The 72,089-nt window shown below is 41.8% G+C and overlaps 1 long non-coding RNA gene across 2 annotated transcripts; it reads right to left on the reverse strand.

Moving 5' to 3' along the window:
* Nucleotides 1–1,009: 1,009 nt before the first annotated feature.
* On the reverse strand, nt 1,010–29,129 carry LOC131894651 (uncharacterized). Of its 2 annotated transcripts, none has more exons than XR_009374979.1 (3): nt 28,971–29,129; nt 26,091–26,204; nt 1,010–1,149 (listed from the first exon to the last, which is right to left on the reverse strand). It is a non-coding gene; the product is annotated as an uncharacterized LOC131894651 (long non-coding RNA). The 2 variants fall into 2 exon arrangements; XR_009374978.1 differs by lacking the exon at nt 1,010–1,149 and adding an exon at nt 25,877–26,004.
* Between the last annotated feature and the right edge of the window lie 42,960 nt (nt 29,130–72,089).

The raw sequence follows: 72,089 nt of genomic DNA on the forward strand, positions 1-72,089 counted from the left end.
CCCAAAATTTTGGGGGGGGGTTATATAAGTTTTTTTTCTTTATTAAGAAATTTTATACTCCTTCTACATACCACCCACAGATCCCACCTCCTCCCTCCTCCCACTCCCCAGCTCTCCCTCCCAAGCCACCCTGCATCCCCACATCCCCCAAATCGAGGTCTCCCATGGGGAGTCTGCAGAGCCCAGCACACTGAGCCTAGCCAGGTCCAAGCCCTTTCCCACTGCACCAAGGCTGCGCAAGGTGTCACACCACAGGAACTGGATTCCCAAAAGCCTGCCCATGCACCAGGGATGGATTCCGATCCCCCTGCCTGGGTGCCCCCCAAACAGTTCGAGCCAAATAACCATCTTCCATATCCAGAGGGCCTAGTCCAGTCCCATGGGGGTTCCACAGCCATTAGTCTACAATTCATGGGCTTCCACTAGTACACACACAAAATTTTTTAAAAAGTATAGTTGAAGCTGGGCAGTGGTAGCTCACGCCTTTAATTCCAGCACTCAAGAGGCAGAGCCAGGCTGATATCTGTGAGTTTGAGGCCAGCCTGGGCTACAGAGCGAGATCCAGGACAAGCACCAAAACTACACAGAGACACCCTGTCTCAAAAAAAAAAAAAAGTATAGTTGATTATCTAGTATATATTTACTTAAGTATAAAGTATCAATTGTTAATAAAACATGAAGTTACAAAATACTCAGGACTTTAATATTACCATTTATATAAAGCTTATACATGGTTACATGGATATTTAGAATAATGAATGTCAATTATATGGTTATTTTAGGAAGGGAAATAGAATTTCTAGTAATACCTAGTTGATTTAAAAACTAATATTCTGTATTTGTTCACTGGTTACTACAAATATCTACTATTTTAAAATAAAGTTATATCTGCTTTTACTTTAAAATTAAAATTACACTTCCTTAAGAGAATGTTCCAGAATTCAGGACTTGTTTTGTATTGGGAACTGATTCTTAAGGGGAAATTTCCCCGTGTTACCTCTGTAGAGCCTGGGCTGGTCTCCTACAACAGTGGTATCTGGATGGAGGAGATGTGGGAAAGGAAGAAGAATCACTGGGTGGGGCTGGCACAGCAGCAAGTATGATGAGTGACATCTCCTTGCTAGTGAGGATCTCACTTGCTGGAATGACCTACATATGAAAAACAAAGCCAAGTCTCAAAGGAAGGCTACGGAACTCAAGTTACAAGAGAACTGTCCATCAAGATCACCAGGCTACAGGTAAAACACACAACAGTTAAGGTTGGGCTGTACCCAGGGCCTTGCTTCAGAAAGTCAAATGTAAGGAGGAGAGACCAAGAAGAGAGGATACATACACCTCCTGCTGCAACCCTTGTCTCAGCATGCAGGATGGAGAGCATCAACTGTCAAAGTAGACCACTTTTCAGCACAGGCTGTCTGCCCTCAAGTGCCCCTGGCTTACCTGGAAGAACTTTCTCAAGGGTAGGTCTGCAGGACCATCTGAACACTGTCTCACAGACCTCTGCCTTTACAGTGACATCCAAACCATTTGCTCCATAATCATATAATTTTCTATACTCTCCAACTTTTCCTTGAAAACTTTATCTTCTGTTTGATTCCCCTCTAGCCCTGCAGAAAAATCCCATATCTCTCTGTTCCTATCAAAAGTGCGCTGTTCCACTGCTCAACCCTTCCCTAGCCCCTGAATCCAGCTGTAGGCTGCCTACCTGGCCTTTCACAAGGCTACTAACACCAGCTCCACTATCCTCCACCCCATGCCAACTTTGTCTCTCACCAAACAATTCATATGCACCTTGAGTAACCTGTCACCTTAGCCCCAATGGCCTTCTTTTCAGGTAACCTCATTATGACTAATATACCAACGATAATACTTAATATTGGAGAGAAAGCTCTGTGCTTAGCATACTGTAAAGGTCTTTAAAATGCTTCTCTATGGGGTGAGGGCAAAAATATATAGGTTATAAATATGACCAAGGTTCCATATCTGCCATGTGGTAGAGCTTTCAATAACTCAACAGTATATGTAGACACAAAGGAGCTTGAAATTTGTCTCTACTCACCTTGGTTTTTTTTTTCCTTCTGTACAGCTGAACAGCTATCCTACCTCTGTTCTGCATGCTCCATGGGACATTGTTCTCTGTCAGTCCTTTCTCCTACTCCTGCCCCATGGACCATAGAAGTCCCTCGGGCTAGATCTATCTATAAAGGACATCTTTCCACTGCACTAGATATTTCTCTATCTTAACCTTTCTGTTCACATTTCATGATTTCCTATGGAGATTTTGCCCAGTCCTGTGTATTTAGATAAGAGCCAATAACAGATGAAACACTCATTAATTAGACTACACAAGTCAATTTCTTAAAATAAGAATCAGACTTAAGGCTAATGTGCCAGATATGACATCCGACACTATGCCCTAAACTTCATACCATATCAATTCTAATTTCCCACCATCTCTACATAAGTTAGGCTTAAATTTTATTTCAGCCACCTGTAACAACTCTCTCACTCCTATTTGCACAAATCAACCCCATATGCACAACTACTGCTAACCCTAAAAGGAACAAGCATCCTCTGATGTTAGTTTACACTGTCAAGCTGATACAATCTAAAAATCACTTGTGAAGAGAGCCTCAATGAGGAATTGTCAACATCAAGTTGGCCTGTGGGTATATCTGTGGGTGACTTGTCTTGGTTGCCTTAATTGGTGTGGGAAGATGCAGCCCAACGTGAGTGGCATCATTCCTGAGCAGGATTTCCTGAACTGTATAAATGTGGAGAAATAGAGTTGAGCACAAGCAAGCAATTTCTTCTCTCTCTTCTCTTGCAGGTGATATAACTAGCTGCCTTGAGGAGTTCCTGCCTTGACTTTTCCACAATAAGACCAAAACTCAGAATTGTAAGCTGACATAAACCTTTTCTCTCCTAAGTTACTTTTTGTCAGGGTATTTCATCACAGCGACAGAAATTAAACTAGAATAGGTCCCCAAAATGAAGTTCTTGAGCCTCAGTCCTGTACATGGTCAGAGATCGTGAATTTGATTGGCAGAGAGCCTTGAGCTTTATGGGCAGGAGAGGGTGGCAAGGTCACAGGCATCAGTGCCTGCTAGAGAAATAATTTTTCATCTACATTAGACTCAAAAAAGAATCACCAGCCGGGCCGTGGTGGCGCACGCCTTTAATCCCAGCACTCGGGAGGCAGAGCTAGGCGGATCTCTGTGAGTTTGAGGCCAGCCTGGGCTACCAAGTGAGATCCAGGAAAGGCGCAAAGCTACACAGAGAAACCCTGTCTCGAAAAACCAAAAAAAAAAAAAAAAAAAAAAAAAAGAAGAAGAAAAGAATCACCAAAATATGGCCAGGGATTGCTATCATGGGCACTCTAAGTAAGAGCTTTCCTAGTTCTAATGTTCTAGGTGTCAGCTTCCTAGTGCAAGCTCTCACCTTCCATCTCTACCCAGAATTCTTCCCCAGCTATTGGTTATCTCACTGAAGGTATTTACATTACCAATTAGGAATGAGCCTTCTAATCCATAGCCCCTCTGCCCCTTCTCAGTAAGTAAACTTTTTGAAATGGGATCTTGATATATAGCCCAGGCTGGTCTCTGGCTCAAAATTTCCCTGCACCTGCTTCCTAGGCATTGGGGTGATTGAATGCACCCACTAGAGTATCCATACTGAAAGTCCAAATGGTGCCTAGCTGCATTCTTTTCTTATTCAGCCCATATACTAACAATAGTGTTTGTCACTGGGGGAAACTGCATGTCAGACCTGTCCCTGTCCCTCCATCATTCATTCCATGCTTGTAAGTGTTCTTACTTCTCCACTGGAATATCTGATGCTTCTCTTGGTTGCCTCTAATCAATTCTTCTATTCTTCAGTAGTTTGGAATGGCTATATTTAGTCATTTTAAAGAGTGTATTGAATCATATCAGTCCTACCTATAGCCTCACCTTTTATAAAATAAACAAGCTGTAAGCAAGAGAGTGTACAGAGAATCAGGACTCCCAGCATGTGACTACAACCTGGCCTCATAAACTCATCAGAATGCTATCTTGTCTTCCTTGTTACTACACAGCAGCTTCAAGGCCTGTTCCCCATTAGCCAAGATTCTCAGCTGATTCTGACCCTATACAGACACTGTAGTTTCTAACTCCTTTTCTCTTGCTTCAGCTAATGGAAAATATAAGTCTCTTTGTAAACACTACTCCGAGGAAGCCTCATCTGTCCTCTGACATGTTATTTTACTTACATGCTATTTATGGTTTTTTTTGACATATTTCCCACCATTGATAACACTTTTTCTTTTAATTCCCTATGGGATTACATGTTAACATTCAGCCCTCCCCTTAGGTTTATGAAGGTTCAGGTAGCCATGTTTCCTTTTTTTACTCCATGCAAGAAACCTGGAGCCTATCATCTATCTTCAGATACCTGGCATTTGGTTGAGCACAGAAATACCCTAACAAACCAATCCAGACATGGCAGACAACACATTTAGAAGATATATACAAATGATAGAATTTCCTTTCCCTTAAAGAAAGAAGACAAGGTAAGACCTGCTTCTGGAGACAAATGTAACAGAAACTGTAAGGAGAAATCCACAGGCCAATAAATCTGGTCATTGCCTGCAACACAAAACTAGCAAATTCATAGTGGAAAGCTGATGCAAATGATAAGAGAGATGTATAGCAAGCAGTACTGGGCAGAAGGCTATGCCCCATAGCTTGAGAACAGGGCAAAGAGGAGAGAAAGCAGGAAGAGGAGCCCAAGAGTTGACACTGAGGAAGCAAAGGGCATCCTTTCTTGGAGTCTACCTCCCACTAAGGCTGGCGGCCACAAGCCTAATGCACACAGCTGGAGCTGAGTATCCACTCAGTGTCTTTTCAGAGTGTCTATTATGTTCAAGGCAAAAATGACAATTCTTGCTTCCAATAATTTAAAGTCCATTAGGAAATAACACAGAGACTTCAGTAAAATCATCAATTCATGCACCTGCTTTGGGATTTCACTTGGAGTCTACAAAGTGCTTTCACATGCAGGATCTTTCACAGAAAATGTGTTCAGGACTGGAAGAGTGATAGAATCGTAATTGTGCTCTATTACAGGAAATTGCTTATCCTTAAACATAAAAATAAACACTTGAAAAGGTAAAAGCATAAGGAGGTCCACACTCCACAAGGCACCCTAATGAGGACTCAGAAATCCATTTTCACGGAAGCCATGGAGCATTAAGCTCTCTCTCTCTCTCTCTCTCTCTCTCTCTCTCTCTCTCTCTCTCTCTCTCTCTCTCTCTCTCTCCATATGCAGATAATGATAATATTTGGTTGGAGAAAACACTTCTGCTTCAAAAAGATTAGCTCACCCCAGAAGCGCCAAGTACCATATTTTATTCTAAGACAGACTTGGAAATCATTTTTCTTCATTGGATGAACTGTGATCTCTTGTCTGCATCCTTTCTACCTCCAGTGAAGCTATTCATTTACTAGTATAATCTCCTAACAACTCACTCAACCCCAAAAATTTAGGAAAAACAAAATGGGTATGTTAACCTTCCATGTCCATGTCCTTAGAAACGTCTCATGTGCCTGGAGCTGAGACAGCCATGACCTATGTCCTTCTCCATCCTGCCTTACAGACAGACTTGGTTCTGTCAGGTCCAGATTCTATCCTCAGCAACTATGCAACAAAGGAATGATGTTGGTGAAAGAAGGCAGATAGCTCTTCTTCTCCTGAGCCACTGTACCCTGTCACAAGGTCAAATGTACCTTTTCACTTTTCAGCTGCCTATTATTTACATAAAATAGCCACAAAAGGCACTGCCATTGGTGCTTTTGTTGATTAAAAATATATATTTTCCCAACATGATTTCTCCATTTTCTTTATTTTCTAAGAATCCAGACATTTTAGGTGCAGGTATAACCTTACTGAATGAAAGTGTCATATGTCTTAAATGCATGAATACACAGTTTTAGATAAACGCTATACATTCTGTAAATGTCTGTAATCATCAAAAAAATACTAATGACACAGATACCACTGGACTCTCTCTTGAAACACTTAACTATTTAGTTCAATTTGCTTTCTGATAATCACACCAGGCAAATAGAGAAACAACACAATTGATAATAAAAGCTTAACATTGTTTAACTCCCTTTGCTTTCCAATCAAACAAGTTGGTCTGATCTTACATTTATTTAGAATAACAGAGAAAGGAATGGAGAGAGGAATATTTAGTACATGACCTCAACGCATCTTTCTCTTTGCTCAAATACCACTTATTTTCCCTCCTGATATACTGCAGTAAAGGGCAAAATGAGGACTGTTATTCACAAGGAGGTAGAACATTGATGCTCAAAGAAGGTAATCATCTAAAAAATGTCAGCACAGAAAACAGTGCACCATGACTTCTGCACACGCAGTGTCGTCCAGCCTCAACAGACAAATCTCCTTAGCTCAAACGTTTTGCTTAAATAATAAGCATGAATGCACCCGTCTGCAGACTTTGACCATTCTTGGAATACTAAAACCACAAAGTTCAGCCACATAAAACCATGCAAAACTGTAATGATAAGTCAGCAAATTAATTAAAAAGAGAGAGAGAAATTTATCCTGTAACCCATAAGTGCAAAATTCAAGGCAAAGCTGTGATCCAACAGTTTTGCTGGAGGTTTGAAGGGACAGCTGTGTTCCACGTAAATTTGCTGACCCTCCCAAACTTCCTATCAACAAGGTCTTCTCAACCTCCCATTATTGCTGTTCAACAATTAATCAGCAGCTGTTGAAACATTATAAGCATGCATGTAATTTGGGGTAAAATTAATGATTGTCTATCTATTAAAATGCTGAGGGAAGCTTTGTTGTCCAGCCCCAGTGTGAACTTGCTGATTTATTCTTCAAATCAATTACCCTCCTGAACTCCCCAGCCTCCTGACTGTTGGCTAAGAGCCGCCCACATCCCAAGCCTCCCCTAAGGGAGCCTTGACATATTTAAGACTGAGTATGTGGCCTGGCCATGTGGTTCTATAGTGCACAGAAATATATCAGCAGAGAAAAATATAAAACATACACACACAATGAAAGATTTTTATTTTTGTGTTCTACAGTTATCTGAAAGTAATTTTTATGAAAATTCTGACTTCAAAACATAGTTATAAAATTACATGAATTAATGACTCAACTATTAATGAAGATATAGCATGATTTATATAAAAATGAAAAACAAGCCAGCTAATGAAGCCATTTTAAGTGGGTTAACTGCTCTCTGGCAACTATGATTCTGTTTTAGGGCTTTATGTGAGTACTGCCAAAAGACTACTAGAAATTCAGTTTCTGGAAAATGGCCTCTTATCAGGTGTGGCGTTCTCAGCCTCACAGCAAGCCTGTGGATTATATTCTAAACTTCCAGTAGCCTTGACCCAGTCTGCCCTCATGTTATACAGTCCTGAGCTGGACACAGGAAACTACTCTGCTCTTCTGACACCATTAAGCAATGTGCTAGATTACTATACCCTGTTTTAAGGAGTTCCTTTTACTCAACTTTTCACAATTTGTAATGATGGTCCAGGAAAAATGTAATTCATGTGTGTATGTGTGTCCATTGTTTGGCATGTGTGTAACGGTACATATATATGCACTCACTTGTGAAGATGACGGCCAGAAATGTCTCATGTCTTCCTCAGTTGTTCTCCACATTATCTTTTTGAGACAATATGTCTCATTGAACCTGGAGTTCACCAATCCATCTAGACTGGCCAGGCCAGCCAAGGGATCCTCCTGCTTCTGCCTTCCTAGCCCTGAGATTTCAGGTATACACCACATTCAACTTTTTATGTATGTGGTGGGGATCCAAATTCAGGTTCTCATGCATCTGTGTCAAGTACTTTACCAAGTCAGCCATCTTCTCAGTTCAAAAAGTGGTTCTTTGAGCTCAGAGACTTAGAGACTTACACAGGTGAGACACAGAGATAAATATGAATAACTACGGTTTTCCTTATAAAACTATAGACACAGTATGGCTCTATAACTTCTTATTAACTTGGTAAAAATATGGATGTGTTTTCATATTCCCAGCTGCACAGCTCAATCCCCTAGACAATGACCATACGGTAATTCTAAGTGAAAGTATAATTTTCCCAAGAGCTTCTGGCTCTGCTACCCATTGAAATCAATAACATTGCTTTACCTGCTTGTATTGTTTCAGATTAACTATACATAAGAAAAAGTAAGAGGATGCTGAGATGGCTCAGTAGAGAAAGGTCCTTGCTACCATGCCTAGCAACTTGGGTTCTGACTCCAGAGCCGACACAGTAGAGAGGCAATTCTCCACATTGTCCTTTGACCTCCACATGCTCACAGCGGCATACACGGTATGCTCTCCACCACATACACCAAATAAACAAAGGCAAGACATATTTTTTTAAAAGAAAGTGTGGTGTACCAATACAAGCCAGCAAGAGAACACTTTGCAAACATAGTCATAGCAGAAGCAGGCTTTGCTGTGAGGGTGGGAAACACGTGATTAGGAGTAAATAGGGATTTTAATGGTATAAATATGTTACACACTTCCATTCTCTTTTTAATTAATTATTTTATGTGCATTAGTGTTTTGCCTGCATGTATGCCTGTGTGAGGGTACCAGATCTCCTGGAACTGGAGTTACAGACAATTGTTAGCTGCCATGTGGATGCTGGGGATCAAATCCAGGTCCTCTGAAAGGGCAGCCAGTGCTCTTAACCACTAATCCATCTCTCCAGGCCCTCCATTCTCTTCTACTATTATGAAATGCACAGGTTCTCCATCTAAGCAGTATTAATTTGTATTCTGTCAAATCACAATAACAATATTAAATAGTTGTGATTCAAAATATGTTTCTCTTCTGTGAAGCAATGTTTTTCTACATGCTACAATTGACATCTTAGTAAAAGTAGTAACAAACTAGAAAAGCTGTGTTCATGTTGCATCAACTGTAGGCCAAAATGCATACAAAATCTTACATTTAAAGCCAAGTTACAAATATGTCATCATAGAACCATGAGACTGTAATAGACTGCAAGCTACTTAACTCATCACAAGGACTTCTATTTATAAAAAAAAAAAAAAAAATCACACCATCAGAGTCACCACCAGAACACTTAACCTGTGTTCATTACTAAAAAACTCAAGGAGCAAGAGCCACTATTTACGTTTAAGGAGCCAGCAATGCATAGCTATTACATGATGTTGGAAATTGTCGGCAACTGCAGGTAGCTTTACACCCATGCACACCTCCAATGTGACGTGACATCCTGCACTATGAAAGGGAGCCTGGAGAGATTATTTTGCTAATCAACACATCAAGACTATAGTATGGCTATGGAAGGGCAGATTTATTAATCAAATTGGATATAGGGCTAGAAATGTATTCAGTTGGTAGAGCACTAGCCTGACATACACAAACACCTGGTTTGATCTCAGCACAACCTAAATCAGGAGTCACAGTGCAGACCTGTAATCCCTGTAATCAGAAAGTAAAGGCAGGAATAGTGAAAGTTCAAGTCTATTCTCAACTAACTGTCAAGTTTGAGGGTAACCTGTAACTACCATGATGATAATGATGATGATAATATCATCAATATCAATGAGTAATAATAATATATATGTTAGATTTCCTTCAAGGGGTTTTTTTATTTAAAAGTAGATTATAAATGATACCAACAACACATTCATACAATTTTCTTTTTAAAAAGTAAAGTCATGCCTGGAAACTGAGGCAGGGGGATAGAGGACACAGGACCTCTGGTCTGTATTAGATAGTTCCAGATCAACCTGGTTCATATAGCAAGACCTTGTCTCAAGACAAATCACAAATGTAGGAAAACAAACCCAAAATCACGTGGCACATGGTTAAGTGTACATATATTGGCAGGATTGAATTTTTAATTTTTCCTAAATTTAAACTTTTAGTTGGCTAGCATGAATTTCTATCTTGAGTGGGGAAAAATGGCTCTTACTGATAACTTACAAATTCTTCATTCCAATTAGAAAAAAATAGATTCCTCAAGTGTTCTAGTTTTTGCTTCCCATGAAAGAATGTTTCTGGGTTTTATAAATACCTACTTGTTGGCTAGAGCTGTAGTCATTCCCTTATAATTCATTTTAATTTTTCTTCATATTTTATCTACAGAAAAATAAACTGACTGAAGTCAAATGTGTTTACACTGATGGTTGGTTTACACAACAAAGTGACAGAGGAGCTTGATTTATTACGGTATTACAAACACTTGGAAAAGCCGCAGAGATGGCCACATAAAGCAATATGCATGTTCATCTCCTGTGTGTGTGCAGACATCCGTGCTCACACACATACTCGCACACATCTCTTGAATGCATCTTAAAGAAGACATCGCACGTGCAACTGAAATGCCATTTGACAATGATCTCAGTCTTTAAGCCCTCTATTAACAATCAAAGTTCCATTCTTCCCTTCCCTTTTTTCAGCTTGCCTTTTTGTGCACTAAGAATGACATAGTCCCTCAATCTTCTTCATTCTCCCCCAGCACAATCTTCCCTCCATCTGACTAATATTATTAGTCAAAAGTGCATGAGTAAGCAGTGGGGGATGGGACTCACCAGGCAATGCAAATTCTACAAATTCTCGGAGCTAAATTCTGATCTGAGACAAACAAGTAACCAAGAGTTACAGCTGCCATCACCAGAGAAAAGGAGGCAGCATGTGAGAGGAAATGCTTCCAGGTTGTATTTTTATTTTGAACATAACACTACAAAGTGATAGAAATTATAGCTTCCTGTGAAGAAGGGTTGTACTCTCTCTGCTTTCCTGCTGAGTTGGGTCATGACCTCAGAAAAGTCATTGAACTGCTTTGTGACTCAACTTCTCAGATACTAAATTGGCGGAAACCCCACCTGACATCTTCCCATCAACAGCACAATGAATATTACAGAGAAATTTTGAGGAAAGACACTCTTGATCCCAGATTCAAAGGAGTGTTGTGCTGTCCCAGTGTGATTAGCATGCTCTCAGCACTGTGCCAAGATGCTGCCAGTCTATCCATCAGGGCAGAAGAGACAGGAGCCTTTTCATTCACAGGCCAAGAGAACCATTAACATTTTTATTAATTCAAGTCAATCTTGCAGTATCTGTATTTGGTTACTAAACTCCTGCCTTTCCTTGTTCACGTATTCACCTTCACAATCTGCAACCATCCACTCACAAGGGACCAGTACACTGTCTATAAATAATACTGTATGAAATCACCATTTTGGGGCCTGAAAGATGGTTCAGCAAGTAAAGGCCTTGCCATCAAGCTTCTTCAGGCTTGAGTTCAAGTCCCCAGAACACACATGGTTGAAGCCAAGAACTGAATCCCACAAGTAGTGTTCTGTCCTCACAACTACACAATGTCATGGGCATTCACATACACAACCAAACAAAGCCAATAAATACATGGATGATTGATAGAAAGATTAGACAGACAGACAGATAGATAGATAGATAGATAGATAGATAGATAGATAGATAGATAGATAGATAGAAAACTTTAATGACCATTCTGTTAATTCCTTTAATGAATATTTCACAATTAACAAAAATTTAGTAAAATCACAGTTTTTTCCTCCCTACTTGCTGTATAGATTCACTTCCTTAGAACAGACTGAGAAAACAAATAAACTCAACCAGTGTGCACATGTTTGCTGGTCCTAGGCTGTGACAGAGTAAGCACTGTGGTCTGTATTCTTGTGTTACCCCAAATTCAACTTTTCAAATCTAGTTACCAACATGATAATATTCAGAGGTGGGGGGTCTTTTGTGGTGCTCAGAGCATAAAGACAGAGCTTTGATGTGTGGAATGCGTGCCCTAAAAGGAAGACACAGGAGCAACCTCATCCCTTCTTTTTTTCTGGTAGTTCAGTGTGAAGCTAGCCCTTATCACATATAGACCATACTGGTTTCTTGATCTTGAGTGCCTAGCCTCTGGAGTTGTACAAAATAAGTCCCTGATGATAACACCAGTAGTACAGACACTGAGATCGACAATTAATAAATGGGACCTCCTGAAACTGAAAAGCTTCTATAAGGCAAGGACACAATCAATAAGACAAAATGCCAGGCTACAGAATGGGAAAAGATCTTCACCAACCCCACATCTGACAGAGGGCTGATCTCCAAAATATATAAAGAATCCAAGAAACTAGACATCAAAATACCAAATAATCCATTTTAAAAATGGGGTGCAGATCTAAGCAGAGAATTCTCAACAGAAGAAACTCAAATGGCCAAAAGACATTTAAGGAATTGCTCAACATCCTTAGTTATCAGGGAAATGCAAATCAAAACAACTCTGAGATACCATCTCACACCTGACAGAATGGCTAAGATCAAAAACACTGATGACAGCTTATATTGGAGAGGATGTGGAGCAAAGGAAACACTCCTCCACTGCTGGTGGGAGTGCAAACTTGTACAACCACTTTGGAAATCAGTATGGTGGTTTCTCAGAAAATTGGAAATCAATCTACCTCAAAACCCAGCAATACCACTCTTGTGCATATACCCAAGGAATGCTCAATCATACCACAAGGACACTTGCTCAACTATGTTCACAGCAGCACTATTTGTAATAGCCAGAATCTGGAAACAACCTAGAAGCCCCTCAACTGAAGAAAAGACAAAGAAAATGTGGTATATTTACACAATGGAGTATTACTCAGCTGTTTAAAAAAATAACAACGTCATGAAATTTGCAGGCAAATGGATGGAACTAGAAAAAAATCATCCTGAGTGAGGTAACCCAGACCCAGAAAGATAAACATGGTATGTACTCACTCACAAGTTGATATTAGATATAATGCAAACAATAACCAGGCTACAATCCACAGCCCCAGAGAAGCTAGGTAACAAGGAGGACTCTAAGAGGGACACATAGATCATTCTGGAAAGGGGAAATAAATGAGATCTCCTGGGTAAACTGTGGGTGGGGAGGAGGAGAAAAGGGGAGGGTATGGGGATGGGAACATGAGGGATCTGGATGGGGAGTTGGGGGGTGAGATGGAGAGGGAGAGCAATGAAAGAGATATCTTGATAGATGGGGCCATTATGGGATTAGGGAGAAACCTGGTGCTAGAGAAACCTCCAAGAATCCACAAGGACGACCCCAGTTAAGACTCCTATCAATAATGGAAAAGGTGCCCGAACTGGCCTTCTCCTGTAGTCAGATTTGTGAGTACCCTAATTGTCATCATAGAATCTTTGTCCAGTAACTGATGGAAGCAGATGCAGAGATCCACAGCCAAGCACTGGGCTGAGCTCCGGGAGATAAGTTGAAGAGAGAAGAGGCATTACATGAGCAAGGTGGGTCAATATCCTGACAGAGAAACCCACAGAGACAGGTAACCTGAGCTCATGGGAGCTCAGGGACTCTGGACCCACAGTTGGGAAACCTGCATGGAACCAAACTAGGCCCTTTGCATGTGGGTGACAGTTGTGTAGCTTGGTCTGTTTGTGGGGCCCCTAGCAATGGGACCAGAATCTGTCCCTGGTGCATGAACTGGCTTTTTGGAACTTATTCCCTGTGGTTGGATGCTTTGCTCAGCCTTGATGCAGTGGGGAGGAGTTTGGTCCTACCTCAACTTGATATGCCAGACTTTGTTGACTCCCATAGGAGGCCTTACCCTTTCAGAAGATTGGATGGGGTATAGTGTAGAAAGGAGGTATGGGAAAGGAAAAGGGAAGAGAGGAGAGAGGGGAAACTGCGGTTGGTATGTAAAATAAATTTTAAAAATTAATTAAAAAGCAAATAAACAAACAAACAAAAATATATCCCTGATGATTCTGAATTGCCTGGAGGTAAACCCTAAAAAATTCCTGAGATGATTCTATCTTCATCTACACCATGATTTTCTCTGACATAACTAGAAAAGTAAAAGGACAAACAGGGAGGCTCCAGCAAACTGAACATTCTTGACTGACTTTATCACCATGAGTCATCGAAAACAGACTTGCCTTGCTATCTCCGTTGTTTAAAACTCTGAATAACACACTGCAGTATCAGCACTTAATGTATAATACATTATCTCCTCCAAGAAGAATTCACAGGCCACAAAAACCATTAAGCCAAGCTCTTCAAATCTCTGCAGTAAAATGTGGGTTAAAAGCTTTGAATCTTCATAGTCTGGTGAAGTCTGGTCACAAATGGTGACCAAGCCATTTATAAGTGATTTAATGCATACTTCTGAGAATCCAAGGTCAAGCGTATAATTCAAGCGAGGTAGCCCCCACTAGGAATGAATGAACAAACCCCTCAAACCTCAAGAAGCCCAGTTCTTGTACTTTCTTTAAATTCAAGTTTTATCAAATACATTTTATACTCCCTTCCATTAAATCAATACCCATCTGGAAGTAGTCTGCCAGTTATTAGAAGACACACTCATGTGACAAGATATGATCTCTGCTCTCAAAGTGCCATGTCATGTCTTAGTACCCAAATCAAGTATATGCAGTACAGAGTCTAGCAGGTGCTATTAAACTACTAGCAATAAATATTTATGCAACATGAAATATGGGCACTAAATATTGAAGAAAGAAAAACTGTGTTGATTAAATGCCTACGGCACAAGGAAAACATTTCTGATTTTCAACATGAGGAAAACTTGACATAGAAAAGTTTAAACTTGAGAGAATGGCAAGTGCATTCTCAGTGTATGGAACAGGGTATGCCAGAACATAGAGATAAAGTAAGAATGTAGGACCTCTGGGAGAGAAGAGGTGAGCACATGGGACTTCAGGGCCTGGCAGGATGTGGTACCCAAAGGACTTTTTCTAGATGACCACCATTCTCTGCCAAATACATCAATATTGGGGTTTCCATGGCTGCTCAACCCTGCATTGACTTTAAATTCCCCCTACAGGTGTTTGAGCTGATTTAGCAATTGTATTCTCTATTGCTTTACATTGAGTTTGAAATCACCTAAAACCCGTGCATTTCCTCTCAGCCAATGTCAAGCTTGATCACTCCTGTATTTTTGTCGACTATTTCTTAACTTAAATGCAGAACCCAATGCTGCCAATACATTTCATTTCTGTTGTTATGGTGATCTGTTATTTTAATTTGCCAAATTTTTCTTTGAACCCTGACTTTGTCATCCTCAATAATAGCTATTCCTCCATGCATTAATAATAGCAAAAATTATAATTACAGCACACAGTTTTGAGAGAATCAAAGGATTGTACCCAATGGGTTGACAGTGGAGACCTTTAGCCAAGCTGACTATGCTCCATCAATCAACACATTTTAAGTATTAACTTGATGAGCTATTCATCCACATAATTATTATACAATCTGTGTTTCTTTAACTTCTGTACAAGTTCATGAGATATTTTTGAATTTCTTGTTTGAAATTAAAACTCACTATCTCACTGCCACTCCATAAATAGCTAAGCCTACATTCTGTGGATGGAACATGTTCTCTGAATACAACAAATATATACTCAATGGTCTTACACGTTTATGTAATGGTCCTTCAATTTAACTTACTTTTATCAAATACACAAATGACTTCTTTCCTTTTGTCTAGAATTGATTTTGGAGTTACCTGCAATGTGTTATTGCCAGTTTGTGTGCACTCATCAAGAGACTCCTGGAACATCTCTTCCCAGTTCCATGGTCAATGACTCATTGACAGGTTAAATCATCCTGGTAAGAAAGTTTACTCCATGACCACCAGCAAATGGCAGAGCTTGTGGGTTGTTGGGACTATTAAAAAAAAACTTGTTGTTGAAAATTTTCATTAAAATAAGATATTCCTAAAGGTCTGCTAAGGTTCCCAGCTTTTGGCAATTCACCGCTGTCATTACATATGTGTCACATGCATCTTATATGACCTAGAGACCTCCAAGACATTCGAGTCACAAGTGGGGAAAAAGAATTGAAGCATAAGGAACACAAAAGAGCCAGAGGCTCCATCTGGGAACCAACATATCACCAATGTGGTTCCTAGATGATAATGGATACAGATAGGATAATGTGTAGGATGGGAAGAGCAAAGTCCTGAGAACCAAACCTTCTGTGGCACCTGCTTTGAAAGAGCAGGGCCTGGGAGCCTCTATAGAAAATTAAGAACTCCTTGAGCCAGGGAGAACCAGCATGAAGCCACCAGTTCCTGACCATAAGCTTAAGCAGAGCACAAGACAGCCCTGGGTGATTCAGATTACAATGATCTCCAGTGGTGTACAGGAACCATCTAATGCAGCAAGCAATTAAAGAATCAGTGTAATTCCAACCTAGAGATCATATTTGTCTGCAATATCCCAACATGAAATCGGATTTAACTATGTTTTATACATTTTGGAATCCATTTTCTTTTTTCTCTACTGTAAGGGATCTGGAAATAAATCACCTGTGTGTTCTTGCCCTTACCTTCCTTGTCATGTCCTACTTCACACAGCATCACTGTATTAGTTCCTTCCTATCGATGTAACAGACTACCCCAACACAGGGCTGCTGAAATGGTTCTGCAGTTAACAGCACCTGCCACTCTGGCAGAGGACTCACAGCAGGCAACTCACAACTGCCTATAACTCCAGCTTCATGGGATCTTCTATGAGCACCAGGCATGCCAGTGATATATGTACATACATGTAAGCAAATATAAATACACATAAAATAAAAAATAAATAAACCCTAAAAATAAAAATACCCTGATAAAAACAACTTAAAAAAATAGTTTGCTTTGGCTTACAGTCCCAAAGGGGATACAGTCAGTCATCATAGAGAATGAACGTGAGGCCAGCCTAACCATCAAGAAGGGATCACACACTTTATCCACACATGGGAAGCAGAGAGAGAGAACAACATGTAGGACCGGGCTCTAAAATCTGAATCCCAGTGACACACTGGCTCCAGGAAGGTTTCACCTCCTAAAGGTTCCATAACCTTCCCAAAGAGTACCACCAACTGGGGACTGACTACTCAAATGTGTGAGCCTGTAGGAAACATTTCACATTCAAACCAAAATAACCACTTGTGAGTATCGTGTTATCTTTCCTAAGTACAGTGACTGAAGAACATTCATAGATAATCAACACCAGTAATTCCTCTGAATTTGCTTTTCCAAACTACTGAGATCACTCCATACCACAGTACTGTGCATTTGGCTACCTCACTTTCAGAATTACAGATGCTGCACCAGTCTCCATGGAATTTATGAATATTGAGAACGATTTGACACTACCAATGAACCTCGTGGTCTGTCAAATAGTGACTTGGAAAATATAAAATATTTTTGTAACTCCAGAATTTTTTAGTTTGCTTTTCAACTAAAACTTGCTTTTCAACTAAAACTATGCATCTTAAGCTAATAAAAAATTTGTAACTACTGTACGAACTGTCATAAAACTTAATACTTTTGAATATTTTATAAACACAATGGCCTCCCAAGTAATTTCTTGTGTGTGTGTGTGTGTGTGTGTGTGTGTGTGTGTGTGTGTGTATTTTTTCAGCACAGGGTTTCTCTGTGTAACAATCCTGGCTGTCCTGGTATCTGCTTTTTAGACCAGGCTAGCCTCAGAGATCCACTGTCTCTGCCTCCTGAATGCTGGGATTAACGGCAGGCACCACCACCACTGGCCCAAGTAATTGCTTTAGTTCATATGCCTCTTGTATTTCTCACTGCTTTCTATAGCTTTGAATTCAGAGTTCTCAAGAGGTAGGTTATAGTATATTTATTTTTTCTCATTCTCTTTTTCTGTATTATCCAAGTTTTTTCACAGTTCACAAATGGAAGATGTTAATTTTTTAAAAACATCTGGTCCACAAAAATGAGAAATAGATTTTATATAAACAGGAGTTTTCATTCAGAACAACATTGTATCAATTTGCTTCATTTTGACAGCAATTCAGTTAAGAGAAAGCATGCATGATCAGGTAAATGATGGAGTTTACTGGTCAGGTCACAGTAATTAGAGATGTTACCTTTAATATTATTTAATTAGTTAAAAATTGACTAAAACTTAATTTCATTTTAAAAGTTGATAATATCAAGAGTGATGATGTGTCCCATATCACAAGCAGATACATCTTCATCACAAATAAGATAAACCCCAGGACCCTAAAGGCTTGCCAGATCATGAGGGGGTCCGCAGACCAATTTCTCAACTTCATGCCATCTCTGAACAGCTTAGGAACCACTTCAAACTGAGTCTCCCATTTGTGTGCCATGGAGGACTCCAGCCTGCAGAGCAGGCAGCGCATGGGACGTGACTGCTTTCCCTTTCATGATTGATCTCTTCTTTTCCTTGCTCGAAAATACATTAGTCATTTCTGCCAACAAAAGCATCCTTCCAGCAACAGATGTTATGGCATAAAGAGAGACTTGTACATGCTGGTATAAATAACAAAGGTGTTAGCTGGAATTAAAAGTAGACATTTCATATATATATATATATATATATATATATATATATATATATATATATGTCTTCCGTGATTATTGAGTGAGTGTAAAAATCCGCTATAAATAAATTTTACATAAACAACATGTTTAAGGAACACTGGAAAGTTTGACTAAGAAAGAAAATTTATCTTCAAATTGATGACTATTTTGTTCACCCTAAACAGAGTTTACATGACTGCTATACATAAACATACTCTAAGATACTCATTAATCACCAGCTTTGAACTAAATCCCCACTTGAAGAAAGCACATGTGCTTCTGGGTGCAATTTTTTATAAACACCAAGATGCCTTAACCCCTTCACACACTAGGGAGTCAGTGACGACTGCCTCTCAAATCACCTCCCAGATGGAGGCATCATGAGGGAGGCTGTTTGTCATCGTAGTAGCAGCAGCATCTTGGCGACTGCACAAAGTGAGTGTGTAAGCCAGCCAATGCCCGGTCACACTGCTGTGTCCTATACATCTCCCTCCACCCACTGGCTATCAGCTCTTTATTGACACTTTTGAAGGGTTCTAGGAAAGCAGCATTGCCATCTGTGACAGACCATGAATTCTAGATTAATGAGCCTCCTAGCCATCCATGACATAGTCTTAGAGGGCAGAGCCTCTAGAAACTGGATGGAGAAATGTGATTCCCTGGCATCGGAAGTCCCTTCTCTTGGGTATTTTTTGAAGCTGTTGGGAGGTATATCTGAGTCTGGTGCTAAGAACAAGCAAGCAAGCAAGCACCCACCCTGCACAGAGCACGGTTCAAAGCCTAGGACTTTCTCAGAGGTATATGGTCCTGCATCATCAACATGTGTGTCTGCACTCTGGGCTCCTCTCCTGTAAATAGGGATCTACCTACTCCGTGTGATTGTTAAGAATAGTTGTGCATTGGCCGGGCGGTGGTGGCGCACGCCTTTAATCCCAGCACTCGGGAGGCAGAGCCAGGCGGATCTCTGTGAGTTCGAGGCCAGCCTGGGCTACCAAGTGAGTTTCAGGAGAGGCGCAAAGCTACACAGAGAAACCCTGTCTCGAAAAACCAAAAAAAAAAAAAAAATAGTTGTGCATTAATATTTGTGGAAAACTTGGAAATATATCACAGGGATTTATTTGGGGAAATCTAACTAGAAAGTACCTGCATGGAATGAGGAGTACTTTCATGCATGTTCCTTAGTTTCATAGCCTGAACAAACACATGAGCATAGGATTCTTAACCCCATTTGATAGATAAGGAATCTGAGGCTTATGAGGTTAACCACCCTGCCAACCAAAAGTTCTGTAATAGGCCCACAATTGTCTGTGGCTGACGGAAAGTGTTCCAAGCCCTCGTTAAATCAAGCTTGATTAATGGTGAGAGGATCAACTGCCAAGCTACTAATTAAAATATTCACCAGGGTAATTGTACACTTGGATCCCATGTTGCTCCAAGATGTATTTGGAGAAGCTGATAGAAAAACAACAACAACAACAAACAAACAAATTTTTAAAACCTGTAAATAGATGAAGAAAAAGAAAAGATTTTCTATATTTTTAAGGTGTCACATGCTAAAACTAACCAATAGTTTTTCCTATTTGCAGACTATCACCACTTTGAGTTCTCATATTATTAAAGGTGTCCTATTAGTAGAGAAATGTATCCATCAAAAATTTTCATAAATGCCAAAAGTACCAAAGACACAATGCCCACATCAGAGTTCCTGACCACCCTTGGCTATGAACTTGCTTGGACTCTTATCTCATTATCCAGGAAGAGAAGAAAGATTTACAAAGAAATGCCTTTGGTTAAATTATTTTAATTGTGGGGATAAGACAAGTCTTCTCAAAGCCTGCTCTGCGAACATGCACACGTCCGTAGGGAAGGTGTGCCAAGAGTGAGACACCAGAAGCGTTCGTGTCTGGAGCACAGCCACTAGCTGAGCTAACAGCAAGGCAGCGTGTCCTGGAACAGCCAGTGCCTCATCAGACGATGCCACCACTGCCTCCTGACCAGGGTATTTCCGAGTCAGGTTGTGTGAACGTGAGGAAGGTAGCACTTCCTTGCTCATCTCTGGAGGCTTGGCAATCCAACGTCGCCTGCTGTCTGGAAGTAACTTAGCAAATTCTTGAATTAGTAGAATTAAATGAAGATTGGCAGGCTAGGTAGATGAATGCAAAGATGGATGGGGGCCATGCAGGTCATAGACTAGTTTAATATAAAGCACTGTTTATATTTAAAGGTCTGAATTAATGCCTTGGAATATAATGCAAAACAAAAAAATGAGCAGAAATACATTTCAGTATAGCCTATACACTAGAGGCAAGAATTAACTATAGAAATGGATTTCTCTATCTCAATGTTTTGAACACAGTGTCAAATTGAGAGGGGGGAGATAGAGAAGGAACAATAAATAGATTATACATACTTATGATTTGGATATGAAGTGTATGCCCAAAGATTCATGTATTGAAGATTTATTTCCTGATTCAGGTGGTGTACAGAGACTGTGTGTTTGGGAAGTGCTTAGAGAGAGAGGGTTTTCACTTTATGAATGGGTTGATTCACTCTTGGATACCCATTGTGGACAGACTATTGACAGGTGGCTGAACTCTAAAAGGTGGGCTCTGGTGAGTGGTAGCAGGTCACTTGGAGTGTGCCTTCAGGGGATATACCTTGCCCCCCAGCCCCTTCTCTGTCCCCTTTCTCTGTATATTGGCTATCGTGTTGAAAACCAATTCTTCTGTCCTTTCTTCTCTCTGCCATGGCGCTGAGCCTCACCAGGGGCCATCATTACAGTGCCAGCTGACCATGGCAGGAACTCAGGCTTCATCCAGCCTCAGTTCAACCCTAACTCTCCTGACCAATAAGCTTCACACTGTATTTAAGCCTGTCTTTCAAAAATATGCAAAGAATACAAATTTTAAAATCTCAAAAGTGCTCTTTGTCTTATCAACTCAGAAGAGGCCCACCAGTCTCTCTCATGCTTTGCAGTTTCCTTCCCTTTTCCAATTTCACGTCTGTACACCTTTTTGTTGGTGCTGTTTTGCTTTATTAGCTGCTTTAGGATATAATGATATCAAAACTCTTCACTTCAGGAAAAGTTGAGGACTTTGTGACCTATTCTGAAAAAGTAGAAATTATGGAAGAATGAAATCCAATTCCAGTTCACCTGGCCTACCTTCACTATTTTGGTGACACCACAGAATTCTATCCCTTTCCTGGAGGTGGCATACAGCAGACCTAGCCACAGATAACCACTGAGGGAAGTATGCTAGTTGGATTTTGTCAGTTTGATACAGATTTAGACGTATCTCCATGAGGAACCTCAATTGAGAAAATTCCTCCTTCAGATTGCCTGTAGGCTGGTGTATGGGGAGTTTTCTTGACTGATGATTCATAATTAATATGGTTGGCACCAGCCCACCATGTCACCCTGGGCAAGTGGATCTGGAGTGTACAAGAAAGAAAACTGAGCGAGCCAGAAGAAGCAAAGCAGTAGATAGCATTCTCTCATGGTCTCTGCTTAAGTTCTTGCCTCCAGGTCCTGTCTGACTTGAGTTCCTGGCCTGACTTCCCTCAGTGACGGACTGGAAGCATAAGCTGAAATAAACCCTTTCCTCCCAAGTTGTTTTGGCCATTGTCTTTATCACAGCAATAGAAATCCAATTAAGACAGGGCAGCCTCTGCCTTGGGTTGAACTTTACCTCCTGAAATTTCTCCTACTCATCAATTCTGGTAAAACTGGTCATACCTCAGTGGGGACAGCTGTGCCACAGAGTCCTTGCCACTGTCTCATTGTCCTGTTTTCCCTGCCTTTTATATCCCATGTCTCCCATACACTCATGTGACTGGACAATTGGTTCCAGCTACAGACACTGTTCTGAAAGCTATAAAACGTTTGGGAGGTGGAGCCTCACTATAGAAAGTGAGTCACTGAAGGTTGGGCTGGGACTTATATCCCCAGTGCCTGCTTGCATCCTGCAGGTGCAGACAGTACAGGTACAGTGTGTGTGTGTGTGTGTGTGTGTGTGTGTGTGTGTGTGTGTGTGTGTACACGTGCCCAGTAGCTTCATGCCCCTACTGTTGTACTTTCCCCAGCACAAATGGACTGTGTCCCTTCTTAAACTCAAAGCCAAAAGAAGCTCTCTTTTCTAAAGTTGTCAAGTGTTCTGTCACAGAAATAATAACTAATATAAATACACACACATGCACACACACACACACACACACACACACACACTAAAAGTAATAACACTTGATAATGATTATCTTTGGAGGGAAAAGTTTTGTTTTAGCTAAAGTATATTTAATAGTCATATCCTGGTATAACATTCTAAAATTTAAGAGTATTGTAGCACAGCCATGGGCTTGCCATGAAGGACTCTGCTCCCTTAACAGGAATGTGAGTGTTGATGGAGCCTGATGGACTTATCAGTGGTTCTAAACTTGGCTGCACAGTCTCATTCTTCTACAGACATGAAGGCAGGGAGGGTGGGGCCCTGTAGGCACCACAGTGAAAATAAATGTGCTATCCAATGCAAGCTTTTGACTGTGAGGAGGAGGCTACCTGGCTAAATCCTCAGCACCTTCTGCTCACTGTTGCTGTGAATGTAAACTGTCTTTAACAAGGATGATTAAAGAGAAAATGACTAGGTTGGGGAGATGGCTTTGTGAATAAGAATGCTTACACCGTAAGCATGAGGACCTGGGTTCCACATCCCAGCATCCACCTAAGATGTCTGCCTATAATCCCAACATGGCGTTGGAGGAATGGGTGGGTACCAACAGCTCCCTGGACAGTCAGCCTTGCCAAAATGGTATGCTACCAGTTCAGTAAGAGGTGATATCTCAAGAAAATAAGGAGGAGTTGAGGAAGATGGATGTAGAGGTGGTTGTCTGTGCTTTACCCTGAAGCAATGCCCCTAGGGAGGCAGAAGGTACTTAAGAGTACCTGCTGCCTCCAGACACTTGCTATCCTGCTCTGATCTCTGAATTCATATGCCCTACACACACACACACACACACACACACACACACACACACACACACACACACAGAGAGACAGAGAGAGACAGAGAGACAGAGACAGACAGAGAGAGAGAGAGAGAGAGAGAGAGAGAGAGAGAGAGAGAATAAATAAGTAATAATGACTAATATCCAACTCCCAGGCCCTTGCAATTTAATCTAATTTGTGTTACTTGTGACACAGAGGCGGGATTTTTGAGTTTATCCAAATGATTCTGTGTTGTGCTGGGTGACTCTGCTGTCAGTGGCCAGGGATAACTCTAAGCTGGTTTTTCTGTCTGAAAACAGAGGTATTCCCCTGCAGCCATTCAAGTATCTAAATCAAGAGCCAACGTCTGAGGGGCTAGGGAGAGCTCAGTCAGGAATTTGCTGCCATGAAGTCTTTGAAGACCCAAGTTCAAATTCCCAGAACTGACATAAAAGACACTCAGCAGTGCTTATCTATAACTCAGTGTTGGAAAACGGGGTGGGGAAAATGGGTCCCTAGAGCTTCTGGGCTGGCCAGCCTGACCTACTGGTGAGCTCCAGGTTCAGATGGAAGACTGCATCTCACAAGATAAGGTAGAAAACAAACAAAGAAAAGTCCAGACATGAGCCTCTAGCTTCCACATGCATGTGAGTGCACACACAAACATACACATACACAAATAATAATGATATTAAATAAATAAATAAATAAATAATGTAAGAAAAATATTAAAGAGTGTGAGGAAAAACATTTCCACTGTCTAGAAAGTTGTTCTCACCTGTGTGTACTTGTGTGTGTGTGTGTGTGTGTGTGTGTGTGTGTGTGTGTGTGTGTGGTGTGTGGTGTGTGTGTGTGTGTGTGTGTGCACGTGCGTGTATGTGGTGTGTGTGTGTGCACACGCACAGGTGTCCTCACTAGTAGGCCAGAGGTTAGCATCACATTTAGCCTCCTATGTGTAGCTCTTTGTTTTTTCAAACAGGGTCTCTCATTAGACCTGAAGCAAAAGGTTCAGCTAGGCTGGCTGGCCAGCAAACACCAGAGTCTCCCTGTTCCTGTCTCCACGGGTAGATATGGTTATGAAATAAAGTCTGGGAAAGCTTTGTGCTATTGATGCAGCACCTAATAAGAGCACCTGTCTTCTATTTTCTGGGCTCTGCTACTTGCCTGATATGGCTGACAAATTACCTTATTTGGTTTTAGTTCCATTCACATGTCTGTACTACACATTGCTCTTTGGAATATGGCAAAGAGCTGAGAATCCTTGGGAGGTGACAGTCACTAATCGGGGAATTCGATTACAAATCATTCTATGTAGTTGTTGGTTTGATGGTGATAGTTGGATGGCATTATTTCTAAATTAGAATATCAAAGGCATTAAAAATATAAGTGTATTTTAAGGTTAGGGTGATAATCATGAGAAATTAGGTATATACTTTCTGACTACATTCTTACAGGTGGCATGAAAAACGCACTTGACCTTAAGGTAAAATTTTTCCAAGGCCGCGATTGGTTAATGGATAATTAGATTGATTAAGCCTATATATATGCACAGAATGCCTCTACTAAATATTCATCCATCTAGTTTTATAAATATAACTCTAAGTGGCTTTAGATTAGTTCCTTTATCCTGTTTGACGTGGCAGATAAATCATAAAATGTTCCTGAAACCTACAGGCATTTTGTAATCACCCCCAAGCAATTCCCTGTAATGCTACTGTTATTGTGTGTCGTTGCTGAACCCAGTTCTTATTTTTGGTCTACTACCTGAAGAATTCTAATCTCTCTTGTCATAAAAAAGAAAACGTTGGGGATTTCTTAGTAATTTTCCTCAAAGATATTTCCCTAGGTTGTATCATGCAGAAAAGTAATTATGACGCATATTGTTTAATTGTAAATCCATGTTTTGTGTTGAAATTATGACTTGAAAAGGGAGTTAAAATAAAGAAAAAGTAATCTCTCTTCTAGGGGAGTAGCAAAGCTATGTTGATCTGAGATCTAAATGGTTTTTGTTTCTGACTGTTTCTGTTCCAGCTGCATAGATAAAGAATAACTATAAAACTGTCCCAAACTCTCTTGGTTCTTTTCTATTCACAATGATCCAATTTTTATGATTTCTAGGGTCAGAGGATGAAGCCTCCAATGGATGAGACACAATAAGACCTTGGCTATAATCAACAAAATATGAAGGAGAACAATAAGGGAAGAAGGGAGGGAGGGAGGGAGGGAGGGAGGGAGGGAGGGAGGGAAGGAAGGAGGAGGGAGGGAGGATAATCTCTTCATGGATGCAACTAAGAATAACCACATGATCCCAAGGGGCAGGTGTCTATCATAAACTTTCTGCCTTAACACTCAGCTGTTCTTATCTACTATGTGGCAGTTAATGCCATTAATACATTCTAAATTCACAGGGGAAAACTGTTGAAAAGATGACGATATTTCAAGTACATGAAAGAAAATGAACAAGAATGTAACTTTGGTTATATCAGCAGTATATTTGTAGAAAAAAAAAGTATTGCTTAAGCCTTGTCAACTCAGAAGTTATTTTTAAAATATGCTTCTTAATGGTCCTACAATATGGTCCCATATATATCACATTCATGCTGTAGGAGAAAATATGAGAAGATAAAGCTGTATAGCAAAAAGATGCACAATTATACAGTTGCTGACTTATGATGATCCAGCTTACATTGTTTGAGGCCTTATCGATGGTGTATAGATGATCTTAAAAGTTTTGCTCTTCTCCCAGGCTATCCATCTGCAATAAGACTCTCCCTTGCAATGCTGAGCAATGCTGAGCAACCTGTATTATAAAGACAAATAGTCCACGCTCTGTAGTATATCGTGTTGCTGAGCTGTGAGGTTCTGTAGGTTAAAAGTACCAAGTACGTTTCTAGATTACTTTATTTTCAACCTATGGAACATTTCCTGAGATAAAACAGAGCACCAAAAATATCATAATGGTTTTTACTTGGGATAGCATACCCCTAATTCCTTGGGGGCAGAATACAATGATTAAAACACTCTCTGAGATGGCATATCTTCAGAAGGGATCAAATAAACTTGACCACTAAATCCAGAAAGTAGAATTAACTCAATGAAAGAACCACATCTTTCAGATGGAAAAATATGACTGTGTCCTATCACTTCTTGAAATTTTAATATAAAAAATAGACAACTAAAGCATGCAGAAGACCTAATTCTAAATCTAGTCAGCCATCAACTCTGTAAACAGACTTAGCCTTGTGATTATTTTGTTGCTAAAACTGTCACAAAACTGTTGGGAGAGTAGATTGTGAATAAAAATTAAGTAAATTTTTCATTAAAAAACTGAAGCTTTCTCCTTTGGGGACAATTACTAAGGTCTGTTAAAAAGTGTGCCATTATAAAATATTAATAGAGGGAATACAGACTAGCACAACATTTGCCAGTAGACGGACATCTAACAGTAGCCACCAAAATCATGAATGCACCTATCTTTTGCTTCAGTTATCTCAAACCTAACATCGTACTTGTATGGAAGCAAAATCAAGACTATGCCTGGCAACCCAAGTTCAAGCCCAGAACCCACATAAAAGTGGAAGAAGAGATCAAGTTCATCAAGAACAACCGTTCACTAACTTCTGCACACACGCAGTGGCATGCATACCTACACATACACATCATGAACAGACATACAATAAAAAATTATAATAATGTCATTTAGCAACAGTCAATAGCTGTGTAAAATATAAGAAGTCCACACAAGTTAATAAAACTCAGTTGTTAGATGTTGACCTACATTTCCAGCCAAGATGATGCAAAAATGCATGTTTTTCTATTTGAATCAACAACAGTAAAAATAGATAAGGCACATATTTGGCCAAACAACAGATGCCAGGAAACACATATGTGGAGTAAAAGAGTCTAAAATTGATTAGCTTGTTGGCTTGACCAGCCCATGAATATAGGAAAATTATCCCAGGTATTTTGGACCTGGAATTTCCCCAAATGTTTTGTGTTAAAAGCTTAGTCCCCAAGCTCGTGCTAATAGGGAGGTAAGACAACCTTTAGAGGGCAAGACGTAGTGGGAAGTCTTCAGGCTGTAGAGGGATAGGGTAAGGAAGGACTATAGGACTCAAGTCTCTTCCCCTTTAAATCTCACTTCCCAGTCACAGGGCAGGCCATTTCATTCAGCCAGGACATTCTACCTCCCTGACAGATGCCCCAAAGAAATGTGTCCATCCAATAATGGGATGGACAGATCAAGGACACAATTCTGAGGCAGAGCGAAGCATTGCTTTGTATCAGTTAATTTTCTCAGTTATTTCTTTTTTGGGGGGCGGGGAGGGTTCAAGACAGGGTTTCTCTGTGCAGTTTTGGTGCCTGTCCTGGATCTCACTCTGTAGACCAGGATGGCCTCAAACTCACAGAGATCCACCTGGCTCTGCCTCCCAAGTACTGGGATTAAAGGCTTGCACCACCACTGCCCAGCCAGATATTTCTTATAGAAATTAAAAACTGACTAACATAAAACCATCTAGAATAGTTGTTAGTACCAGAGTCAAGCATGGGCACAGGGTCAAAAAAGCCTGACTGTTGCCTGTAGAATGGTAAACCTCATGATTGACAGTAGAAGACTGAAGAACGTCTCAGTAATGAAGAAACACAAGACCCCAATACAATATTGTTCTGCACCTGCCTGGTGAATCTTAAAATGATATTCACCATTGAGCAAGGTAAAGTTTATAATGTAATGTCTGATTTCTGAACAAAAGTAACAGGGGAAAAAAAGCAAAGAACTGGGAAAAAATATTACAAATAGATAAATAAAAGTTTAAGGCTCCTTAAATGACGCTGATTCTAGAACTAGCACAGGACTTTAAAGCAGATATTATAAGCAAATATTCCATATGTTCACAATATTCAAACAAAGACATGGGAAATATTTTTTAAAGATTTAAAAGCCACTCAGAAGTGAACCCTAGAGCATCAGCGAAGTACACTGGACATAACTAACCAGTGATTAAATGCTGCAAAAGAAATATTTCTGAACTTACATCTATATATGAAAACCATCCAAAATGAAATACTAAGATAAAGAGGAATCCGAAAGCACATAATTGCATCAATGAGCTATGAGATGATGTCATATGATCCAATACATGTATGAGAGAAGTTATTGAGGGAAATGGAGGATAAGAAAGGGGGGATGGAAGAAAATCTTGAAGAAATAATTACCTTTTAAAACTATAGTGAAAACTTCCAACCTACAAAACTTCCTAAATAAGGAGACATGAGAAAACCAGAAAGCAGATCGTAATCGAACTTCAGTATGTATACACACAATAACAGAGCTTAAAGTACCTAAGAATAAATATAGAACAATGAATGCATCTCTATTGAGAGATTTTAATACTAGCTCAGGAACTGGTAGGAAATTGTATCTAAATAATTAAGGTTGTATATCATTTACTATCTATTTTTAACCATTTCAAACATTTATACAACCTTCTACCCAACAAAAGAATGCACAGTCATTTTAAATGGTTGCAAAACATTTACCAAGATGAATATTCACCCTACTTACCATAAAACACCTCTCATATACTTAAAAAGATTCAAATCACACTCTTTCTCTGAACATAATGAAATTAGCTTGAAAATCAATAATAGACCAGTGTTTGGTGAATTTCTAAACATTTGGTAACCAAATCACACATCTCAAATTAACCTATTGATTTGGATCCTTGGGGGAATCTAGAACCTGGAATCTCTCTGTCCAGAATTACTCCACAGCAAAACTATAAAAACATTCTATGGAAATAAAGCTACATTCCAACATAGCTCATGAATACACATGCCAGGATTTTAAATAAGGTTTTACCAAATAAAATGCACCAAAATATTTGAAAAGGCATTACATTGTGCCAAGCAGTGTTCAAAAATGTCCTCAAAAAGTCTCGTCAGCTACTGTGCTACTTCCATATCCTAATATAATCTCTCCTGCCTGAGTATCAAGAATGCTTAAAATTAACTGACCGATCAAAGTGAGGGGAGGTAGTGGTGACCTGGAATTCTTCACACTACCACAGGAGTAGAAAATGATGCAACTGAGAAAGCAAGCTAGCAACTCCTTGTGTGAGCAAAATGTGTACCAGACATAAAACCAGGCTGTTTAACTCTTAGATGTTTGCTGGAGAAAGGGTTGAGCTTTTCCAAACAGGAGATGTACCCTAGTGTTGATACAGCTTCATTTTTAACAACCAAACACTGAACCTAATTCAAATGCTCGTCACAGGTGAGTGAATAAACAAATTAAGGCGCATCCACATAGACTATGGCACATAACAATGAAAGAACAAATGACTGATACATAGCACTACACCAAGGTTTCAAAATATTATACTTCATGAAAGAAGCCAGACAAAATTAAATACATACGTGGCATAACTCCATTTGTATGAAATTTCAGGAAACGCAAGCCAGTATTCAGTGACACAGAGCTGATGAGTGGTCCCTGAGAACAGTAATGAGAGATGAATTCAGAAAAGGGCAGGAGAAAGCTTTGGGGTGGTGGACATGCTCATATTGCCGCAGGGGTGATATTTCCATGTGTATATACATATGCATACACTTATCAAGTTGTATATTTATCAAGTCCATGAGGTCTCGACCCTACACAAAGAACTATAGGCAATTGAGGAAAGCTGGGAGCCAGAGGAATGGCCTTCCCTAGGGTTATCTAGTGCCAAACATTCAGCCATGAAAGCATACATACAAGTAAAATTTTACAGACTGAACATGTAGTGTTAGGAATATATGTTATAGACATACATTTATGCATGCAACAACAACTAGTGAAAAAAGAAGGCCAGGAATTTGAAAAAGAGTTGGGAGTGAATATAGGAGGAGTTGGAGAGAGGAAAGGGAGTGAATAAATGTCATAATTATAATCTCAAAATTAAAAACATGTACAATTTGTTGCATGTCAGTTATATCTCAGTAGGTTTTAAAAAAAAAATCAAACAATGAGGAATATTTTATGTATTGATTTGAAAGGCAAACCAAGCTTCTGAAGTAAAAAGTTTAAGCATGATAATGCAAAGATACTACATTGAGCATGAGAAAGAAAATAAATATATTGCCTCCCTGGGAGGTCCCTCAGTCTATAACTTCTTTCATCATTTTAGTATTTGACCTCTAAGTACTGTTTAAAAATATTGTAGTCAAAAGCAAGTTATAATCTCAGTGTCTATCAGCTAAAAAGTGGTGAAATGTGCTATAACCATTTATGGTCTTTTAGAAGTAAAATATGTATGATGTATTATTGCATGCTACAACAAAGATGAACTTTGAAATAAAGTGCCTCAGACCACATGGAGCCTAATTCCCTGTAAATGAATGGTCTGAGAGAGAGAAATCTACAGAGATAGAGATCAGAGGCTCCAAAGTGCTTGGGGAAGGGGATCGGAACAACGGCTAAGTATTTCAAGTTGCTTTTTAGAGTGATAAAAATGTCCTAAAATTAAGATATGGTTCTGATTATCACACACCTCTAAGTCATTGAAAATCATTGAAGTGTGTATTTTAAATGGTGAATGTGATGGTAACTTCTGTGTTCAGCAAAGCTATTAAAATATTACTTTTATGGTCATTGCACTCACTCCATTTGTATACTTCATACATGTTATTCTTTTATTTGACATTATTTAGCAGCCACACATTAAGGGCAGCCAACACTGAAGCCCCTTTTGGCCAGACACAAAGCAATAATGTATTCTTTGTCTCTGTATCCAGCAGCACGTGTGCCATGAGCAGTCCTACAGAAAGCCTCAAGTGTCAGGCGCACAAAGGGTCATAGATGCCCATCCATGTTTTCACATGTCCTTTCACAGATGTGTCTACCTCTGTGTGGAGATCCCGCTTTGTCACAGACTGGCTCTGACCAGTTGATGAACTCAGCCATCCTTCTCATAGGAGCTCCCACTGACAGGTGTAAAACAAACAAATGGCTGAATGAACTTTGGGATGTATAGAGGTCACGCTAGGGTTCATTTAAGTCTATTTGAACAGATCAATTAATGAGGCAGGCTTAATATCAGGTGACTTAACAATTAGATGTCCAATCAACTTTGGAAGACTGTGTGATGAAACAGGAGATCTGAAGCCCTCCCTCCAGATGGGTGGTCCCGGGATGAGAGCGGCTCTACAGAGAAAATGACAGGAGAAAAAAGAAAATGACTTGACGGTAGATAAACCAGTGGGGGACGGCAAAAGTTACAGAATTAGGTCAACAGGGTGTCAGTATTTCAGTGCAGAAAATGTACAAATTAGGAGCTTAGAAATAACTTAACTCGATTAAATTAAAAGTCTACAGGATAAGACCACACAGCGAGGGAAAAATAAACCCACATCTAATTATTGTTCTTTCAATTATTTAGAGGATCATTATAATTGGAAACAAAAATTCCATGGTGACAGAGGTGACAGGCATCCTCAGGAGCTGCCACCCTGATACAAAACCATGGGGTGAAACAGAGCTTCTGTTTCTCTTCACACTCAGAAACTAATCCGGAGGCCACACCCCCAGCTTTAGAGAGTTTATGAACACAGCAGGAAAGTGGGGGATGAAGCTGGTCGCTATACCTGAAGTCAATAAAGAATAAAGAAGCTGACCATGTTCCCCACAGCTACATGTCTCAGAACTCCACAAATCATATTACAACTACTTTTCTAAGTTCTTCATTTTTTAATTTAAACACCTAGTAAAAGCCATGCCATTTTTCTGTTTTAAAATGAGCAGCACAAAAAAATTTTAAAAAGCATTTTGAGTATTTTTAAAGCCTGGATTATGTCTATTTCCGATTCAACTTCCTTTGCTTTCTTTACACAAATATGAGAATTAAGAAACTTATTTACATGCAAGGATGAAGAAAGGAAACATTTAGAACTTCCTCCTAGGATATAAACAGAAAGAAAATCCTTCCCTCCCTGGCTTCCAGAGCCAAGGAGGACAATGAGCATATTGTGGGAATTAGAGGAAAGTAGCTGATGTTTCTGAAACAGAAAACTGTGCAGGAGTAGGACCCTCCTGAGTCCATTGTTACCTAGTGTGTCCTCCAGCCAAGGGCTTGTTCTAGCACTCTTGCATGAATAATCACCAGCTTTAAGAAAAATAAGTTAATAAAGTTGTACAATTTCTTGTAATGAAGGGGCCAGAAAGCCTAGAGCTCTGTGGCTGCAAGAGCTTCAGTGAAGCCTTTTTCCAGACTTTTCCCTACCCAGAGCCCCGCTGTGTCTAAACTCAGTCACTCACTGAACAGAACCTGAACAGAACCCCTGGAGGACGGCTGACAAGTTGGCTCTTGCTCCAGAAGGAGACACTGTCTCTAAGTTCAAAGACCACCACGTGCCTTTGGAAGAGTCAACACAGTTGCCAGCACTTCCCTCAAAAGGCCAGAGAAACGCAAGAGCCCCAAGGTTCAGGGCACCTGACCAGTCCTACTGGTGTCCAGAGAAATGAAGCCTATACCAAACGCTTTGCCTCTCATGGTGTTCCCGGAGTCCAGCTGAGAAGAAAAAAAGAAAATGCATCAAAATTAAAACCTCAGAAATTCTGCCATGAACAAGGCTGCCTTTGAGGGAGGAAGGAGGGAGCTGACTGACTTAAGAATTTCAACCTGGATCTGCACAAAGAAATCCCTTCAAACTCTAAGCACACACCTGTAGATATTACAAAATAAAGAGGGGAGGGAGGAAAGGGGAGGGAAGGGAGGGAAGGGGAGGGAAGGGGAGGGGAGGGGAGGGAAGGGGAGAGAAGGGAAGAGAGGGGAAGGGAAGGGAAGAAGGGAAGGGAGGGGAGGGAAGGGAAGGGAAGGGAAGGGAGGGGAAGGGAAGGGAAGGGAAGAAGGAAAGGGAGGGGAGGGAAGGGAAGGGAAGGGAGGGGAAGGGAAGGGAAGGGGAGGGAAGAGAGGAAAAGGAATGGGAGGGAAGGGAGGGAAAGGGAAGGGGAGGAGAGGGAAAAACAGAAATGTGAGCATCAAAGCACTGGCTGAGAGAGTGAGGAAAGTGGTAATATTCTTTAGAGGACTGTGGCACAGGACACAGGTCCTACCCTCTTCTTTATCCTTCTTATCCTAGCCTACTACCCCAACGCAGTCATGCAGAAGACTCTGCTTTGAAATTGGCATGAGTGATTGTTGGGACAGGGACAACTTTTCTTTGACCAGTCAGACAAACCAATAAGGAAAAAAAAAAAATCTTAGACCCATTCAGATGGGTGTACCTGCACCAGAGTTCACTTGAGAACACTGTCAAGGTTTCCTAGTGGAATAAATCATAAAGACAGCCAACAGACACGAAACTTTTAGAGAAATATACTTTCTCAACAGTCTTCCTGAAATGCTCTAGAATGTAGCCATATGTTGATTAAAGATGGTCTTTATATTTTGTTTGTTTATAGGTCTTGATTTTTGCTGTTGTTTACGGTGCTGGGAATGGAACCCAGGGTCTTGTCCAGGCTAAGGGGGCACTTTACGACTGAGTCACATCCCCAGACTATAAATTTTTGGAAGTTCTTTACAAGTTGACTAATTTGACTACTCTTCAAAAATGATTTTCACAAAGTTTTGGATAAACATATTCAATCATCTCATAAACATCTTATTCTGCAAGAAGTAGGGGAGGGGTAGATAACACTTTATAATCCAGTTACAGAGAACCAGTTACAGAGAAAAAAATGAGTGTCCTTTTTTAAAAGATTTGTGTGTGTGTGTGTGTGTGTGTGTGTGTGTGTGTGTGTGTCTGTATGTGTGCGGTTGGCTAGCTGGCTGGCTGGCTGGCTGTAAGCACACATGCGTGTGGGTGCCTGAAAACCAGAAAAGGATGTTGGAGCTGGAGATACAGGCAATTATGAACAACCCACGCTGAGAACTGGAATCTGAACCCAGGTCCTCTGCAAAAGTAGCAAATGCTCTTAACTGCTGAGCCATCTCTCCACTCACTCTGGGTGGACATTTTAGTATTTACTTTCTGATTGTGTTCCGTGGAACATGCTGTGAAGAAAGATGGAAGTTTCCTCCTCTCCCCTTCCAGGGCGGGCACCCTGGAGAAGCTCTGTAAGTGTTACGTCTGTTCTGAGCCTATCTCCAACATTATCTCAGGAAACAAGAACCATCAGACCCACCGGAGCAGGAATGCGAGCTGAATGATGGAATGTTTCAGTTCTCTTTGAAACAAGTAGCAATGAGTACGGATTGTAAATGGAAGAAACTTTACCATGGAGAATAGAGGAAGCCCTGAGTAAATATGTATGGAGCAGATGAAGTCCTGAGTGATGTGTAATATTGACAAGAACCAATGCCTCAGACCCACAGGAACTGACAAAGCCTTCCCTGGATCAGGCTCAGGGAATTAGCAAAGCCTTCTTCTGGTCCATGTGCAAATGTTGACAGAGTGTACAGAAAGTATACTGACCACAGCTTCCTCCTCCCAGATGTTTACAGACTGATACTAAACTCCTACTGAGACTAGCTAACCCCCTTGTGCTATACATAACAAATGCTCTGGGGTTCCAGCTTGTTACAGTCAGTGCCTCTCCATCAGAGCATGCCTGGTCCACACTACCCCAGCTTTTCTGTACATGTCTGTATGTCTGTCCTTTCTTCATTCCCTTGTCTCCTCAGTCAGGACCAAGCTGTGCCAGACTTGGTGCTTCACACAAAGGGTTTTAGAAACTGCACGAAAGGAAAGCCCCCCAAATGGGATCCCCAGTGACTCGGCTGAAATGGAAGAGGAGAGAGCCGGTGCTGCAGGAGAACCATCAGTCAGGTGACTCGTGAGCCCAGTTCCATCCTGCGGAGTCACAGTGGCACACAGACAATCAGGATTGACTGGCTGCATTGTTACTTGCTGGGGTTGAAGCTCCTGAGGCCTGGAGCAACATGTTGAGCTCTCAGGAGTGGACACAGATGACATACTGTAATCATCTCTCCATATCCAGATACTAAGAAGGTCACCTGGGAAGTCAGGAAGCTCCTTCCCTGTCAACAACTGGCAGGAGAGTCTGTAAGTCCCTCAGAGAACAAACAGCTCTGGCTCATAGCTGCTGCCCCCCAGAATTGTCGAAGGTGACTGTGTCCTTGTTCTTAAGGACATAGGTCATACTGCGTGCTCTGCTCTCACCCCACACGATGGGTTTGTTACCTTGTGGTGATATTTTATGTGCTGAAATGTGGTGATATTTTATTTGTATGTTAATAAATAAAGTTTGCCTGGAGATCAGAGGAAATAGCAAGCCATTTTAAGTAAACACAAAGGTCAGGCAGTGGTGGCACATGCCCTTAATCCCATCACTTGGCAGGCAGGGTCTCTGTGTGTTCAAGGACACACTAGTGAACAGAGGCAAGCCTGGTGACACGCGCCTTTAATCCCAGTACCAACCATAGAGACCTGGAGGTCTGTACAGACAGGCAAGTGACAAGGAAGAGAGGTAGCTGGGATAAGAGCCAATGAGAAGGCAGAACAGCAAGGCAATAAAGGTGCGTGTAGACAGGAAGTAGCTCGCTTTTGGAAGCTGCTGCATGGTGAGGTAAGGTTGGTGGCTATTCCTATTTCCCTGATCTCTAAGACTTTCACCCCTATATTTGGCTCTGTGTTTTTCATTTAATAAGACTGCTTAGAAATTCGTCTACATTACCTACTCACCATTTTGTTTTTCTTCCCAACATCTCAAATCACAGGAGTCACTTCTGTTCTATAAATTACTTATTTCTCCAGCTACAGAATGTGTTTATCTCACCTATTCAAGCTGAGCACAAAGAACCAGGGTATTCTCAGACAATTGAGTTAACAGCCAAGCTCTTGCCCTTCAACCCACATTACATCTGATATTTGTAGCAAGGAAGAGCATTGTAGCATGACCCTTACTGTTCCATAGAGAAACCCTGGAGGTGAGTACTTCTGTAATTACACCAGTGGATTCTGGCAGTTTTGTTTAAATAGCTACTAGGAACGCTGCATCTCACGGGAAGATACAACTCACAGAGAAGATACACGGGAATGTGTGAGTTAATACATTGTAACGATCAATAAGTTGTCTCCCAAAAAGAAAAATCCCATTTGTTTTTCTTCCCCTAAATGACAGCACCTAACTCTGAACTCCCAGCTGAGCTCACTGGCAGGAACCTTAGTCTCCGCTCTAAGTCACTCCTGGTGCCCCCCACACACTCCCCACCACCCCACCCCTATGCGAGCTGGGATTTGCTCAGATCCCAGGATTCTCTCCAGGAGCTGAGCTCTGGAAGCCACTTCTGAAGAGGGCTATCAGTCCACTACAGTTATCACTCACTCATCAGCTGCCTCACTCTGCCTGGCCCCTGGGATCTGGCAGATTTTCCCCCTCCACACAGGTCACTGGAGGGTCTGGGAGATGTAAGTCCAGCAGCAATTTTCTGAATATACCAGGTGCTCATCTCATCCCAAGTCTATGCCCACGAGTTTTGTCTAGGCAAACACTGCATTTTTATATACTTCAAGTCTCTTGGTTCTAAATGTTATTTCCTCCCATTAAGAAAATCTCCCTGTTATGCAAGATAGAAAAATAAAGGGCTCTTAAATTTAATGTCTTCATTTAAGGCATGTAAAATGGTGAGATGAGAATAAAACAGAATATTAAAAAAAAAAAACTCCTGGCCTTAAGGGCATGGAGAAAGTGTGCCACACATAGAAAACGTAAGTGAATTTATTCAGCAGCTCTCACTCTGCTCCTGGTTTGTGTTGTAGTCACAACATCTGCACTAACATTTTCCTGCTTGGCATAATTGAGAATTAAAGCTCCTGCCTTGTCAACTGAGGTATGTCTCTGTACTTTTATTTATGTACTGTGGCTGACATCTTATTTTCCTTCATTTCATGTGTATGAGTGTTCTGTCTGCATGTATCCCCGTGCACCCTGTGTGTGCTGTGCCCAAAGAAGCCAGAAGAGGGCATTAGACATCTAAAACTGGAATTGCAGATGGTTAGGAACTGCTCTGTAGGTACTGGGACTCAAACCTGGGTCCTCTGGAAGAGCAGCCTGTGCTCATAACTGCTGAGCCATCTCTCCAGCTCCATAACTGACTTTTTCATTGAAATACTTCTTATTCGAACTTATATTTTCGTGCAATTTAAGGCAAGCCTTCTTAAACAACTTTCACTCCTGACTTTTTCACTTGACAGAGTTTCATGCAACCCAAGTGGAATGGTTTGAGTAGAAATGGCTACCATAAGCTCATTCATATGTTTAAATGCTTGGTCATTAGGTAGTGGCACTACTTGACAGTAATTAAGAGGTGTGGCCTTGTTGGAGGAAGTGTGTCATTGGTGTGGGCTTTGGGGTTTCAAATGCTCAAACCAGATCCAGATCCTCTCCCTGCTGCCTGTGGATTCTGATGTAGAACACTCAGCTACCTCTCCAGAATCATGTCTGCCTATGTGCTACCATACTTCCTTTGTTGATAATGGACTAAATCTCTGAACGTAAGCAAGCACCCATTAAGTCTTTCTCTTATAAGAGTTGCCATGGTCATGCCATATCTTCACAGAAACAGAACACTGACTGAGACACCAAGTACGTGCCTAATAATAGATATACTAGTCAATCAATTCCTGAAAATTTAGCCTTAAGTTTATTTTAAAACAATTCCATAATGTACACATAATTTTCTGTTTATTAAGGATAAAAGAAAATTATCCTTTAATAAATAGATATGGTTGTTTATCTTTACATAATTAAATTTAGGCTGAATATTTGATACGACAAAATTAACAGCATCCTCACCATTTTTCATAGTTAATTGATATTTTGATTTTTATAATAGTCAATGCTGAGAAGGCTTCTTTGCATAAATATGTTGCACAAAGTTGCAGAAAGATATTTAGGGCCATTTCATAAAGTCAGAAATGCTGTTCTAATCCCAGGCAAAACTTAGTTAACGTTTTTTGTTTTGTTTTTTAATGTAACTCGAGTCAGTAACCAAAATTGCAAATTTTTAAATCAAACATTCTATATGAGATATATATATATGTGTGTGTGTGTGTGTGTCCATATATATCCATACATATATATATATATATAAAACATATATAACACAAAGATACACTGATTTGTTATTCACATGGTAACAAGTCAGCCTCAGTGTGCAAGTCTTGAATGTGCGCTGGGTGCTTGGAAAACATTGGCTCCATAAGCAATGTGGAGTGTGTATGTTGGGTGTTCAGAACAAAGGCGGCAGCGAAGTTTCACGGTGCAAAACGGGGTAAGCACCAGCAGGAACACCTCAGATTCGTTATGGGTTTGATTTTGAATGCTTTTTAAATTTTTGTTTGCTGCACATCCAGCAACCTTTCACGGCTACCAACATTTTTATACCCTTCGCTTTCAGCTGCATGATCACATATGAAGTGTGCAAATGACAACCCCCAGTGTGCAAATGGCAAGCCCCAGTGTACAAAACTGGACCTTAAAGTGGGATGGAAAGAAGGTTTTAAAAAATAAAATCAACATAAGTTAAAGAAGTACTGAGTTGAACATTGAAAATCTGTGTAAAGCCGATGGTTATGATGAAGTGTTTCCATTCTTACAACTTAATGATCTGCTCATAATTCTAGACATAAAACACAGGCTGTGGGAAGAGACTTACACACTGATTCAAAACTGGCCAGTGGCAAGAGACTTCTGCAAACAATTAAGAGAGGAAATTGGGAGATCAAAGATGAGGAGGGGAAAAGTGTGTCAACAGTGTGCTTGCGAAGGTGGTCTTCCTTGCGGGGAGGAGTGAGATGTCGTACACACAGGGTAGGAAGGAACAAAGATGAAAAGTCAGAGAAACTGCCCTGGGAGTTCCCACCCCAGCCCAGCTGCCTTCGTAAACACAAGGAACAACACAGGAAGGAACCAGCCCTCATTTTAATTCAGATACACAGAGGGGTGGAACTAAATAATCAGCATTCCTGCAGACAGACAGTACAGGAAAACTTGAAGTATGTGGGAGAATCCCAAATGGAAAAGCTAGGTGCATTATGGGAGAAGCCCAGACAGGAAAGCTAGGTGCAATTCTTATTATTCCAAATAGAACTAATCATGAGAGGATCACATTTAAAAAGACTGAACCAAGCTAAATAAAATATTTATTGTGTGTTTGTTTTGTATAGCTAGTTTTGTAACTATTACATTAAATGTATGATATTTTATTTGTGCTCTGACAAATAAAGCTTGCCTGGAGATTAGAGGGCTGAGCTCCGCTAGTTAACCATAGAGGCCAGGCAGTGGTGGCACACACCTTTGATCTCAGCACTTGGGAGGAGAAGGCAGAAAGATCAGGAGTTCCATGCAACCCTGAGCTATACGAGATTGAATCAGTCTAAAAGAGAAACAGAGCCTGGTGGTGGTGGTACTTTGCTGTAATCCCAGCACTCAGGAGGTAGAGGCAGGAATATAAGGCAGACAGAGACAGGATCTTGCCCATTCAGTCTTTGAATTAATAAAGACAGGATCTCCCAGATTCAGTCTGAGATTCCATAGAGGTAAAAAGTCTCTAGTGGCTGGCTGCTCTGTTTCTCTGATCTTTCAGCTTTCACCCTAATATCTGACTCTGGGTTTCAGTTGTTAAGACTAATTAGGGTTGCACTTCAGTTAAATGCCTCCATCACTGTTTCACAATTCTGCTTAGAAAAAAAAAAATCATAGAAAAAGTGTTGATATTTCCAAGAAAGAAAGAATACAAGCAATTACAGTATTATTAGTTATATGACTTGATTGTGAAATAAATTAAAGTTAGCTTAATTTTTAATTTTTTTCTTATAATTCTACACTGTTTTAAGATAACATATAACTTTTTAAATAACTAATGTTTACCTACAGTAAATGTTGTAGTTTAAAAGTATCTGAACTATTTTTAAAATACTTCATTGCTATTTCACAAGAATAAATCAAACCACATGAACATATATACTATTTCCGTTTCCTTCTCATTCGCTTTAAATCAATAAATTAAGGGATTTGGGGCTAAAGAGATGGCTCAGTGGTTAGGAGCAAAGTTCATTTCCCAGAACCCACGTCAGGTGGTTCATAACTGTCTGTGACGCCAGGGGATCTGACACCCTCCTTTGGTCTCCACAGGCACCTACACCCACACACACCAAAATCTACAACACAAACACACATATGCGCACCACTAAAAATAAAATAAGACTTTACTAAAACAGAGATAGATTTAAGAAATGAAAATGCCAGGGACTTGTCAGGAGTTATATGTATATATAAAATACAAGGACAGTTCATAAACTCATAATGAGACTGGCATATGCTTCCCTGAGAATTTTAGATTCATGCAAACATTGGGCATCTTGATTTTCGCAGAAACACATCAGCAGACCTTCCACACTTTTAGAACACGTTGCTGTGGGATGTCTTTCTGTGTGCTGTGAATACATGTTGTTCCCATTGGTTAATAAATAAGCTGCTTTGGTCTATGGCAAGGCAGCTTAGAGGTAGGCAGGAAATCCAAGGGTGGAATCTAGAGAGACGCGAGCCAGCCACCAAAGGAGCAACATATAATGGGACTCCCGTAAAGCCATGGAACACGTGGCAAACATAGATTAATAGTAGTGGGTTAATTTAAGATATAAGAGTTAGCTAACAAGAGGCCTGCCATCGGCCATACATTTTGTAAATAATATTAAGCTCTGTATGATTATTTTATAAATGGCTGTGGGACTGCAGGACCGAGCAGGACTGGAGAAAACTTCTGGCTACAACACATTATGAAAATTTTGGAGAAAACATGGAGTTTAGAACACAGATTTTCAGATCAGTGATAGGTAATCTTTCTGGAAGTGAAGAGACAGTCAATGAAATAGCTGAGATCAGGTTATGATTTTTTCCTTCTCATTCAAGAATGGTCTTAAATTGAAGATCTCCCTGAGATCATTTATGATAGCACCTAAAATAAGTGGGGGCTTGGTTTTGTTTCATTTTCTTTTGTTTCTTTCAAGACAAGGGCAAAGAATAGCTCTGGGACCCAGGGTAGAAACAGGGTATCTGATGGCAAATCAGTAGGGGGGTGGGACTAAGAAGCAGTGGGGACTTGAAAGGAGAATTCTGAAACACAGCAGTACAGCATCAAAGATTTTGGAGGGCTATTGCTGTGCTAAGTGAGGAACGGCGAACATGGGGGTCACTGTTCCACTTCTCAAGCAGCTGTTGCTGGTTTGAGTCACAGTGATGCTCAACTGGAGCAAAGTGAAGGCTGGGTCTCTGAAAACGTGACACACTTGAATGATTTCAAGAATCATTAACTTTCCTATAAAATGAGCCTCTGTATTAAATATGTGCCTGGAAGCAATGTGTGAGACCAAATGCTGATTTAATCTAATGAACTCAAGTTATACAAGAAAACACTCTTCGTGATTCTTCTCCATTTATGTGTTCAAACACTCCAGAGAAGTTTGTGGGGCTGTTGATGCCATGGAAGGCACATTCTACAAATGACAGAAGACTTTGTTCCCGGCTCCTTTCATTCAGAGCCTTTCATGAACTGTGAATTCTCTCTAAAAGCACCTATCAGCATGAATAAACTGATAAAAGCAAACGTGTGAAATGCCTTTCACTTAGCTAACAGGCATGACTCCAGACCCTGGAACTCCCACCGCTTTCATCTGAAACCCTACCCCACCATGATAGTAAACACGATTTGATGGAGGGTCCAGTACTGAAGTTACAAGATCCTTGGCCTATTGTGAAGCCATGGTTAATGGCCAGCTTTGTCAGGCATAATCCATTCCCGTGCAGGCTTTCAGATCACCCTGTGACTGTGGTATTCCATTTTACACAAAAAGTCAGATTAATAAATCCATTTGGCCTTCCCAGAGCGTCCATTTATACACTGGTTCCTTCAGCAACTGCCACCCAGGGAAACACTAGGGTGACAAAGTAATAGTCCACACCTCCAAAGCCCAGTAAAGATGTCATGCCAGCAGCCAGGTTTATAAAAATAAGGAGAGAGAATGATAGAGCTGTAGGGTATTGATTAACTCACAGCAGCTGGGTATCTCAATCACTGAGAAGTTAGAATGACAGAAACTAGTAGTCGAGACCTTGAAGGAGGTCAGCACAGGACTTAACAGCAAGCATACCTAGAACCCCCAACACACAGAACACATTCTCCCAAGTAGACCCATACTCCCTTCCCAATTGTCATATATGCATTCAGAAGAAAGTTTCCAAAACGTCAAAGGATTTGTGCCAAAAATAAAGATAAATTAGAAAATGGTAGCCAAAAAAAAGTTCATTAAAATCCACATACATTTCTAAATACTGATTTAAAAAATGCACACACAGTGAAAACTAATGCTGAGAATTCAGTAATAATGAACGCAAATACTGGCACATCACATACGGGGCTCATTATGTAGCTAAGGATGACCTCCTGCCTCTGCTCTTGAGTGTGGGGAGCATAGCTGTTTGCCACCACTCCCTGTATGTCAGGAGAAATAGGAAGGCAGAGATAGATAGATAGATAGATAGATAGATAGATAGATAGATAGATAGATAGATAGATAGACAGATGGATGGATGAATAAGTAAATAAATACATGCTAACATGTTATTTTTTGAACTTTCATTAAAAGTTTCAGATCTAGCCAGGCGGTGGTGGCGCACGCCTTTAATCCCAGCACTCGGGAGGCAGAGCCAGGCGGATCTCTTTGAGTTTGAGGCCAGCCTGGGCTGCCAAGTGAGTTCCAGGAAAAGGCGCAAAGCTACACAGAGAAACCCTGTCTCGAAAAACCAAAAAAAAGAAAAAAAAAAAGTTTCAGATCTTTCCATCAGAAAAGCATCTGCCCCAGCAGGGTTTATAGGGCTTTTCCATGTTTTCCACTGTTACATGAATTCTTCCAAAAAGAGAGAAAAAGAAGAGTCTCCAGGGCACAGAACCAGGTTTGTGCAGGAGGGCATGAGAAAAATCCAGAACAATGTCACTCAAGAGCAGAGACCCAAAATCCAAAATTCTCAACAGAAAATTAATAGGTCCAAGATATCATTATTTTTCTGTTTTGTTTTGTTTTGTTTTGTTTTGTTTTTAGGTAGAAGACAAAGTTGTGTTGATTCTGGGAATACAAAAGAGTGAGACTTCACTGAAGAAAACCTGGGATTCCTCACATTAAGAGATCAAAGAAAAAAACCATGCAAGCATCATGCTAGGTAAAGATTTAGTTATTCATTTAACAAAGCATCTATTCATAATAATGAAAGTTTTACCATACAAGAATACTTTTTCAATCTGTAGCAAGGTAGACACATATATGAAGAGCCTAGTACCTGGAATCTCTAATACATTAAATACTTTGAAGCATTTTCTTTAAAATTGACCTCCAATAAAATTAAGATTTCTGTACACCAAAAGACAGCATAGAGTATGTGAGAGACAGAAAATGAGCAAGACACAGCACAGACAACATAGAGCAGTTTTTAGAAGTGTTGTAACAGAATCTGCCTCAGTCCAGTCGGCTGCTAGAACAAAATACCTTAGGCTTGATAAGCGACTACTGATTAAAAGAGGAGGGTGGGGATTGTCCATAGTTTTGGAGACTGAAAAGTCCTAGGCCAAGATACAGAAGATTGCTTGTCTGGTGAGGGCCTCATCTCTGCCTCAAAGATGGCTTCTTCTCACCTCTGCCTCAAAAGAGGAAAAGAGCAAAACTATGTTTCTCAGGCCTGATTTTAGGAGCAAGAATCCCATGCTAGCGGGTTCTAGTTGTGAATGGTCACCTCCCAAAGGCTCTGCCTTTAACACTGTTTCATTCAGGATTAGGTTTCTATATGAATACTGTAAGGACATGAAGATTTGGGACTGCAGCTGAGACACAGATATTGTTAGAATTGAAATACTGGCAATGGACACAAACAGCCATCCACACAAACGACTCAAAACCAGGCAAAAATATTCTCCACTTCATTTGCAACCACTGAACTGTAAATCAAAACCAAACCAAGATACTGTTCCATGCTTCAGATTGCAAACTTCATAAAGTCTGAGGGTTGTGAATTCTGTTTATGAGCCAGCAGGAACATCAGCACAGTGTGGCTACACTTGGGATTAGAACAATCACTTTGGAATTCAATCAACTTCAGTATTTACACACCTGACTACAACTTCAGGAAACATGAATATAAAGAATATACAAATAACCTCTATAATGATGAGTGATGCCATGGGAGGGGGCGTGGAGAGATCACCAAATGTTCCAAACAACAAAATGAATAACCTAGACTGCATTGATTAAGTAGAAGAAATGGCATCTCTTTCTTGGGCAGTTATTCTCATCCTGAGAACACTGGCCCCAGCCTGCAGGTATCCGGAATGCTCTGTGGGGTCTCCATGGGTTATGTATGTCTGGCACCATTGGTCCACCCAGGAACTCACTAAACATGTACTACCTCTTCTTCCATCCCAACCTGCAAGCTCAGAATCTATACTTTCACAGGACTTACATACATCTTACGATATGAGAACTATCCTAGCATAGCTTAGTATTTCCTCAGTTAGTCTTGCTCTCCATTCTGTATGGGTAACTTCCTGAATGCTAGGAATAGAAATGAGATACTCTTTGGCCTTAGTTTCCTGGAGTTCACACACAAGCACCTGTTACACAAATCCTTGTTTGGTGCCAGATGTTGCACAAATCCTAATTGATCTTATAATAAAAACCAGGAGCCAGATGTTGGGGTAAATGCTGAAAGATCAGAGGAAATATGCCACAGCCACTTCTCACCTCGCCAGCTCCTCAGCCAAAAGGGTAAGATCCTGTCTCCATGAATCCTCAGACAGAATTCCCCTGAGTCCTCAGCCGAAAGGAATGAGTTCCTGTCTCCCCCCGCCTTATATGCCTTTCTCCGCCCAGCCATATCACTTCCTGTCTCAGCCTTCCTAGTGCTGGGATTAAAGGCCTGTGGGCTTCCCAAATACTGGGAGCAAGGGCATGAGATCCCAAATGCTGGGATTAAAGGTGTGTGCCACGACAGCCTGACTCTGTTTAATTGTGTGGCTGTCTCTGTCCTCTGATCTTCAGGCAAATTTTGTTAGAATACAAACAAAATATCACCACAAGCATGCTATATACACATGTGAGTACATACTTTCATATATGCACATGCATTACTAAAGTGAGTTCTTTTAATTTTCTGGTATTTGGTGATTTGACGAATGCTAACATGATCTGTGCACTTTGTCCTTCTTCTCTGTTTTAACACATCCCCTTTCAGGAGAGTAATCCAGGCTCCAACTAGTAACACAACAGAAGTGTCTTCCCAAACTGTGGGTCACCTCAGCCATCCCCTTGTAGAAGTGTAAGAGCTAATGTGAGACAACCTGAGTTTGGGATGCCTTTTGTAGGAATGCTTGCAGTAGGGAACACAGCTTTTAGCTCAGTCCCAAGAGCTGCCCCCCGAGCTGTCGTCAGCCCTTGAGTGATTCCAGGATAATCAGCTCAGGTAGTAACCTGTTTGTGCAGATTTGAAATGGAGTATTAGTACTTCTGGTGTACATTTGCTGTGCTCAGCCTAAAGTGATTCCTAATAGCGCCTGTTCCAGTTTGCTTTTCTGTTGCTGCCATAACTTAGGGAAGGAAAGGGCTTCTATCAGGTCGAAAGTTAGAGTCTATCATCAAGGGGAGTAAGGGCAAGAAAAAGGGCAGGCATGATTGCTACTCCACAGAGCATGAACTCTAACCAAAGAGCTCACAGCCAAGCAAGAACAGCAGTAACCATGGATGAATGTTTCTTGCTGGCTCACTCACAGACCCATGTTTAGTTAGCTTTCTGATAACCACCTGGGGCCACCTACCTGAGGCATGGTGCCACCCACAGTGGGCTGGATCCTGCTACATCAACTAAAAATCAAGATGAAGTCTACACAGAGACAGATGCCTCCAGACAGATGTGATCTGGGCAGTCTCTCAATGGAGAGTCCCTTCTCACGTGACTCTAAGCTATGTCAAGTGACAGATAAAGCTGACTAGGACAGATCTCACTTACATAAGTAATACTTTAAAAAATATGACACCCTATATAAAAAACAATAATAAATTACAATAACGAGCAATATGTGTTTCTGATTTAGACTCTCAGGTTAAAAGACTGAAAGCATTCTAAGTGTCTGCACACAGGTATCTACACACACATGAAGGCTGTAACTGTTGCAGACACTATCAGACATGGGTATGTGATGTTGCTCTCAAATCCTATAACTTGAATGAACATACCTTTTGCCAAGATTTTGAAGCCCAAACTGCAAATAGCTCTCAATTTGCCCACGGGTTTCATTCTTAGACTGCCCATTAAACTCCAGGCAAAAAGAAAATATTATACATTCAAGAGGAAGAAAGAGAAAGAAAGGAAGGAAGAAGGATGTAATTCTAACTTCCAAGTAATTTTAGGCAGGTTCTTAAAAAGAAAAATCAACAACAACAAAAACAAACCTGGAAGATTATCTGATGAACTCTAAGAAATTTTAGCAGAACTCAGCACAACTTTCTGTTGTGCAGCCAAATCTGATCTTGGCAGGATGTATTCTATCCTTGATCCTTATCCAATAATCACCATGACCCCCCAGTTCAATTTCGGGACAAAAACCACCCCTTCAGACTTCCCTGGGAGAGGGATCCTCTAGGAGGCAGTGCTGCCCCATTGAGACCTCTGCTCTGAGAGCAGCCTTGTGGGAAGTGCAGCTCTTTGGCCCCAAACTGCCTTTGGACTTGAACCAATTGTCTCTTGCTCCTGGAATGTTGCAAGTGGACATTTATTTCCATGGCTCTGAATCTCCCTTTAAATATTATGTGCTCCTACCAGCTACCACCAGGCTACTTATGATAAATACCTGGAAATGTTGCAAGCTAACTCAAGTCACATTGATGACTTATATCAGCCAAAGTGAGAATGTCTATCTATATAGTCAGAGTACCTTGAGTCAAGGGTTTACCTCATTGGAGGTGAGGCTAGTTTGTAAATATTTAACAGCACACACCTGATTTCAACGAAGGAACCTTGGTAACTTCCTCCTTGTTTCTCTTTTGCATACCCAAGTCCCTTTAATTGGAGAACAGCACACACATTGTCCTCTTGTCACTGATAATGTTGAGTGACACTGGTACTGTGCACTCTACCTTCCTTTCTCAAGATTAAAAGACTTAACACCAGCATCAAAGAAATGAAAGTGTCTGTTGCTCACTTTCTGAGGTGCCTGCTGCAATCTGCTTGTAAAACAACACACATATACAAACACACAATTATACAAACACACATACACAGGGGATTCTAGTTATATGCAAAAGTTAAAGCTTTTCTTTTTAAAATATTTGGTCATGAGGAGTTTTTGTGCAGATGGGACATTTTTAGAAAGATGATACTGGAATGGTTTGCCAGTGTGTTAGCCTCCGGCCACAGTTTGGTCAAAAGAGGTGGGCAAAGGGGATACCTTACAAGACTAAAGCAGTGGGTTTATCTCAGGTGACTCAAGGAAACGGAAACACTCCTAAGGACCTTGCCCTCAAATCCACACCCTAAGCACGGGGAGTCATGGACACATCCACCCTTACCTTGAACTTTGGAATATGGTGGTATTGGAATAAGGAATCAGGAGTGGCAGAGGCACCTCCCAGGTTGGGGTGTGTAAAAAAGAACAATTGAGCTAAGGAACAGAGACAAAGAAGCCAGACTGGCTATCTCAGGGGCATCCTGGTAGCCAGTTTGCTCAGTTGTCTATGGGCATTTTCATAATGATACTTATTGAAGCTTCCAGAAATAGTCAAGAAATATTTTACGTAAATTCTACACTTTTGTGGACTGGCTAGATGATTCAGCAGGTAAAGGCAGCTACCACCAACCTGAAAACCAGAGTTCAATTCCAGGGACCAATATGGTAGAAGAAGATAACTAGTTTCCACAAGTAGTCCTCTGACCTCCACATGAGTGTGTGCAAGCAAAACAAAACTAAACTAAAAATAAATGTTTTAGATGCTGACAATCCATCAGACTCTTGGGTAGCCTTTCAAGTTTCTGATGTGAAGTATCCATTCCTGGGACTACTTTAATGTAATTCTGCTGTGCCTGTTAAACTAGTGTTCACAGACTTTGATGCCCAGCATTGCTGTGGAGATTTGGGTTTGAGGGCTGGAGAGATTGCTCAGCAGTTAAGAACATTGGCTGCTCTTACAAAGGACCTGATTCAGTTCCCAGTACCAATGTGGCAGTTCACAGTCATCTGTCACTCCAGAGCCAGAGGATCCGATGCCCTCTTCTGACCTCTTGTGAGAACCAGACACACACACTTGGTACATAGACATATGTGTAGGCAAAACATTCATATCCAGGAAATAAAATAAATATGTCTTTGTAAATTGTCTCTGTTCATGAAGAAATTCAATTTTGTATAACATAATCAGTTTGCATATCAATTCTAGAGGGAAAGAAAACAGGTTTTATACATCTTTTAGTTACTCTTTTCAAATAGTTCTTAGAAATTTATCCAAAATGTATCTTCTACAATTGTTTAAATTAGATCTCAGGGTTTAAAACATTGCAAGGAAAAATATCACACCATAGAAAAGAGAGCCAGCACACATTCAACTCACAATATATTATAAATTATTCCCATTTGTAATAAGGAAAATAACAAATTTGCTGCAGCCAAATTAGTTAACAATGAATATAATGAGATAGACCCTTCACTGTTTTGAAGGGTGTATTAATTCAGGTGGAATAAACGTGGCAAGGTGATGTAAACATTAAGTCTCCACTCTGTTCCTTTCTCTTCACAGAAAACCCACAGGGCTGACCTTCAGATTCTGTCTACATGACAGCAACATAATCTGTTGAAAAATGTCAAGCAACATTTCATTCCTGCTTAACCTAGAGCAAAACAATAGTTTATTTTTCCGGTTGTGCATTCACTCACTCACTAAAGAGATGAGCACTGATGTTGTTCCAAACAACAAGGGCAGGTGTAAAGAAGCAAAGTCCTACCCACCCCTGGACCTGTGCCAGGACACGGGGCACACCAGTACACTGGCCTTGCACCAGAAGTTGGAAAGATTCTCCATGCCAGACTCAAGAGGTCTTGACTCTAGATTCTACTCTGTCATTCCCCAAGAAGAACACGCAAATCCTGTTAATTATTTTCAGCTCCACTCTTTGAGGCAGGTGAATTTTTCATTCATGTAGGTGTTTGGATGAGCCACGACTTAGTGGAGTGGATATTTGAAGGAAAGCAGGAGAGAACAGAAACTGATAGAGTGGATTTTAAGAGCAGCAGGTCCTGACCCCAGCCAAGGGCACAGTAGGTTACAAACCTTTTTAAGGATTACCAAGAACAGGAGAGGAATGGGTCCCACAACAACACTCATGGGTGTACTTCCAATATTTGTATCACATTGTCAAGCAATCCTGGTCCCAAGCTGTGTTTCATAGTTCACTAGAACCATTCTCTGTGACAAACTAACATACCTAAGAATATAAACACCTCTGAGATTTGAAATGTTCTAAGTGGAAGTCATATTGGTCTAGCTTCTCGGCCAGTATTAGAAATCATCCAAGTAGAAATGGTCATCTAAAGATTAAATCCTAGGGGCTGGAGAGATGGCTCGGAGGTTAAGAGTACTGACTGCTCTTCCAGAGGTCCTGAGTTCAAGTCCCAGCAACCATATGGTGGCTCACAACCATCTGTAATGAGATCTGGTGCCCTCTTTTGGTCATACATGCTGTATACATAATAAATAAATCTTTAAAAGAAAAAAAAAAAGATTAAATCCTAAAAGTAACACCAGAGAAGACTGTGTCCTGACAGACTGTTCACTGGTATTTGAACATACCAGTCAGATGCAGCTTGGTAATATGGATGATCACCATAGACACTAATGGGTATGATTTTAGGACGTGTGTGCTTCTGGAGGAAAGGGAAGGCAAAATGTATTGTGTGGTTAGTACAGTGGTTAGCCACACGATATTTGCATATGGAGCTTGAGGAACATAAGAGAGCAGGAAGCCCTCTCCTACTCTTGCCAGTGTCACTGGACCCTGAAACAGCTAGAGCTTGGCTACTAAGTAGGATGTGCTGTCCAACTGTATGATGCCTCCATGAAATACGGTCACCGATGTGGTTGATATACTGTGTACCCTAAGAAAACTTATCTGGGGTCAGAGAACAGAGCAGCCACTAGATTAGACATAGAGGCCAGACAGTGGTGGCACACACCCTTAATCCTAACATTCCAGAGGCAGAAATTGATCAGGATCTCAGTGAGTTCAAGGCCACGTGAGGAACAGAGACAAGTGTGGTGGCACACACCTTTAATCCCAGCACTTGAGATCTCATGTCTTGCTGGGAAAAAACACATGCTTTTAATCCCAGGAAGTGATGGCAGAAAGCAGAAAGGTATATAAGGTGTGAGGACCAGGAACTAGAGGTTTTTAAGCTTTTAGGCTTTTTAGCAGCAGTTCAACTGAGATCCATTCCAGTGAGCACTCAGAGGTTTTCAGTCTGAGGATTTGTGGAAACAGAATCAGCTGAGGACTTGGTGAGGTGAGGTTGGCCGTGGCTTGCTCTGTCTTTCTGATCTTTCAGCATTCACTCCAATATCTGGCTCCGGGTTTGTCTTTTATTAATAAAACCGTTTAGTGATTCGTGTTACACACTGATATATAATAAAGGTTTCTATTAGGTTCCAGACACAAACTGCCACATGTGTCACCATTAAAGATTTCTTTATAAAACTCCCTTATGGGCCAGAGAGTTGAATAAATCAGTAAAGACACTTGCCACTGAGCCTGACTTCCTAAGTTAAACCTCTGGGTTCTACATGGTGGAAGTAGAGAACAAACTCCCAGAAGTTGTCCTCTGACCTTCACAGGAGCACCATGGCAGGTGCACTTCACACACACACACACACACACACACACACACAAATAAATAAATAAATAAATAAATGTGCAATTAATTTTAAATTCTCTGTAGCATATATAAACAGTGCAGCATAAGAGAAGGGTTTGCATTTTCATTTTTCATTTTCATAGTGATATTTTATTCACTAATCACTCTTTTCCATATTCTGTGGCCTGGGGGAAATTATACAAACAAGAAAGAAAAAGAAAAAGTAACACATTCAGAGGTAGGTAGCCTGCCAGGATTCACTTTAACAACTGCGAGCATTTTCCTAGTGAAGTCCAGTTGCCTCATTAGTCTTTTCCTCGGCCTGGCACAGAGGGCTGAGGAACTGTCCCAGAGCTGTGAGGACAGCCTGCACAGTGCTAGCTTAACGGAGACCCAGGGCATCCTTCTCCCGAGAGTTATACCATTTTACTTAAAATTTTTATGGATATTCTTCTTCTATGTCATTTTTAAAAGAACACAAAGCTTTGAAAAACACACAGCTGTAAGACACAGCAGTGAGGCATGGCTCTTCCTGTCTAGCAGAAAGAGCAGGCATGCAGCTGATGATGGCACAAAACAGTGAGGAAGCGGCGTGAGGGACCACTGACCTGAACGACTCCCAGAAAGGAGAGTCTGGAATTAGATGACTGGGCCACCTTAGGATGACAGAACTGGAGTGAGGAGGAATCCAGGAAATCAGTGGAGACTCAGGATCTAGAGATCTGTGACTTAAAATTACAAGTCTGAATTGATCCCGTAGCCTACTGAACAATGATGGACCTCCTACAAAAAATGATAACACAAGGTCTACTTCCTGGGGTAAAGCAAGGATGGCCTGAAATCAGCATGAGGTACAAGAAAGGGCAAGGCTGGGGACAAGAAGTCCCACCCCTCTCTCCTGTCTCATGCTCTTGACTCCAACATCACTGATAGCCTTGTAGAGTCTTGGTGAATATTTCATTGATTCTTGTCATGAACCCAAGTTCAAACATGCCCCCCCTCCTCCCTGTGGATATTACAAGATACTTTAACTCCTCCTCGGGCCACTTTCTCAGGGGTTCCCCGTGGCTCCGGCCACGTTCCTTTGTAGTATGTCGTCTACACCACAGCCCCTTCCTGAGAGTATTTCACACTTGGAATTAAAATAAGATTTACAAGAATAGGACTATGTGCATTTAGTTTTCCCATTCATACACAACACATAACTATAGAAGCATTCAATAAGCTTTGAGTAAACAATGAGTGGATGAGCGGAGGTTGTGGGGGGGGGATGAACATCAAGGAAAACTTGTCTCTCATTAACATGAGTTTGGCTTTGCCACTTAGGAAAAACTCTCCCCTGCCCGGCTTCCTCTACCAGTAATAGACCAAGGAGCAGTGGCTCTTTCTTGCCCTAGAGGAAGCTTGGCTGTGGGACAAGAGACACAGGGAGCCGTCACTGGCTGCTGTCTTTGCTACCCAGAATGAACCGTGCCAGCGTCAGGATGCCAGCTCTGATTAAATTCTTTTGATTCTGGGCTTCCCTCTGACAGAGATGAGGAAAGGGTGTTGGTTCATCCCACCACTGCGGAAAGGGGAAATAAACACAGTCCTCATTTATTAGAGACCAGTATAAGAAGCAGCCCTTCAGAACTCTCTGACACGGCCTCATTACAACATAACAACATGGTTGAGAAAGAACCCATCACTCTTTCCTACTTCATTTGGCTCCCACCATGACCACACAGCTTTTCAAAACCCCAGCGCTCTGTTTTCCAAACTCCACTTGGAACTCCTTCATAGCCTCCCCTCCCTCTCAACAGCTCCAACCCTCAGCTTGAGAATTAAGGCATGAAACACATGGAAATACAATGTTCCAATCCATCTAATTAATGCATTAAGTCCCTCATTTACATAGTACAAATTTCCCTTTATGCTTTCAGTTGCTTGGCAATCGCTTGCCTCAAGAAAATATATTAGCAGCTAAAACGCTGCTTAACAATAAGAGAAATAACAAAGACATCAGCCATCTTTCAAAAAGCATATTTCAGAGAGGAAAGGGAAAATCCATCACAGGCGGGATTTCAAATCTTTAAGGAGCTCAGGAACTGGTTTTGGAAATTGATGTAATATAGTGAGTAAAGTGACATGCATTATTCTGGCAGGCGGGAGGGACGTCCATTAAAGTCTGTGGAGCAGATGCTGCCCTCAGATCTACACAGCAGTTCCTCAAATATGCCTGCATGGTGAAGGCCACAGGGAAGGAAGCCAACCTGTGACTTCACAAGATAGGAAAGCAGTCAGGGTGTCTCCAGCATCAGCCTCAAGAACAGTATCACTCCCCCTGGAACCTGTGTGCTCCCAAACAAAGGTCAACGGTGAACCAGCTTTGTAACCGTGCTCCCACAAGGTGCTATCAAGCCATACTGCATCCCTGAGAACAGATGGAGGGGTAACTTTGATCCTAAATTAATCCCAGCTAGTGTCAGAATACCACGGGCTCCTCCAGACATTTGGGGAGCCCCAGCTAGGTGGAGGGGAATCTATGTCTCTCCATGGGATTCTGCTTCCTCATAAGGTGTGGAAAGGCGTACACCAGAAGTCCAAAGTCCATGTTGAAGGGGCAGTGTGAAGTTCCTGGTTTGGAAATACAATGGAAATTGTGAGGACCAGGCAGCAATCCCATCTCTTACCCTTGATAAGGTAACTAAGTGGCTTTCGGGCTAGAAAGGGCATTTCAAATTCAGGTTGTAAAATGTTTCATGAACACCTCAGAGAGACACCTCAATGGTTAGCTCACTTTCTTTCATGTAGCATCACATACATTTCCACAGTCTCCCTGCCAAATGATGAAATTCTTTACACTATCTACCACGTGTATGCAACACATCAAAATATTGAGGAAAATGCTCTAGTTATAAAATTCCTTTTCCAAGAGGAAAAGATGGTCAAAATGCATTACCTACGCATGTGGAATTACCAGTGAATAAATGTTTATTTTAAAACTTATTTTGCTATGTAATAAATACTGAGAAGTCTGAATTTTGACTGCCCACCCCCTTTTTTAGATGAATTCCCTGAGCTGCAGAATCCTGAAACCATGACGTGTTGAAGATCTCATGGCGGGCTGAGCATGGTGGCTCAGCTTACAACCTCAGCATTCCTGAGGAAGAAGCAGGAGGAGTGAGGCCAGTCTGGGACCAGTGTGAGGGTAGAGCCTGTACACACACAATCAAAACAAGAAATTCATAGAGTTGAAGCACATCCATATTTCCCTTCCAAACCCAAGCTCCAGAGGAGGAATATATTAGCACATCATATCAAATCATACTAAATGTAAACCACTTACACTTGCGGGATAAGATCAGATGCACAGCCTATGAAAATCAGGGTGCAGCAGCCTGATTTCCCATCATATCTCTGTATTGGAATGGACCTCTTCTCAGAATGTTGCTCTTTAGCAATTGCTATATTTACAAATCCTGACTTAAAAAAATAAACAAATGAATATGAGAAGGGAGAGTAAAGAGAAATTATGTTGTCTCAATGAGAATATATATATATATATATGATATATAAACCAGGCCAAAACAAACAAATGCAACACACTGGAAGAATATTCGTAGCCAGTTTCTGATTTGTTACCCTAGTTTGAAGACATCTCATTGGAAGCCAATGTTCTAAGGCACTTTATAAATAGCCCTTTCTTCATGGGCTGAGTAGCATCTGCTGTCTAAGATGGCCTGGTTTTTTGGGACTGCTGTGAGGGACAGCTTCCAACTTCTAAACCCAGGCAGCAAGCTGTGTGAGGACACGTTTCCCAGAGGGGTTGACAGGTTGTGGTGGAAGCTGCCCAGGCCCTAATTTCAGAGTCATCTTCACCTCCATTTCTGAAACATCATATCTGTGTGGGTGCCAAGCACTCTTGGGGGAGCATGTGAGCTACTTTTCTCTTTGATGTGACCAAATATTTGACAAGGAGTGGCTTGAAAACAGGTTTATTTTGTCACGGTTTGAAGACACAGTGGATGTGTCTCGGAAGGGAAGGTACAATGGGCAAAGGCAGCTGGCCTGCAGCTGTGGCAGTGGGAGCTTGTTCACATCTGGGTGGATCAGGAAATAGAGATAGGACAAGAAGTAAGGCCAAACTATAAAATTATCTACCCATCCTTAGCAATTTACTTCTTGCAGCTTGTAGTCGGACTTTCTTTTCAGCCGCCAGCCCCCAAATAATGAAGCAGAGACTTATTGTCAATTATGAAAGCTTGGCCTTAAGCTTAGGCTTATTCCCAACTAGCCCTTAAAACTCAAATTAACCTATTTCTACTAATCTATGTTCTGCCATGTGGCTTTTTACCTCTCTTCCATTCTGTATGTCCGAACTGCTCCATGTCTAGCTGGTATCTCCCACCTGCTTAGATTCTCCCCAAGTTCCTCCCTTTCCCAGGAAGTCCTACCTTACTCTCCCCTGCCTAGCTCCTGGCCATTTAGCTTTGTATTAAACCAATCACAGGGACACATTTTCCCACAGTGTAAACCAATATCCCACAACCGCAGCTAGACTACACTCTCTCACAGGAACACAATCTCCCAAAATAGTGTCATCAACTGAGGATAAAGTATTCAAGCACATGATCCTGTGGAAGCCACGTCACATTGAAACTATGGCGGGATATCTGTATTACTTGCTATTTTCTATAACAACCATAGATTTCAGAATCTCTTTAAATTTCTTTTCTAACAGCAGGAATGTTACCCTACAGAGCATCCATTTTGACTTTCCATATCTCCAGCATTGCTGCTATGCAGGGCTCTGACTTTACCAGTCCTTGGTCAAAATTTAGCGAAGACTGGAAAGGTGTCAGCAGCCCATCACCGGAATCTATGCTATGGCCAGAGCCTTCTTTGGCCCTCCTATTCCTCCCCCGGCAAAGCTGGTGCTCAGTCAGTCCAAACTTCTACTGTGGGGATGGCAGGCCCCCCATTACGTTCTTCTTTCTTCATTACTGCTCTTCTCTCTATCTCAGCCCCCCAGATAGCTTCACCTGTCCAGACCCAACTTCTCTTCGAAGGCCAAGAAAAACGCCCTGCCTCTTATTGTCTGGATTGTTGCCTGTTCTGCAGTCTTACCAAGCTGCACATAGTACTCACTGTGTGGGCACCATGGGACCAAGGCTGTCAGTGTGGTCGCCAGTAGATGCACTCTCACTTCCCTTGCTAGCACGGACCTCACAGTCAGCAGCCAGAGAAGTTCACATCCAGAGAAGTGCTGGTGAACATTCAAACCTCACTCTTCAGGGGGAAAAAAGCCATCATTGGGCATGTTTGCAACTTCACTGATGCAAATGCTCCCAACATGGCGGAGTCCAAGCAGCTAATCCGGTACCGCCAAGTGCAGAATGGGGAGGGTGGGGTGGCACCAGGGAGCAATATCTTCAGCACACAGATAAAACAGATACAATTCAAAAGCATAGATGGAAATAGAGATAACACGTTGGAAAACACTGAAGAGGTGAAGAACTCTGAATATTTTAAAGTCTTTTTAAAATGTAATTTAAATAATCATAAGGCTTTATCACCCAAATTTTAATCATTGCTGTTTATCAGCCAGATACAAAGTTTCTAGAAATTTACAAATTTGTTTTTACAAGTTGGCATAAAAGCCTTCCATCCATCCTTTGTCCACTCTTGGGGTGCTTTGCATAATGTGGCCCCACAAAGAAGTGATTTAATTCAGGTTTAGGTTCACACCTGAAATACAGCCATACAATATCAAGTTACTGAAAGATTAAAACATTTAAGAGTATGACTTAATGTGATGAGATCTCAAGCAGATAAAGGGGACTGTAGAGATGGCTCAGCAGTTAAGAACATTGGCTGCTCTTCCAGAGAACCCAGGCTCTATTCCCAGCACCCACATGACTGCTTACAGCATCTGTAACTCCAGTCTTGGGGGATTCAATTCCCTCCTCTGGCCTCCTCAAGCACCAGACATTCATGTGACACATAGACATAATACATGTAGACAAAATACCCACACACAGAGAACTAAGTAATTTCCTAAAGAAAGAAATGGTAGATTTTTCTAAAAGTATTACAAATCTCATTTTTGTAGATGTCACAGTTCTCTTAGTACTGATTTTGCTTATAGTTAAGACAGATTTTAAGTAGACACTGGCCTGTAATGTATACATATACACACGCAAGCATGGGTATAGGGTAACATTTAGAAAAACACCAAGAAATTATTAATTAATTAATATTAATTAATTAAGTTACTTAATATTAGGTGACAGGAAAGGACAGAATGCAGAAAAGGATACATGAGCCATAAAAGAGTACAGAAAGTTTTTTTTTCCAGTTTCAACTCTGTCATAGTTTTTTTTTCTTTTTTTGTGATGGGATAAATGTATAAAAGTGTAATTAATAGTAAAAGTGAAAATTGCTAAGCTCCTTGGCTGCAGAAAAGCCATTCTAACTGTACAGAATTTCACTGAGATATATGGTTTGGGACGAAGGAAGCTCTCCTTTCCATAGCTTCCTGAAACTGTCTTCATGGTGTTATTTGTGAGCTCATCACAACAAAGTGATTTCATTTAATTCTTTAAAGGGCTGCAAATGTTTTCTCAGGTAAATTAATTCACAAAAACTATAAGCTTTATTTTGTCTTTGGACATCTAGTACAAGATTTCAGGAGCGTTGGTTAGAAAATAGATGTCACTGGGACACATGGGGTTACTGTTTTTTACAACTCAGTGTAAAATTATCAGTGGTCACCATGGGATATCCACTCTGGAAGATTCCTGTGGTAATGCCATTATTTGTGTATAGAAATCAGCATAATATTCTCAGAAACGCTTCATTTTTCTAACAGGTGGTGTTCATCACAGGCTTCAACTCATGGCTGACCAACGAGAGTCATGGTGGTTAGTGGTGACTGTCAGTTTGACAGCATCTGGTATCATGAAGGAGACAAGCTTCCAGGCACACCTGTGGGGATTTATTTAGATCAGGCTAGCCTCTTGATAGGCCTGTGAAGGATTATCTTGTTTAGACTGACTGAGGTGAGAAGATTCACCCTGTGGAGGGTAGCTTCCTTTCCTGGGGTTGGCTCCTAGACTGCATACAAAGGAGGAAGTTGAGACTGAAGAGATGACTAGGAGCTCTTGCTAGTCTTACAAAGGACCCAGGGACCCAGTGCCCACGTTGGATGACTCACACTGCCTGTAACTCCATCTCCAGGGGATCCAATGTTCTCCCTGTTCTGGCCTCCACAAGTACCCTAACTCATGTGTACTTAACCCCACACAGACACACACGTACACATAATTTTAAAAAATAAAGTTAAAATATTTTTAAAGGGAGGATGCTATCGGAACATGATCATTCCTTGTTTTCTGATTCCTAATTGCAGACACAACTTAACCAGTTGCTTCAAAAGTCTTCCCCACCAGGATGGGTTGCAAGCCAGACTTGGTTGTGCACACCTTTAATCACAGTGCTTGGAAGGCTGAGGCAGGTGAATCTATGAGTTCGAGGCCAGCCTGGTCAACATAGTGAGATTCAGGCCATCCAAGGCAATATAGTGAGACTGTATGTCAATCACCTCCCCAAAGTGTGAAAAACTGTGAGGCAAAATAAACCCTCCCTTCCTTAAGTTGCTATTGTTATTTTATTACAGCAGCAGGAAAAATAACTAAGACAAAAGCCATGCTAGAATTTTTGCCTTCAGACTGCATAAATACTTTACATTTGAAATACCCTCTTTAAAATGATGTAGGATGCTTCATGACAGTCTTCCAAACACGAAGGCTACAGAAGGATAGAGACGTAAAACAGCCACCCTGTGTCAATCAGAACCAACTCGACACAGCTTCTTTTTGTACTCAACAAAGTCTGTCCTCCAACACTGAACACACCATTGTTTTGCAATGAAGTTGTTTGTTGTCAAGTTCAACTAGCCGTTTTTTCCCGCTGGAGGCATCACGCCATACAAAGAATATCGGCGCTTGTATTTTGAAGTGATTCTTCTCCTACTCTTTTGTAGTAGGTCTCTGTCTTTTTCTGTGAGCTCATGGAGGACTCTGTCTCCTTGTCTCATCAATTCTTCCTTCTCACTTGCACATCCCCAGCTTCTGCTTTTTGTACCTCTTCTCTCAAACTAAAGCAAGTCCATAATCTCCTTTATCCCAACCCTGGACAACACACAGCATCTCAGCAGCCTGTGCCGCTTTTAAAAACCTCTCCACATTCCTTACCTGTGCACCCTCGCTTGTCTGGTGACCCTAACGTCTGTGAAGTTCATATTCTGGTCCTCACTTCTGCTGACACCTTTCAGTCAAGCGGCACCTTCCTTATCACCTCACACACTGACCACACTCTTTTCTCACCCACATGGCCTCCACAGCATTTGAGCCCTGCAGCCTAGCCCCCCCCCTTCCCCTCTTTTCTCTGGCTTCTTTAAATTCTAGGCATTCCGCGGGTCAACTGTCACCAGTTTTCAAATGGCTCCCCTGCCTGTGTGTCAAGACTGTCATCTTTGCACACTCACATTCTCAGCTGTGGATTAACACCTGGGTACCGTGAGACCTGAAGACTAGGTCAGACGGGCCAGAGATACCTCCTCTCTGGTGTTTCCTTCCCTTAGCTGTATTCTTTCACTAGTCCCACTCTGGAGTAGAAGCACCACACGAGGATGCTCCCCCAAGCTGCTCCTCGTGTCCCACCTGACATTATCCACACAGGTTTCTGTGGTACAGACGTCTCCAGTTCACGTGTTTGTAGCTTGAGTTTTCCTGCCTGGCCCACAGTCAGGGCAAATCTCTCTCACCCGCCAGTCCCACAGCCGCTCAAACCCGATCAAGTAAACACAGAGACTTATATTGGTTACAAACTGTATGGCCGTGGCAGGCTTCTTGCTAACTGTTCTTACAGCTTAAATTAATCCATTTCCATTAATCTATACCTTGCCACATGGCTCGTGGCTTACCGGCATCTTCACATGCTGTTTGTCATCTTGGCGGCTGGCAGTGTCTCTCTCACCCAGCTTCCTGTTCTCTCAATTCTCCCCTCTGTTAGTCCCGCCTCTACTTCCTGCCTAGCCACTGGCCAATCAGTGATTTATTTATTGACCAATCAGCAACACATTTGACATACAGACCATCCCACAGCACGTGTTGCTGTCTCAGTGAGGTTTGGGAGGTGTCAATACAGACTCCAACTGTCCTTGCATGTATGGAAGATGGGAAATGTCAAGCCAGCTTCAAATACTGACATTCTAGAACTCTCACTGTACCTCACTCCCCAGGCATCATGTCTGGGACGCTGCTCAGTTATTGCCGTGGACCCACTACTCTCCACCTCCCACCGTTAGTGGCTTCCTTGGTGTGTGGCATTCATCCCTCCTGCTTCCTTGATGTTCCTCCCCTCAGCCTACTTATGGAAAGAACCAGCTCCAGTCACTACTTCCCAGAAGCCCCTCCATATGTCCTCACTTCGTTGTTTCTTTCCTTCTCTGACACTTTTGTGTTGTTATGTAGCAATTATGTAGTATGTATAGTGTGTGTGTGTGTGTGTGTGTGTGTGTGTATGTGTGTGTGTGTGTGTGTGTGTGTGTTAGGCTCCATAAGATACCAGGGAGCTACATCTTAATTCTGCTTTTATCACTCACACACTGCCTGCTGTCCACTACACAAGCCACTTAGGGATTTGATCAAGGGCCTGTTCAGGACGGCCTCTCTGGACATGTCCATCTGGCTCTGCTTGTCTTTGTCACACCTAAAGCCATTTCAGCGATAAAGTCTGCACTGCTGTACTTTCCTTCCCAGGCTTAGTAACTTTTATTGTACTGATGTCCTTGTCACATATATTTATTTGATAAGCACACACTTTATGTAAATTAGTCAAATAAACCTCAGCTACCTAGTCCTCTAGATTTCTGACTTCACTCTCATGAAACCTACAAACCCTCATCCCAGACAGACACAGCACATGGACAAATTGCACAGGCATTTATGGACTGTGGCAGAGGCCCCATAGATGCTTTTGCCTTTTTTAAAACCTACTGACAAATAAATAAGGAACTGGGGAACTCCAGCTTAAAAATGCCAGAGCCAATGCCAACAATATATACATTCATATATATGAGTGTGTGTGTGTGTGTGTGTGTGTGTGTGAATGCATGCATGTATAGCTACAACTATAAGTTTTATATATATAATATTTATTATGTGTAATAATATATATTATTACAAAAAATTTCAACATCTTTATCACAAGGCATAGTAACATTCTTAACTAGTCTGCTGTTTTAATTTCTAAACATTTATTCAGGCATTTGTTAGTAATAGTAACTAGATAATCTCTAAATACAAGTTAAAAAAAATACAACAAAATTAGAATGATTTCTGAGGGACTGGAGATATGGCTCAGTAGTTAAGAGAGCACACTGCTCTTGCAAAGGACCAGAGTTCAGCTCCCAGCACCCATGTCAGGCAGTTCACAATCTCTTGTAACTTGACCCTCAAAGCATCCAACACCTTCCTCTGGCCTCCTTAGGCATGTACACTCATACCTGCATGCCCCCTCACCTACACAGATACATACACATAATTAAAACAAATAAAAATAAAACCCTTAGAAGATGCTTGAAGAATTTAAACTTTTTGTGGGACAGCCTGTGAGCCTGAGGAACATATTTTAAATGTGTTATAAGGCCAGCAATAAAAGTCACTTAAAGGTAAAACCGTGGTGTAATTTAGTTATAGTCTTACCATGTTGTACAGTAAGAATTCAACTTAAAAGTGGACTGTTTCCTAGGGTGCTGGAGAGATGGCTCCATGGTCAAGACCCTTTACTGCTCTTGCAGAGGACCCAGGTTCAGTTCCCAGGATCCACATGAAGGCTCAAAATTACCTGTAATTCCATTTCCAGGGACTCCCCTTCTGACCTCTTCCACAGGCTCCTGGGCCAATGTGGTGCACAGACATACACTCAGGCACACACGCATACACAGAAAATAAAATAAATACAATTTTTAATTGAGCTGTATCCTGGGCACGTCGTCGTAATATCTGTTTTTGTGCATTGGTGAGGTTTTTTCCTTGGCTCCTTTCATGGTAATGCTTCACTGGGATATGTTTATTTCCTTATCCCTCCACCCTTTCATTTCTTCTTCCTCTCAATGCTGTTTACAGAATGCACACCGCTGACTCAGTGCTTGGTCCTAGAAGGACAAGCAGAGGGAAGAACAGGAACTTTTATTTTCACCGAGCTCACCATCCAGCGGGTAACAGAGAAATACACAGTTTCTCTAAAATCTCAGCCACCGTTCCGAGGTTACAAAGGGCAGGCCTTCTGGCTAGACCGAGCAGGAGGGAAGCACTCCCACCGGAAGTGGGGCTCGAGGAGTCTGGAGGCAGAGTGGTGGTGGTGGTAGAGAAAGAGAGGCACACAGCAGGGAAAGACAAGAGGGCTGTCACCGTGGACCTGGAGGCAGACATGGGATGGGTCTGATCAGGCAACTCTTCCTGAGCCAGTTAATGATCACATATTTAGTGGGGCAACCCGGAACCTTTGAAGAAGTTTAATCCAGGATTGATTTGGCGTTTAGAAGTGTCTCCCTGGGATCAATGAGATAGGCAGCTGAACTAGACCTCTGTGGCAGTAATCTCAGTGAGAGGCAGTCATGGGCAAGCGTCCATGTTGGTGCACAGTGCAGCCTTACTGTCAGAGCACAAGGCTGTTCTACTATGAAACACTTTGGTTCCAGCGCTTTCAAACCTTGTCAGTAGCGTCAGCCAGAGCTGACACTGTGTAACGCTCATTCCTAGGTCATACACTCCTAGATAATCGAATTCAGAGTTTCTGGAAAAGTAGCACCCTGCTACACACCCTGAGGATCCTCACACACAATTTATGTCCTGGTAAAAATGTACTTGAGGGAATGCAAATGTCTGGATCCACGATCACATCACAACTTAGGGATCTAGTGGGTCATCGCACATTTGGAACACCCCTTTCCTTCCTCCTCCCCATCTCCTCCAGCCCTTCTCTTCCCTCTATTCTCTTCTCCTTTTTCCTTCTCTTCCTCTCTCTTTCTTCTTTTCCATCCCATTCTCCCCTACTTCCTTCCCCTCCTGTTCTTGCCTGGCCTGGTCTTCCCAACAGGATCACTGCGTGGGTCACGGCTGCCCTCTTGGCACAGGTCTATCCCAATATGTCTTCCACAACGGAGACTTTCTTGATCATCCTAATTGTGCATGGTCACTCGGTCCTTTGAGTTCCTATAGGATTTTGCACTCTATAGTGACTTTTATCGTTTTCCAAATTACAACATAGTTTCTTAAATCCTAAGACTTGGATTTTAGTGAATAGTGTGAGAATGTGAACTCTCAGCTCAAGCACCTGGCAATAACTACGTAGTTGGTCCAGACAGACATAAGGAGAAGAGTGACCTCAGAAAGAAACCATAAAAGTAAATTTTTCCAAACTCACTTTTAAATAACCTATATCTCTGAGTATAAGGATGAAAATTGGAGTCAACTCTAACTCGAAGGCGATCAGAGGTGGTCCTTTGTACATGAAAGAAAACAAACACTTAAGTTCTAGGTTTTTCTATGGGATTCTGAAGCATCAGAATAAAGCAAATTGTCATTCCGGGGAAAATGGAGGTAGAAAGTAACGGGGTTCCTGCAAATAACCCACTGGAGGGTACGGCAGTGGAGAGAGACCTCGAAGGAAGCGAGACTTTGCAGCAGTTACGGGTGTAATATCTACCAGATGCCCCAGATGTTTTCAAATTACCAAAGTGCAACTCTTTCCCACAGCCCATTTGCAAGTGGACCTGACAGCCGAAGCCCACAGAAATCAAAGACTGCAATCTACAATAAATTCTGCCACGCTAGATGGAACGAATATCTGTCAGATTTTTTTACTTAAACTTCTCTTCCTTTGAGAAAGCAGCATCTGGCCCCAAACCGCACATTTAATTGAAAAATCCTTTAATAATAGCATTAATTTTCATCGTTGTGCATTCCAGCAGGCTGGGACGAGGAAGCAAGTTCTGCATGTGGAATGCAGCCAGGCTGCAGAGGGAGGAGGGTGGGCACTGGGCACCGGAGGAGGTGAGAGCGCCCTGGCCATTGTTCCCCAGGGCCTTGCTGGGAGATAGCATCAGGCCTTGCGATTAAGGAGTAAAACAGAGAATTGTTTTGGTTTTTTCCAAAATAGATGATGTCCTTCTAACGAGACAATGCAGTTGTAGCCTACCAAATGCAAACTGGGCCCTTGAGGATAAGTCAACAGTAGAGTTCAAAGCCAAGCGTCCTGACAGGTCTGTGGGTAGCCTGAACTGCCGTTTCCCCTCCATGTTTACAATCTCATCTCTGTGCTCTCACTTTGGGCTGTCTCGGTGCTTATCAAGTGATTTGTTCCATTTCACTGGAACACCAGACGAGGTGTTCTAGAGTGACTTAGCCTCTGCCCCCAGAGACAAGGAGCAGGGTGTGGCAGGAGAGGCCCTGCCCTGGCCCCATGAATTCTTGCACTGTTTAATAGCTGCCTGGAAACCCAAGGCAGGACTGTCACCCAAAGGCTGTGTGTCCCCCAACACACGTACCACACAGTGCACGAGTGGGTGATCCGGTAATGTAAGTTTAGCCAGGAGGACTTCCAGGGAGGGAAGGGAAGTGGAATTTGGAAGAAAAGGCCCCTTCTGGGAAGGCTATGTTCCCTTTCAGAATGCCTGCAGAATTTTCAGAAGATAAAAGGCCAGACTCCCCCATCCCACCCCCACCCCTGATTCTGTGGGGTAGTCCTTTTGTTTCTGAACTCAGCACACCCTGGGGTGGAGAATCCTCGGCTGTTGCCATGACTGCCTGTCACACTTGGTTATAAGTCCTATTTCCCCCTCCTGCTCTCCCAATGTTGTCTTAAAATGGCCTAGATTTGTACTTTTTCTCTTCAGAAGAGGGAGAACTGTTTCCTTGAGTTTCTAAGCTAATGGTCTAATTTAAAGTCCATTTCGCCCAGCCAGCGGAACTCATCTACATGAAGGTACGCTGAGAATATCTTATTATTGTAGTCCACGCCTTTTTGGTCTTTCCGGTAGTCTTTAATTGAAAGCCACACATGATAGAGCAGTGTTACATACCAATAAGAGCTTAATAAATGCCAGCTGGAAGGAGATGAACTCCCAGGTGGAAAAAGGGAGAAAGGAGAGAAAGATAGCTCTCTGGGACTCAACAAGGAAATACGTCCCCCGTTTGCAGGGGCTTTCTAATGAGAAACCAAAAAGGAAAAAAAAAAAATGGTGCAAAGGCAGGAACTTTTGAACCACCACGGGCACGAGTCTGGCCCTGCCCATATTTAGTTTTCACTCTCACTGAGTAGCAGAAACAATTAGCCAGGGAGTAAACTGTGTTTGGTTTCTGCTCAGCCTCAGCAAAGCTCCCACATGTCTTGGAGTAAGCGGGTGAGGATGTTGGAACAAAGATGACCATCTCATGGGCCCCCATTCCTTCTGCTCTTGCTCAAGGGAGAATGTCAACCCCAGGGGACAGAAAGTTTTGCCTTCTGTGGCTTCAACTCCAGCTACAAGTGTCTACGACACAGAAAGAGGTGTATATATTTATAAGAAAAAAAAAAGAGAGAGAGAGAGAAATGTGCTTATTTGAACACCTCCAGGAATTAAGGATTTTGAATGATCTGATACAGCTCCATGGAATATTGAAGAAAACTGTACATTTGTACCATGATTTCAAAACGGAACGTATATGAAGCTGCCTTCTGTTTCCCACTGTGTGTTAGAGTTATTGTCTTCAGAGCAGCAGGTAGTAGGCGCCAAGGGTTTTCTTCAGGATCCTCCTGAACTCTAATCCTAGCCAAACTTCTAAAATTTTGGAGACAAAATGTTGCTAGGACCCATGGAGAGAGGATCATTCCGTGGTTAGACAGAGAGACTGCAAGCTGGCTGCTCAGAGGCTGGTTAGACAACATGGCTCTCAAGGTCCTAGAACACAGGGCACCTAGAAGCAGAACTCAGGAGCTGAGAGAACTAAGGTGGGGACAACTCTCATTCCAGGGCACAGGGTCAGTCTGTGAGAGATCCTGTGCAGAAGCTTGAGAAGCCTAGACTCAGCTAGGCCTGTTCTGTGGACATGGTGACCCTGAGGAGAGATGTCACAGGAGACATCCAATTGAATAGGCCCTCCAATTGCAGCATCTTGATCCTCCGTAAGCCCCCTGGATGTTACTACAGAAGATGAAAGGGACAATCTGGAAGCATCAAGGTTCCCAAGTCCTGCCTTCTCCACAGGGTCATGGGAAATACGACCCTGTAAAACTTGAGAGAACGAACTAAAAGGCACCGTAGATGCTTAACTTAATGCAAGACATTTAGAGCAAATAGGTGCTCTTGGTGTTTGCTCCACCTAATAAAAGAGAATACATACTCCAGAGAACAGCTCACTCTTTGGGGCTATGACTTCAATCCCATTGAACTGTTAATGCTGTGAGGGCAGAAACTTCATTTGTGCCCATGGTATGGAAAAGTTCCAAATGCCCTGAAAATGATACAAAACATGTATCCCTACTGGGTATGACAACGTGTATGTGTGTGTGTGTGTGTGTGTGTGTGTGTGTGTGTGTGTGTGTGTGTTGCACATGTGTGGTCGAACATGTGTGCAAACACACACACACAAACATCAGAGGTCATTCTCAGGTGTCATTCCTCAGGTGCCATCTACCTTGGGTTCTCTCAATTTTTGCAACTTGTCAATTCGTCTTGGCTTGTCAACATGTCCCAGGGGTCTCTGACTGCCCAGTGCTGGGATGACAGGCATGTACCATGGTGCTCAGCTATTTTACATGGGTTCTCAAAATCAAACTCGGTTCTTCCTTCTTGCATGCCAAAACTTTACCAAGTCATCTTCCCACAGTAACATTGTGTTTTAACTGCATTTATTTACTTATTGTGTTCACGTTTATGCACAGGAGCAGAGCCACTTGGCACAGCAAGTGTGTATAGGTAAGAGGACAACTTTGTGGAAGTTCATTCTCTCCTCCCCGCTCTATGGGGACTCAGGACTGGGGTCTGGTACCTTTCCCCATTGAGCTGTCTCAATGATCCAAGGCTGTTTTTTAAAGGGTGGTATTCTCCAGCAGATTAGGGTCATTCAATGTATAGCTCTTTGTGATGATGTGGGTATGCGGTAAAGAAAAATGAAGTGGCCACCAACATTCATTCCTCATCCAGGTGACAGACCTTGTTCCTTTCTGCAGTGAAGTACCGCATGCTCTGGGTGCCTTGGTCACTCTTTCTGTGTGTGTTTTCTGCATTCATTCTATGTCCATCAGCTTTAGAGAAATGAGTCTCCATTCAGCCTCTGTTTTTCTCCCTGTACTTCTCATCAGCTTATCCTGAGGACGCATCTTTTGTGTAGAACTTATATCAGATGAGTCTACATATCCGTGCAGCTATGTTCTGTTTCTATTTGCTCACGATGACTGTAATTAATACCAATCAAACTAGAGAGTATCTTTGCACCTTGAGCAGGTGAATGAATACAGTCAGGTCACTACCCCCACTGGGACATGGAACCCCAATTTCAGGAGTGACCACAAAGGCAGAGGCCTTCCTGAATCCCCAGCACAGACTCACCACTGTGTATCCACCCACTCTGAAGCCCATCACCCAAGCCTGACACCCCCAGCAGTATAACCACAGGGTGTGGGTGCTCTCAGCCGAGAGGATCTACCTGGGCCTCTCCTTCTGCCCGTATGTTGACTTTGTCTTCAGCCTCACTGCCATTTTATTGCACTTTCTTGGTCGGTGCCCAACAGAAGCAAACCACAAGCATTTACATGTATTTTCACACTGTGTTTCTTTCTCATCTCACCCATGGCATAGGTCCATGACCTATCTCCTCCTACTAAATGACAGAACACCACCCTATTTTGGGTCTGCCTGTCCCTGGGGAATCCATTCTTCAACCCTCCTGGTAAGGACCCTAAGTAAGACCCTTTCTGCTCTGTCCCTCCACTGCTCAAAACATGTTTAAATTTTTAAAATGATGTATTTTTCTTTATGTATATGTGTTTGAGTGTGTGGCATGTGTGTATAGGTGTCCACAGAGGCCAGGAAAGGGTATCTGATCCCCAGGAGCTGGAGTTATAGGAGGGTGTGTGCCACCTAATAGGAGTGCTGGGAACTTTACTGGGATCCTCTAGAAGAGCAGCAAGCGCCCTTAGCCAATAAGTCATCTCTCCAGCTCATAAAATTAAAGTATACAAAATAGTGGGCTCCCCATCACACTTTCAAACCTGTACATCTCTGTGCTTTGCTCAGACCCATCCTCCGTCAGCCTTCCTTATGCATCCACCCACCCTCTGATCTCCCTTTCATGTAACTGTGTGTGTGTGTGTGTGTGTGTGTGTGTGTGTGTGTGTGAGAGAGAGAGAGAGAGAGAGAGAGAGAGAGAGACTAAACTCTGCATCTGAGAGAGATGAGCGATGAGCTACCCTTCTTTCCCATGTCCTTTCCTGTTCTCTGCTTCTATTTTCTTGATGCCATTTCCTCTGCCGGACAGAACCGCCTCTTCCACCTTCAGTGGACTCCAGAGTCCCATAGGTCTTTTCTGTTTTTCAGAATATCTGAACCACCCCACCTGCTCTAAGGCGGCACTGCACATTCTTGGGACTGACTTTCAAAGTTCTCTCACCCCTTTGTTCAGTCCACTGACTTGAAATGAATGGTTATTAAACCCCGATGCGGACCCTCAAGGAGTCAGGTCCTTCCCTGTCATAGTCCACTGGATACATGCTGATCCCAGGACTGGGTGGGTTCAGCTCTCCCTGTCTTCCTTTCATCCTCATTCCCGGCTAACAGTTCTGAATGCATTCACTTCCTCGGAGAACCATGACACTGCAGTGCAGTGAAGGCGTTCCCAAGGGGGCGTGCTGTCCACAGCACACCTACTGCACCAGGACTGGAAGAACTGATTCCTCTGGAGTCCACTCTTATCCCTTTTCCTATTGTCCTTACATTTTAACATAACTTGTCATTCACAGGAATAAGCCTCTGCCAACAGCCCCTTGCTCCAATGGGCATGTTTGCTACTCTGCACTCAGGCTCTAAAACAGGGCCTGGCATACAATCTGTGTCAACAAGTATTTGTCTGGATGGGTGGAAGAGAGATTGGATAAACATTTTGCTTTCTTATCTGGTGCCATTGCAAATAGATGCCCCCCAGGGGCAGGGTTGAATACACATCTCTGAGAAGATCCATGTGCACAATGTATTATCCTGGATCTAGAATGGCAGCATCTTAGAAACATTAATCAGTTGCATTAGAGACATCTATACAAATGTCTTCATGTCATAATAAGTCCATGGGATTCTTACCAAGTATCAGCCATTGTGCTAAGCGTTTTGTTCAGATATGTATTCAACCCTCACAGTCACCCCTTGACGTAGGCCTTTTATGGTGCTCATTTGAGGGACAGAAGAAGAGAAGGCTGAAGCGGAGAGCAATGCACCTCGCTGAAACTCACACTGCAGTGGGTTCACCCACTACATAAGCAGCTCACGGCACAGCGACAACATACTCATAAAACAGTATGCCCTCATCACCTCGGGCTTCTGTAACAAGACACGGACTGGGTGTCTTAAACAACACCAATGTACTTCTAGAGACTGCAAAGTCCAAGATCAATGTCCTGGCCAATCTTGCTTACCACATGATAAGAGCTTTCTTCCTGGTAAATAGACAACTACCTGGGACAGGAAAGGGAAATTGTCAGGAAAGATGTAGACAGGGAGCACACTATGGAATCTCTTCTTCGGAGATTATTAATCTTAGCCAGGTGTGATGGTGCATGCTTATAATCTAAGGACATGAAAGGTTGGGGTGGAGACTCCTAGACCAGGCAGCCTGAGCCTTAAAGCAGGACTCTATCTCAAACAAAGTGAAGAAACTGGAAAGAAGATAATGATTAGCTCAGATCCCCACCCTCACCATTTCACTGAACCATGATGACTTGCTGAAAGCCCTACCTGCAAATCCAGGCACACTGTTACAAAAGGCCCTGGCATAGTGTGAGTTTGGGGTAAGGGCACACTACACACTGATTCCTCCTCCAGTCCACAGTCTCTTCTCAAACACCTGCTATGTGTTGGCACTTGATAAGATAAATGAGCCTAAGTAACTGCTTAACTTCAAGGATATCATGTCTAAGGGAGAAGACAAATAAGCGAATTTAGGGCCATAAGATAAGTGTCCTGTAAAGAGGGTGGAAGCCTGTGGCCTGCAGGGGTCAGAAATGGCTTGTGGAAAGGGCTGTGGTTAGGCTCTAACTTTGTTGACATATAGAGCAGAGGAAGAGAGCCACCCAAGGCCACAAGACCAATATTGTGGAGGACCACAGCCAGGGAAACCAGGATTTTAGAAAATTTACCATTTGTTTGAAATTTCATGTAAGATATCAGAAGGCCATACAAAAATAGAGACTTCATCTTGATACCTAAATGGGAGAGGAAACCTTAGAGAGGAGCCTGTCAAAAAGACTGTGTGGCATACGGACGGTGGGGACCACACCACCAAGAGCAAGGAGCACCAAAGAAAGTGCCACACAGGTAGAGGACTGTAAGAGGTCAGCAACGGAAGTTGAGTTCTTCCACCCTGTGGTAACACCAGGACAGGACTGTACAAGTTCCCTCTAAGTCCTCCGTTACCTGGACTGAGACATGCCTTCCTAAGCTGCCCTTCATTTTAGGACTGTCAAGCCCTGCCGGCCTGGAAACAGGGGTCAGGATGCCCGTGGAGTTGAGGATGAGTTTAGAGTCATCTTGTCTTGTGGACTCCGTACCAGCACATAAGAGTCCATTTGGAAATTTCTATGCTCTTTCATTACAAATACATAAAGAAGTACTAGGTAGTGGCAGCGGAGAGTTGGAGTGTTAACCTGCGTGTCTGGATGGGAGAAGAGACAACATAGACGAGAAGTGAAGGTCTAGAGACCACTAATGGCAGAGAAGGCTTTTCGGTGGAAGATGGGGAACTAACTTCAGGGAACAAAAGCCACCGCAGGCGAGAAGCTGAGTCCCACATTTGCAGAAACTTTGAGTATGTTCCATGGACATTTTTCTCCCTTGAAATTATCTTTAACCAAAATCTGCATCGCATTATGAAGTTTATTAAATCCCAAGTCAGAGCAGACATCAGACTCATTATCTGCGCCTCCCAGGGAAGTTCAGTAATTTGTCTTGTAACAATAGCCAGTCTAAGTAGGAAACTAAATGCTGGAGTCTCCAGACTGAGGGATGACTGTTTCTTCCCACAGAGGACCCAGGCCAGCAGCAGCCCTGCTCTCAAAAGCCTCACACAGTGGGATTACAAGGTTGAAGGAGCTACCGAGGCCCTAGGCTGGCCTTCAATATTACAAGCTGCTACCCGTGAGTAAAAGTACATTTCTCAAGCTCATTAGACTAAAGTATAAGGTAAGAATGCCAATTTAATCATTTCAGAGAAATAAATCTGTCACCAAGACTCAGCATAGCCAACACACTCTGTCCCTACAGTGAAGCTGCAGGGAAAACCAAACCACACTCAGGGCCCTCTTCATCGAGATACCGAGAATAATGATGACATCAAGAGCAATGGATCAGAGCCACATGTGAAGTTCTTTCTCTACATGTAATAAACCAACCTAAAGATTAACTGTGAGAATTTATAGCTGCAGGGACCAAAATAATTTGTCAAGCCCAGGGA

This window comes from Peromyscus eremicus, chromosome 17, assembly GCF_949786415.1.
Source record: "Peromyscus eremicus chromosome 17, PerEre_H2_v1, whole genome shotgun sequence".
Lineage (NCBI taxonomy): Eukaryota > Metazoa > Chordata > Mammalia > Rodentia > Cricetidae > Peromyscus > Peromyscus eremicus.